This window comes from Mytilus californianus, unplaced genomic scaffold (genome assembly GCF_021869535.1).
Source record: "Mytilus californianus isolate M0D057914Y unplaced genomic scaffold, xbMytCali1.0.p SCAF_9, whole genome shotgun sequence".
Lineage (NCBI taxonomy): Eukaryota > Metazoa > Mollusca > Bivalvia > Mytilida > Mytilidae > Mytilus > Mytilus californianus.
In genome coordinates this window covers 7,762,266-7,823,213 of record NW_026262745.1, presented here as the reverse complement: position 1 = coordinate 7,823,213, position 60,948 = coordinate 7,762,266, and the positions used below count along the sequence as shown (strand labels likewise).

Sequence of the window (60,948 nt, the reverse complement as noted above, 5' to 3'; positions counted from 1 at the left end):
TATTTACACCGTATGCACGGTAGGTATAGTGTCCGGCGGAGATCTTGTTTTTCGATTGAATCGGTCCACTTTTTTCGAAAGTAGATCAGGTTTTTTAGAGTGAATTTACATGCGATCAGATCGATTTACTGCTATTTTGCGAGTATAATACTTTTAGTCGTGATTGCTCATCTTATTCTGAATGCTATACATGTTTTGAACACAAATGACGCAGAATTTCCTTTTAGTTCACTAATATACAGTGTTTTATATTGTCCGTGTTTTTTCAAGAGCAACAATAAAACGTCCGGGTTTTTCAACAAATGGTGCGGATTTTTTGAAGAAAATTTGAATAAGAAAAAAGACATTCTTTGGCTTAAAAATTGTAACTAGTTTGTAACTGTAATTTAGCGAAGGACACTATGATATAGTCTTAATAAGTCACAAAAACAGATTACTATGTTCATCAAATTTAACCATGTGTAACATGTGTACCTTTGATTTTACAGTCATTAATATTTTATGATTGTACATACAATGTATATTACAGTGACGGACGAAAAAACATAGGAGCAAGAAAATTAAGAAAAATGAGTAAACAATCAGGAAAATTCAATATAAACCCAAAAATTCTACTAAAAGAACCACCCCCCCCCCCCCCCCCACACCGCCCCCTATAAAAACACAAAAAAAAAACTAAATAAATAAATTACAATAACATTTGAATTGAATGGAATATCTAATAAAAATTAAAAACAACACTTTATGATTTTATGCTATATGACCAAAAGGACATAAAAAAATAGCCAAATCCATCCAAGGTCAACTTTGCCTAATGGAGTTGAAACCTTAACCTCTTTAACAAATTTTAATTTATAAACAGACAATTCTAAATGATCGGTTGCTGGTTGCTTAATGTCTAGTGGCAAATGTGTCATTCATGTTCAGGACGAGAACAAATTAACAATAAATCCAATAAGTAGGTCCTGTAACAGAGGACTTTCGGGATAAAGGTCGGGAAATTTAGATTGCTACTAAAAATGAGATTATATTAGATATGGACAGAAATTTTGCCTTGCAACAGGCCACCTGCAGACCCTTCAAAGAGCTGTTGCAAGGGTTCTTAAGGAGCAATGAGCGTAACACTCTCTCTACACGCCTCATTCTGTCCGGACGTGGCTGCATACTTGAACATCCCACACAGCCAAACGGACGTCCCACTATGGCAAGGGTCGGTCGGAAGAGGACTTAAGTGACAATAATTATATTCCGCTATCCCCCTTAGAGGTAAATAATTTTAAAATCATGTCAGTACCGAAGTACTGACTAGTGACCTAATGATAAACTCAGGGACTTGTCTAACATGTCAGGAACGTTAGATTTCCTAACGTCAGTACATATTTGCATAGTAATTTCCCAAATAGAAGTTAAACATGGCTTTGAAAAACTGACCAATCGACACAATGAACTACAATGCATTGTGGGCTACTACGAGTTTACTACCACTTAAAACACGTGGAATTAGTGGGAAAACTGTCATATTATATAGTGTCTGGGACTATCATAATAAATATTTTTGTTCAGCAAATGTATTAAATGTAAAATATATAACATAATGTTCCATTTTCATGCTCTGATTAAAAAAATATTGTTTATTGATTACACGATTCGACTTTCTTTTTCGCCTTGTAAAAGTAGTTGAACAGGTTTTGTTCATTGTTATGCATTGTACCTGTGCATTAAATTCACGTGAAATAGTGAAATTTCCAAAGAAGTGACCAATGTCCGGTATAAAAATCATTCGAGCTCTTTGAATCCTGTCAAAACGGTTTGAAGGAATGGGTTACATTCCTCTAACTATATATACTCTTGTTTTTCTTGTATCCTGTATAATAGAAAATTATTGCCATTCAAGAACACTGCTGCTTCGAAAAACACAAAAAAATATGTAATAAAAAATGGGGACGGTAAATAGCTTAACATGTTTTGTACACATTTGTCCGTAAATGAATTCCGTCTGTTGCCAATTTTATCCCAAAATACCTTTATCAATAAAAGCGAAACCAGTCCATTACAGACTTACACCTGGCCATTATGAATGAACCGCGCCATTCTGAACGAACTGGGCCTTAAAGTTTATGGATTTCAGTTGTTATTAATTTAAATACATATTACCGGAAAATAAAGTATTATGAAGTTAAGAGCTCCAAAGAAAAAATATGTTATTTGACCCATACGAAAAATTAATATCTTTTGATAAAATCTTTTTAGAATAAATAAAGATGAAACATAGATTACAAGCCAAAATTCATTTAACTTTAATTTTTGTGCCATGAAATAGTTTTTTGTAAGCGGGGGTATCTTTGATCACTAGATCACCTATTTATATTTATACATTCATGGTTTAGCATGGGTATAGAGTGATGGGAGTCCGTCCGTCCGGCTGTCCCGTCCGTCTTAAATTCCGTGTTTGTATTCACAATTCCAACCTCCTTAGCCACTTATCATAATGAAATGAAACTTCATATTCCTGACCATACAATGCCATTTTTCCACTTCATATTTTTTGATTTTGGTCAAAATTATTTTTGGGGTTTCTATTTCCTAAAACATATTGGGAACCCATATTGTATCCGCAACTCATGATTAAAATTTTAATGAATCTTTTTTTGATTCGTTATCATAAAAGTCCATTGTGCAACTTATATTTGGTTTAGGGTTAAAATACTTAAGTTTATGAAATTCTATAGAAAATATCTCTTTTCAAGATAATGGAAAACCAAACCTTTTTGAAAGGTATTTGTGTTTGTTTCTTAGAGACAACGTAATAAATACACATGCACCCTTCCTATATTTAAATGATTTTTTAATCATAAAGTATATCCAATATAATTACATCAATTATGTGAAAAGCTGGGACATTTTTAGTGACCCCAACCGATATTTGACACACATTAAGTGTTCCCCTTTTTTGCGAACCCACTTAAAATTCCAGGATCCCTTATTTTTTAACTATCTGAATAAATTCAATGTTGATCTTATGGATAATTGTGTTTTTCACTGTTGTTTCGTTGCTGTCTTGTGGAAGAATATATATCTAAAATCTTCGTTTAATCATCAATAATATTAATGGCTATGTTTCGGGTATTTCTAACACTCGTTTCTTCGCATAGAAACAACTACTCGTTAATCTGAGCATGGAACGAATACTTTATATCACGAACTATAAATGTTGATGCAAAAGTTGAAAAACTAAGCGAAATTGTTTATTCACAATGCATGAAAAAATCTGTTATATTTCAGTAAATAACACGTGTTCTCGGTTGATCGTCAACACGTAGTAGTCCATCATGCATTGTTACCCATTTATTGAATTGGTCAAACACCCAGGTAAAAACAATTGCGTCATACGTAACTGAACAATTATATTTGCGAGGACATTAGTATAATTATTTATGCATATCCATATAAGGTAGTGTTCCCGACCTGTCCAATGTATTTAATTAACAACGAAATAAATAATCTGTAACCTTCAATACGATCCTTTTGAAATAATAATCAAAAAATGAATAAATGTGTGGTGCTTTATTACTGTGTGACCAATCATAGTATAGTACGCTTGATCAGACTACTCTTCACAGTAGGAGCAGTTGAACATTGTTCTTGATTTCCATTTCTAGAACGATAACACATTATATCTTAAGAAGCACGAATCTTGCAATCTTATGGGTTAATCACCCGGGTGTAGATAACACCCCACCCTAGTTCAATAGGGGATACAAAATTATGCCAAAAATTTCCCTCAAAAAATGTTTTCCACAAATTATGAAAATTAAAATCTTGGAAAAAAGTAATCATAGAAATAATAAAAAAAATATATTAAAAAAAATGCAAAAAACAAAAAAAAAATCCAGGTGAAGAAAAAAAATATTCTCCAATATTCCCCTAATAATTAAATTTTCAAACTGTCCACAAATAAAAAAAAATAAATAGATAGTATTTGATAATGCACAGCAACGTCGGTGTTGAAAAATGTGTAGTGGAAGTTCGTCATAAGATTTCAATTGTATTCCCGGGAATAAAAATAGTAAACGAACGCTAAATAAGAAATTAATTCGTAATCTTGGTGCAATCAGGGGTGTACGGAATTTTACACCGGTGTTGAAAATGCATACGCCCTTCGGCTGCTCCTCAGGGTGTAAAGATTTGCAACACCTGTGTAAAATTCTGTACACTCCTCATTACACCAAGATAGCTAGTATTACCATCAAGACAAATAGTAAATGAAACATTAAGGATATATTTTCTGTAAAAAAAAACACATTTACCCGCTTTACACTATGTGTACGTACGTCTCAGTCCAACATGTTTGAGTTCGCATAAAGATTGTTTACATCACGATATATTTACTGTATGAAATCAATATCGATACACTACCATGAAGATTTCTGAATGCAAATGAACGATGACAGTGTTCCCCTACTACTGATGACTTCTAATGAATTGTACGTGCTAATGCAGCATTATCAAATTGGTTTTGCATAGTTTCGTGCTTTGAAAAGTACTTTATTTGAACCTTTTCATTATTTTTTAAACGTAAATAAACTGACATATTAAATTTTATGCCATATGAATTTTGTTTTTTCACTCGATAAAACAAGGACACACTCGAAAAAACACGGACTGCTCTCGAAATAACACGGACATATACAAATGAATTTACTCTCCAAAATGTCCTTTTCAATGCAAATTCAAGAATTTTTGTAAAGTGTCTGTATATCTAAATATATATAGATTCCATGTGCATTGGTATGTGTATAAAATGGCTTTAATCTATATTTTGGATTAAAGCATTCTAAGGCTAAATTTAACGTTTTTAAATCAAAATAATGTAGGGTTGATAATATTTTTTATCAAAAATACTAATTTACCTTCTACAATCTTGTATATCAGGTTCTAGCATCTTTTTCACGTTTTATCAGAAAGGAAGTCGGTTTGTTTACATTATTGATCATATTCACTCGAAAAAAAGTGGTCACACTCGAAAAAAACCGATCAAATCACTCTAAAAAACCAAGATCCCAGCCGGACACTATACCTACCGTGAATTAAATAGGGCAACAAACCTCATCAAAGAAACCGTGCTTATAATTTTCTACGCCAGATGCGCGTTTCGTATACAAAAGACTCATCAGTGACAAACTTGAAAAAAGACATAACTTACCGACAATTGTATTGCAAGATACACATAAAACAATACGATTATTTAGACAAAATGTACATGATATATGTTAGATAACTTATCAGTATAGTACAAATGATTCGAATGCACTTTTATCAATTTCGGTTAACAGAAAACAAATGGTCAAATTGGAAGCTCTTATCACTAAACTATTACTGATGATACATCATCTTTATGACACAAGGGAAATGTTACATGAAAGAATGATATCTACAAAATGAAAACAAAAATTAACACTATGGCAATGAATGCGTCTTGTTCTGTCTAAGGGTTAAATTGTTCTTTAATTACGCGTGACCTTTTTCATACACCATGTAAACACAGGTATAAACATGCATTAACAGCAAACTAGACTGCAGTAAGAACATTATTATAACATGACTGGCAAGGTTTCCCGTAACTTGGTCCGCAATTCTTTTTTGAACTGTTGCAATAAACCATGCCACTCCAACCTTGGAATTTACCTAATGTACCAAGCCGCTGCATTTTACTGATTGTTTGCTCTTTAATAGTTCTACAAGATGGACAGTTTGCACCGTTGTCTGGACCACAGTGTCCATTAGTACGTGATGTTGCGGGATGATTGTGGTTTGTCATTACTCTTCGTCCGCAATACAAGAACCCAGTTTCTTTGCTTACTTTTGGTTTGTAATCATTAGTAATACATGGAGGAAATAGTAAGTTAAGGACGACCTTATCGAGCTCACTTAAGCCTTCAATGTTTTGATCTTCTACTTGAAAAGTCCAAACACCCTTTTCAATCAGATTTATCGACCCTAACAAAAGAATACTATACGGATCAAATCTCTTGATGATTTGGCTCTGGTTTTTATCTTGTATCTTACTTTTTGCAAGTGTCGAGTACAATCTCGTCATCTCATGATGAAATCCTATGCCTTGTAGAATTGCAAGCATCGAAGCTGCTTGCTTTAGCTTGGATGTTCCTTTAAAATTTTGACCAAGGGCAATTTCCGCTGCATAATGCGATCCACTTTTAACCCAAGATGTATAAATATTATTTGGTAAAACATATTGGGAACCCATATTGTATCCGCAACTCATGATTAAAATTTTAATGAATCTTTTTTTGATTCGTTATCATAAAAGTCCATTGTGCAACTTATATTTGGTTTAGGGTTAAAATACTTAAGTTTATGAAATTCTATAGAAAATATCTCTTTTCAAGATAATGGAAAACCAAACCTTTTTGAAAGGTATTTGTGTTTGTTTCTTAGAGACAACGTAATAAATACACATGCACCCTTCCTATATTTAAATGATTTTTTAATCATAAAGTATATCCAATATAATTACATCAATTATGTGAAAAGCTGGGACATTTTTAGTGACCCCAACCGATATTTGACACACATTAAGTGTTCCCCTTTTTTGCGAACCCACTTAAAATTCCAGGATCCCTTATTTTTTAACTATCTGAATAAATTCAATGTTGATCTTATGGATAATTGTGTTTTTCACTGTTGTTTCGTTGCTGTCTTGTGGAAGAATATATATCTAAAATCTTCGTTTAATCATCAATAATATTAATGGCTATGTTTCGGGTATTTCTAACACTCGTTTCTTCGCATAGAAACAACTACTCGTTAATCTGAGCATGGAACGAATACTTTATATCACGAACTATAAATGTTGATGCAAAAGTTGAAAAACTAAGCGAAATTGTTTATTCACAATGCATGAAAAAATCTGTTATATTTCAGTAAATAACACGTGTTCTCGGTTGATCGTCAACACGTAGTAGTCCATCATGCATTGTTACCCATTTATTGAATTGGTCAAACACCCAGGTAAAAACAATTGCGTCATACGTAACTGAACAATTATATTTGCGAGGACATTAGTATAATTATTTATGCATATCCATATAAGGTAGTGTTCCCGACCTGTCCAATGTATTTAATTAACAACGAAATAAATAATCTGTAACCTTCAATACGATCCTTTTGAAATAATAATCAAAAAATGAATAAATGTGTGGTGCTTTATTACTGTGTGACCAATCATAGTATAGTACGCTTGATCAGACTACTCTTCACAGTAGGAGCAGTTGAACATTGTTCTTGATTTCCATTTCTAGAACGATAACACATTATATCTTAAGAAGCACGAATCTTGCAATCTGATTGGTTAATCACCCGGGTGTAGATAACACCCCACCCTAGTTCAATAGGGGATACAAAATTATGCCAAAAATTTCCCTCAAAAAATGTTTTCCACAAATTATGAAAATTAAAATCTTGGAAAAAAGTAATCATAGAAATAATAAAAAAAATATATTAAAAAAAATGCAAAAAACAAAAAAAAAATCCAGGTGAAGAAAAAAAATATTCTCCAATATTCCCCTAATAATTAAATTTTCAAACTGTCCACAAATAAAAAAAAATAAATAGATAGTATTTGATAATGCACAGCAACGTCGGTGTTGAAAAATGTGTAGTGGAAGTTCGTCATAAGATTTCAATTGTATTCCCGGGAATAAAAATAGTAAACGAACGCTAAATAAGAAATTAATTCGTAATCTTGGTGCAATCAGGGGTGTACGGAATTTTACACCGGTGTTGAAAATGCATACGCCCTTCGGCTGCTCCTCAGGGTGTAAAGATTTGCAACACCTGTGTAAAATTCTGTACACTCCTCATTACACCAAGATAGCTAGTATTACCATCAAGACAAATAGTAAATGAAACATTAAGGATATATTTTCTGTAAAAAAAAACACATTTACCCGCTTTACACTATGTGTACGTACGTCTCAGTCCAACATGTTTGAGTTCGCATAAAGATTGTTTACATCACGATATATTTACTGTATGAAATCAATATCGATACACTACCATGAAGATTTCTGAATGCAAATGAACGATGACAGTGTTCCCCTACTACTGATGACTTCTAATGAATTGTACGTGCTAATGCAGCATTATCAAATTGGTTTTGCATAGTTTCGTGCTTTGAAAAGTACTTTATTTGAACCTTTTCATTATTTTTTAAACGTAAATAAACTGACATATTAAATTTTATGCCATATGAATTTTGTTTTTTCACTCGATAAAACAAGGACACACTCGAAAAAACACGGACTGCTCTCGAAATAACACGGACATATACAAATGAATTTACTCTCCAAAATGTCCTTTTCAATGCAAATTCAAGAATTTTTGTAAAGTGTCTGTATATCTAAATATATATAGATTCCATGTGCATTGGTATGTGTATAAAATGGCTTTAATCTATATTTTGGATTAAAGCATTCTAAGGCTAAATTTAACGTTTTTAAATCAAAATAATGTAGGGTTGATAATATTTTTTATCAAAAATACTAATTTACCTTCTACAATCTTGTATATCAGGTTCTAGCATCTTTTTCACGTTTTATCAGAAAGGAAGTCGGTTTGTTTACATTATTGATCATATTCACTCGAAAAAAAGTGGTCACACTCGAAAAAAACCGATCAAATCACTCTAAAAAACCAAGATCCCAGCCGGACACTATACCTACCGTGAATTAAATAGGGCAACAAACCTCATCAAAGAAACCGTGCTTATAATTTTCTACGCCAGATGCGCGTTTCGTATACAAAAGACTCATCAGTGACAAACTTGAAAAAAGACATAACTTACCGACAATTGTATTGCAAGATACACATAAAACAATACGATTATTTAGACAAAATGTACATGATATATGTTAGATAACTTATCAGTATAGTACAAATGATTCGAATGCACTTTTATCAATTTCGGTTAACAGAAAACAAATGGTCAAATTGGAAGCTCTTATCACTAAACTATTACTGATGATACATCATCTTTATGACACAAGGGAAATGTTACATGAAAGAATGATATCTACAAAATGAAAACAAAAATTAACACTATGGCAATGAATGCGTCTTGTTCTGTCTAAGGGTTAAATTGTTCTTTAATTACGCGTGACCTTTTTCATACACCATGTAAACACAGGTATAAACATGCATTAACAGCAAACTAGACTGCAGTAAGAACATTATTATAACATGACTGGCAAGGTTTCCCGTAACTTGGTCCGCAATTCTTTTTTGAACTGTTGCAATAAACCATGCCACTCCAACCTTGGAATTTACCTAATGTACCAAGCCGCTGCATTTTACTGATTGTTTGCTCTTTAATAGTTCTACAAGATGGACAGTTTGCACCGTTGTCTGGACCACAGTGTCCATTAGTACGTGATGTTGCGGGATGATTGTGGTTTGTCATTACTCTTCGTCCGCAATACAAGAACCCAGTTTCTTTGCTTACTTTTGGTTTGTAATCATTAGTAATACATGGAGGAAATAGTAAGTTAAGGACGACCTTATCGAGCTCACTTAAGCCTTCAATGTTTTGATCTTCTACTTGAAAAGTCCAAACACCCTTTTCAATCAGATTTATCGACCCTAACAAAAGAATACTATACGGATCAAATCTCTTGATGATTTGGCTCTGGTTTTTATCTTGTATCTTACTTTTTGCAAGTGTCGAGTACAATCTCGTCATCTCATGATGAAATCCTATGCCTTGTAGAATTGCAAGCATCGAAGCTGCTTGCTTTAGCTTGGATGTTCCTTTAAAATTTTGACCAAGGGCAATTTCCGCTGCATAATGCGATCCACTTTTAACCCAAGATGTATAAATATTATTTGGTAATTCCACGTTGTCAATTATAACAACATCAGCTTCGGGTCGATCTTTAGTAACAGCTAGGACTAACCCTGACACGTGCATATTCAATTCTTCAACCGACGACATAACGAAAGGTCTCTTGTTTGATTTGATTTCTATGAAAACTCGAACAATTTTCGGAATATCGGATCTACTTAATTCATTCATCATCTGATTTTTGTAAAAAAAGATCAGTGCTTGTGTATCATTTTTATTTTTTAAAGTCTTCAGTTTACCCTCCAACATACAAATTTCATTTCTTAATGTTGTTCCATGGCTGAGTACAGATTCGAAAACTGTACCTGACAACACATCTTCTTCATCTACAAAGACACGTCTTACTCTGTAATGTGAAAAAAAAATGGGTTTTTTTGTTTATTATTTTTTAAAGTAAACGTTTTGTTCTTTAAGGGTAAAATGACGCTTTACTAAATTCTGTCTAGCAATACAAGCTGATTTAGTATTGAAAAGATGACAGCCAGAGAGCCATTCGTAGAAAAAAAACTAGCCCTGATTGGTGTATTGTTTTCAAAACGCGTATGTCCTAGATAGAATATGTATTAGTTATCATATCTCTGATTACTGTTATTATATTTTCTGCTACATGTAGTTGCCAAAGCGTGTACGTTTGTTTTTGTAGTTTTACTAGTACTTATGCATCATAGGGTTATTGTGTGTATTCTTCTCTAACCAAATGATATCTTCATGAGATATTTCGCATGTTTCAATGATGATTTAAATTGAATGATGAAAGATACAATGTTAATTCATAAAGCAATACAGCTTACTCATCAATGAATATCAGGTAAATCTATGTAGTTTTATGCCAGGAGCGTCATAATTCATGAGGATCTGTCATTGAGACATGAAGTTTGTACATACATTTTATACCCTCTCCCAGAAACAAAATCCTTAAAATAATGTAGTATTGCATTTGTAATAGGCATTTGACTACGTATAAACTATGTATAAACCCCAGGGTTTTATTTACGCCATTATTAATCAGACAATTTAAAAAAAAACCCAAAAAAATGAAGAAGAATGATATTTTTTTCTAAAATAGACTTTTGTATTTATTAATGATCATTAATTAGCTTTCTTTGATTTACCTATATTTGGTGAAGTTGTACACTGTTTATTATGTATTATAAGTGATTGGAGAAACAATCAATAATTAGAAGTATACAGGTAATAGATTTAAATCATGAAATGATATAAAAACAAAATCACTTGCACTTTCTGTATACTCAGTACTAAAAGGACAAGGTATGATAACGGGCGTTTTTGGTCCCCTCCACAAATAAATTTATAAATTTTTATTATTGATAACCTGTGTATAGAAGCTTGAGTGTACAATGTTTTTTGATGTCCCGGTGAAAAGAAGGTTGCCTAGCAATGGTTTTTATTAAATAACCAAATAATCACTTATGAATTGTTTTATCGATACAAATTAGCATAATTTCAAATAGGATTGTTTGTTAAAGAATAACCTCAAGTGAAAAGTCACATCAATTTCAGTTTACTAAATGCTTAGCAACAAAATAGCAACAAAAACAATGCTTAGCAACGGTTCAAAAATTTGTTATTTTTTGCCCTCTGATACAAATATAGCACTGTTTGAAGATTTAGCTTCCATAAACGGTTTTTCATTCCTATATGCTATCGTCATTCTTTTCCTAAGTTCATATTGAGCTTAGCATCACACATGTTGCTTAGCGACAGCTATAAATGATTCAGTTAAAGACAACCATCAAAAGGAATTTGTAATTTTATTTTCGTATAAGAAGAAGTAACAGTAAGGAATAAAAGTTATTTATTCAATTGTAGTTTATGTTTATCAACAGCATAGCAACAAAATTAGTGATTAGCAACAGTTGAATAATTGGTTCTTTTTGTTTTCTTAGGTATGAATTTGGCAATTTGTATAAAATTAGAATTTTCTATCATATATGAATTACACTATAACATAAAAACTGGATATCATGTTTTTCAACCTTTTCCAAAAGGACATCACTCTGTATGTATGTAATAACACGCTGTCGTCTGCACTGCTGTAAACCTTTTTTTCCCTGTTTTTATTACAGTGCACGTACAGCATATCATCTTTAAGATAGGTATATGTCTTGGTAAAGTGATTTATATTTTTAGTACGTGATATTATGATTAATTATGAACCCCGGAATAATCTCGTAACCGGGCCGTTTCATTTGACTTATTCTATTGACTCCCTTAGACAAGAAACTTGTATCTACGTAGGCCATTCTTTTTTATGAAACTACGCAGGACCAACTCTTTCTTGTCTTTAAGTTTGGAATGGGGAATACTTGTGAAAGTGTAGAAAAGTCAAATGTTTTAATACTATTGCAAGATGAAAGAGTCATAGATTAATATTGTATGTACTCTTAAAGATCTTTGGAATTTTTTAGTATTCACATCTGATTCACGCCACCTCTGGAGTAGGTAGTTTCACAAAACTTTGAAGCCCGGCTTTGATTGGTGATAAAATTTACAAATTACTCTACGTTGATAATTCAGAAAGAAGTTTCGTGGAGCACTTGGAAAACCCAGCAATATAACGTTGTTTGTAAGGACACTTATGTAGTTTAGATATCCAAAATAGTGAACATGGTGAAGGAAGGTCTAGTTCTTCATCTTATTACGATTTGCGGATATGCATTTGTAAAGATATGTATTAAAACAGATGAAATCAACCTATATCTTTATAAAAAATGGACAACTTGAATGTAATCATTTTCTTTCTAAAAATAGCAACAATCAACATTCAATATATATAGGAGTTGATAAGTTAGAAAATAAACTGATGCATTTACTGAATTAAATTATATAAATGCCCAAGAATGTAACTTTAACATGCTATTGGATGGCAGCACGCGCCGGATGAAGCTAACTTGTTTAGCGTGAATATTTAAAATATAAAACTATTTTTATAACACTCATTAGCGTGTTAAAGTGTTGAAGTTACATTCTTAGGCATTTATTTGTATATGTAATCTGAAAATGTGACTGACTTGATTTCAACTTTGCCCATCAATGCTCTGATATCATCTTCTTTGGCCATCGACTTTGTGTACTTAAAAGTGAGTGGTGTTGGGATATAAGGAATTTTTATCTTTCCAAAACTGCATTCTAATGACTTCATTTCAAGTAGTAAACCAATAGTGTCTTTGCTTGTCCTAATTTCTGCCTCCTTACACCTTAGACTTTTGGTAAATTCCTTGGCATCATTTGTCTTCTTCACTGCTTCATTTAACAAAACTTTCTGGTTTGATGACTTTGTATTTAACTCTTGTATCATCTGATCAACCACTTTATCAACCGACATTTTTATCACCTCGCCACCTCTTTGAATACTTTCTTCTGTTGAATTTACGCTTTCATTTAACATGACTTCGTATTGACATATCTGATTACCACTATTTTCAAGTTCAAGGACTTCGTCAGTATTAAGGGTTGAATTTAGATAAGCTAAAATCATTTTTTTCTTTTTTGAAACAGTTTCTTCAATATCCGCCATTGAGTGCCCTTTGTGGCTTTTTACTGTGCATATTTTACATTCGTCACAAACAAAGACATATGATTCGTTATGGTCTTGACAGAAGAGTGATGTGTCTGATGTCGCACTTTCAGAGTTCTTAAAACAATGATCTCGACAAACAGCAATTCGCAAATGACTCGTTTTGCAATTTAGACAAAAATACTGATTGCAATCTAAACAAAATTGGCTTCCACGTGCGCTCCTGCACATTTCACAGACATTTTGTTTTGCACTTTGAGCCATATTTTTAGATCACATCACATCTGAAACATAAAAAGAAAAAGAAAAATTCAATAAAAATTTTAAAATGGAGAAAAGACCAACTGCTGTACATATGCCTTCAAAAACTCAACACAGTAAAAATAATTAAATTGACAAAACGGAACACCAAAGAACAATGAAACACAAAAAACTACATGGCTTTCACATCAATAATCTAATTTGAATTAACTTACTTATACCCTTCCTTTCCATTACATCATTTTTGTGCTTTAATAGTATTGTTTGAGTTTTTTTTTTATCAAATACTTATAAGTGTAGATATTTATCTTTTTGTATATATTTCATTTTTATATAATTAAGACGGTAATGAGTATGTGAACGCCATAAGAAGGCAATACATATTAATATGACCATCAAATGTTTTGGTTTTTTTTTCTTTTAATTTTCGTGTTGATTATAGCATGTATGGATGCATTCCGCAATAACACGTGATATATTCCGAATGTCACAGTGCATTCATAAGCCAACAATCTATATGCATGGATCATGAAGGGTTCACGCAATAACAAAAAAACAAAATTATGGCAGACGGCAACACACGACTACCACTGAATAACAGACTCTAAGACTTGTAGGCATATGAAAATTGTATAGAGTTGTTTTTTTTGTTAATCTATATGTAATCATTGAATTTCTATTAATATAAAACAAGTTTTTTTTGGTTTGATTTTGTTAATTTCATGGGCATTATTTTTCACGAGTAGAAGTCAATTTAATACTACATAATGGATGAATATGTTGCTATATGATGACATATCGTTGTATAAGTGCGGATAGTCAAAAGTGATACATTTACCCTGCTTAATCTGCGTTACATGATAAGTTTTATTCACATTAATTTCTATGTATGATATGATGTCAATTTATGTAATAGTTATACACCGAAGGATAGGTGTGTCTGGATAAGACACGCCGTATCCCGAGGTGTATAACTAACTTACATCCAATGCTAAACCCTATATTTGTTAACATTGATTATAAAATGAAAAAGAATGGATAGCATATTTATTGACATAATCGAACCATGAATTATAAGAAAATTTTTTTTTTTTACATGAAACCCCACTAGTAACCTTACTTTGGCTATGTTCTTTCAAACTTTGACAAGTGAGTAGATTTTACAAATGTCAAAGTTGCTGTTTTGCATATTCCCGTTACATCCTGGTGCTAATATGGATCAGAAGTTCAAGGTTGACCGTTTTGTGCATTCTTATCACAAAAAAAATACATCATATGCTCCTTATATGCAGTTGTCAATATGGACGGGTATACGACGGACGACATTTTGAGTCAAGCGTTGGATTTGGTAGAAGGGGGAGGTAGGGGGGGTGGGGGGTATGATTTTTTTGTCGGAGTCAGAATTTTTTTTCCTCGCAAACGCGAACAATTTTATTTATTTTTTCAACGCTATCTATCAAAGGATTTTTTTTTATTCAAAATAGGTGCTTAATATTTTTTTCGCTATTGGAATTTCTTAAAATGTGTTTTTTAATATCTTGAAACAACTTGTAGTAATTTCTTATGTTCATGCTATTTAAAAAATAATCAATTTCTATTGTAATGAATAACAATGGACTGTGTTTTCATGATGTAGAAGCAGGGGTTTCCAGAAACCCCGCTCGTCACACCATGTGGTCAAAATCCATTGTTATTCGTAACAATAGATCTATTCAATTTACACTTGTTTCAGAAATAGAAACTATGAAGTATAACAATAGGGGTGTAAGTACACATGTAACTGTCGCTCATCAACTTCGTACTGTATTTGGTATTTAAATGTTTTGATTCGAGCGTCACTGATGAGTCTTTTGTAGACGAAACATGCGTTTGGCATACAAAATTATAAGCCTGATATCTTTGGTGAGTTTTTTTTTAAAAACTTAACGAGATGATATATTTGTTTCTTGTATAAAATTGTTGAACTAATATGTTATATTGCAAATTCATTAGGCAAAAACTTCAACAGTTCTTAATTTTATAGTTTTGGTGTTTTATTTTATTTAATCGCATACTTTTTTTGATTCTTTGTACAGCTATTTTTAATATATAAATTTTACACATTACATTTGAAGTTGTTGACATGCAAAAAGCTGCAATGTTTGCCGGAAGTTTGCAGCTAGCGGCCAACATCTGCAAACACTATTTTCTGTGTTCCTGCAAACTTTTTGTTTGCCGCAAGCTTGCAGCAAGTCTGCTGCAAGTTTGCGGCAAACAATTCAGTTCCATAAGGAGAAGTCCATAAAGTGAAAAAAAACACAGTAAAGGTTCAGTGTTCGACAAATGAAACAAAAAGCAATTGCGTTTGAAAAAAACCTTCACCATTGAAAGTTACTTACCGTTTCAGTTAACAAGAAAATATTTGAAAAAAAAACAAACCACCATTATAATGCAGCAAAAACGATTCCGATTTCCTTATTAAAACTTCCTTATATTTATTTTAGACGCCAGTTGTCCTTATACCTTCCGGTGACAATACTGTAAATATTTCAATAAATATTTATGTAAAAAATGTTTATTTACCATTGTGTTCTTTATCGTTCATTTATTAATAAACTTGTATGTTTGAAAACATGTCTTCTGACTTTGACATTCAATGTTTAAACCATTTTGGCTATTTTATTTAGGTCACTTTCGGTTATATGGATCCTCGGGTATTTATACATTCTTGACTAAGATCTGGGTTTGAACGTTCCTGATGAATATATTTCCAGAAAAGGGCTTTATAAAAAAAAATAAAGAAATTAATTGATACCAAGAAGTTTTTTTTTTAAAAAGTAAACAAAGTAGATACAACACAAACCTATGAGTAAAAATAGCTAACGATAACTTGACTGACCTTATTTCTTAGAATACAGTTGATTTAAAAGTATTATCTTTGTCTTTAGAACAGATGCTCGATATCCTTTCATACCGAGTACAATAGTAAATATTTAAATAAGAAGATGTGGTATGATTGCCAATGAGACAACTCTCCACAAGAGACCAAATGACACAGAAATGAACAACTAAAGGTCAACGGACGGCATTCATCAATGAATAAAGCCCATACCGCATAGTCAGCTATAAAAGACCCTGAAATGAAAAATGTAAAACAATTCAAACAAGAAAACTGACGGCCTAGCGTGCCAAACAGATCGAAAAATTCACTATAGAAATGACTTGAAAGAAGGAAGAATATAAAAAAGGGCAATCATTGTCTGAATGTTCATTTGTATTCAGTTGTCCATGACTTCTTACCTTCCAAAACAAAGTTTAACAATGAAGTTTGTAACTTCCAAGTTCATCAATATCCTGGTCAACTGGGACTTATATTCAAACCAGATTGAAACTAGCTGAAAAATATCGTTAAATGTATATCATTAATTTCAACAATGCTCAATTAAATCTATATAAATTTTGTCTCTCTGCACCAATAAGCGAGTTTCCCTTTTATGATTTAACACATCCGTCCGTACTAGATTTATGTGTAAACAGGCCATATTCACAAAAAAAAAATAGATTTTAGGTAGATGGGGGGGGGGGGGGGGGGGTCTAAATTAAAGAATTTTTTAATATTTTTTCAAAATGTGGTTTATATCATGCTTTTTTCAAAAATATGATAAAAAGTATGGGTCACCAGATAAAATATGAGAAGATAGCTCTAATAATATGCTTTGATATAAGAAAAAGAAGAAATGGGGTCACCGGACTCGATTTCTTGTTACATAATAAAATATGTAAATCCAAAACACATTCTATTATAAAAGTTTCTATATCGGAGTTATCTCCCCTTATGTGGCAAATTTGAAAAATATTGAATTAAAATAAATTTTTTTTTTTTAAATATAGCCGTAAAATATGATAAAACACTTAATCATCTATATAAGAATGAAAAGTCTTACAAATGAATTACATACTACTCTCGAAATTGCGCATTTCATTAAAGAACTAGACCGATTGTTATCTGCTATTTCAAAATCCAAGATGGAGGAAGACACTCCAGCTACTTTGAAAGTACAGAGTACATACTTTATCCGTAATATCCTCAATAAAACTGCATTCTAAGTGACATTACAATTCACAAAATTATAAAAGTTTGCAATAACATAGAAACGTTTGATGTATTTACACTCTACATTATTATTCCCAATGCTCAATTACAAGGTTGGTTATATAATACTCCGACGACGGCGTCTTGAAAATGCAGAACTTTTTGATCGACAGCATAGTTTTGTAGTTTATTGGATTTCATATTTTACCAAATAGTTAGTAATTCAATTGGTACTAATTGTATATTCCAGCTTAAAGACTTGTTTTTGTATTTAAATGAAGCAGCATTCATACAAAAATATAGGCTAACAGAGAGAGAGAGAAAAAAAACGAATCTGGTTTAACTGTGTTGTCACTCGAAAACCTACATTTAATTGAGTGCTTGAATTTAATATATTCCAGTTAATTTGCTATACGGAATACTACGGAAACTAAGAAGTTAAAAAAAATACTAGTACTACGGAAACTTAAACTTGACGATCCGCTTCATATCGCGATGTTGTATTGCTATTGACACGGATATAAGAGTTCGATTGACGTAGGTCCCAAATTAAAGGGTGACTGAGGAAATGAAATATAATCACTTTGGTCTTCCTCCTATCGGCAGTTAAACCATTGCCAAAGAGCGGCGTCCGTTTGGCTGTGTGGGATTTAAAAATACGCAGTCACGTCCGGTCAAATGGGGACTTTAAATACGATGCCTCGTGTAGAGAGATTGGTCCGTAGGTGGCCTGTTGCAAGGCAAATTTCTGCTCCTATCAAATATACCCTCACCTTCCAGTTGCAGTTCAAATTTCCCGGTTCTTCATCCCGGGTGGCCTCTATTACAGGACCTACCTGTTGTAATTTTAGGTAATTACTGTACTATTTGCCACTGGACGTCTAGGAAACGTATATTAATCATCGATTGACGTAGTGGATGCTGAATGCATAGCAGGAAAAAAATACCCTGTCGACACAGCCGATCTCGCTCCATTTAGTGTGCAATCAATTACCTTAGTTTGTGTGTTTGTCTTTATTCATATATTCTAAATCGATTTACAAAATTTCAACATCTGTAATATACCATAGCCTTTACTTTTCTACCTTTGCGATGGTTAGATTTTAAAATAGCACCCTTGTCACTCTTTAGGGGTTTGTCCATTGTAATTCCGTCAACTCTGTTTTAATGTGGATTCTTAATTACACAAACTTCGTAACTCTCTAGCAATATAATATTTAGGCAAACGTGCGATACTGTTTCCCGCAATTTGGAGTGGTAGACTGTTTATCCCCGATAGTATCACCATCCCAGTAATCATAATTCCAGATACTGGCGTTTTTTGTAAATTTATTGTAAATTAACCTTAAAATCGACCGATACACTAAGGTTATTAACCTCGGGCATAATTGGGCTTAAAAAATATGGCACATTTTTTTAATGTTTAGATTTTAGTTTTATTCAAATTAGTATTTGATTTTTATCATTCCAAATGTTTTGATTCCCGCACCACTGACGAGTCTTGTATGGAACCAACACCACTGACGAGTCTTGTGTAGATTCCAGCACCACTGACGAGTCTTGTGTAGATTCCAGCACCTCTGACGAGTCTTGTTCATTAACCTTAAAATCGACCGATACACTAAGGTTACTAACCTCGGGCATAATTGGGCTTAAAAAATATGGCACTTTTTTTTTAATGTTTAGATTTTAGTTTTATTCAAATTAGTATTTGATTTTTATCATTCCAAATGTTTTGATTCCAGCACCACTGACGAGTCTTGTGTAGATACAGCACCACTGACGAGTCTTGTGTAGATTCCAGCACCACTGAAGAGTCTTGTGTAGATTCCAGCACCACTGACGAGTCTTGTGTAGAACCAGCACCACTGACGAGTATTGTGTAGAACCAGCACCACTGACGAGTCTTGTGTAGATTCCAGCACAACTGAAGAGTCTTGTGTAGATTTCAGCACCACTGACGAGTCTTGTGTAGAACCAGCACCACTGACGAGTCTTGTGTAGATTCCAGCACCACTGACGAGTTCGTCATTGTTGACGTTTTCTGTATTTTGATATAGAAAGAAAATGATTATAAAAAGAGGTTAATCCAAAGTAGTGTCTATAAAATATACAAATTCATAAAATGAAGTTCATGCAGATCAGAGAACAACAAACAAAATAAAATGAAAAAAGACGAACAATAGTTTAAAAAGTATAAAATTAATTTACAAAGAAAAACTTTAACTTTTATTAGCCACTCATAGACCACTAAAATCATTGATAAATATAAGTGCTACAAACGTTCCTATTCCTCTGTTGGCAATCGTAGAGTTGCTAAGAAATATGAAAACCTGGTTAACAGTTGTAATTGGAGATATTTCTTGTACGAAAAAAGGAGGACAGGAATGAGACTGTGTCAACATTTCTTTGGTGATCATTGAGAATTATTTCGCAGGTCAACTTAATGCCGTACAATGTTAAAAGAAAGTCCCAAGTCAGGAGCCTATAATACAGTAGTTGCCGTTTTTTGCTGTATATTATATTTGTTTTTCGTTTATTGTTTTGTACATACATTAGGCCGTTTGTTTTCTCGTTTGAATTGTTTTACATTTGTCATTTCGGGGCATTTTATAGCTTGCTATGCGGTATGGGTTTTGCTCATTGTTGAAAGCAGTACGATGAATTTGATTATTCGCGCTCTAGACATGTACAATGCATGGTATATTTTAAATGAGTTAGAATATACCCATTTCTTTATTTTTATTATTATTAACTTCAGATTATTAATAGTTTTTTTCAATCTTTTAAATAAACTGTTTTTCGTACTCAAACCCTAACAAACTGTGTTCAAAGATGAGTAAGTCTAACTTCTTATGTGGATTAAACATGTACATAATTGTCCTTAGTTCAATGATTATATTTAGACAAGACAATGGTCTTTATTTTGTATATATATAATAGAATTAAAATTATGAACGAACAAATTGCTATTGGTGCCTTTTTAGGAGGGAGGGGGGTGGGGGTGGGGGGGATTGAAAATATTTTACACGAACAAAACCGGTCTTCCGATCTTTTAAATCAACTTTCTCTAACGCAAACGCTTACCACCTATGTACAAAGAAAGTAAATCAAAATTATAATATGAATTACATCATGATTAAAAAGCTTTGATTGGATTTAAGGATATCAAACAAGATGATGATCTATATAGATATAAGAAGATGTGGTATGAGTGCCAATGAGATAACTCTCCATCCAAGTCACAATTTGTAAAAGTAAACCATTATAGGTCAAAGTACGGCCTTCAACACGGAGCCTTGTATGTCTAGATATTGTCTTTAATTGTTTTATATTTTTTCGATTAATGTTTTGGAATGGTTTGCAACTGGTGCCTTTAAGGATAAGTCAGTAACGAAATCGACCTTGTGGTAAAACTTAATTTTTAATAAATGATACCAATTCAATTGCATGTGCACTAGAGACGAGTGTCAATTAATTTGTACCTAGATCTGGTATGCCAGACACAAAATGTCTAGTAAGCCTTATACACAGACATTTTTGAGTATCTTAAGTAAATGGGCATGAAAAGATAATTTAACTAGTCTTAGGTAACATTTGAATGAGGGAGGTTGCTATTTCAACATATGTTTATATACAATTATATGATTTATAGATATAAAGGTGGTACATTGACGATTATTACATCTATCTTTTCTCTTTTTCAAAGACAAAAAGATAAATATTAGAGAGAAGATGAACTCAATTTTAAAAAGAGCTGGTGTGTTGACAGGTTCTCTGCCTATACAAGCAGCACCTGTCATACAGTCATGAGTAAAATTCAACTGTAAAAGAGTATGAGAGGCGAAAGATACCAAAGGGACATTCAAACTCATAAGTCGAAAATAAACTGACAACGCCATGGAAAAAAAAGACCAAAAGACAAATAACTGTACACAAAACACAACATAGAAAACTAAAGGCTGAGCAATACGAACCCCACCAAAAAACCGGGGGGGGGGGGGGGGTCTCAGGTGTTACGGAAGGGTAAGCATACCTTTTCCACATGTGGCGCCCGTTGTGTTGCTCAGGTACAGTAGCACTCCTCAGCACTCCTCAGTTAGAAAATACAATTAAAATTGAACCACAACATGTTTAATCATCTTCTTTTCCTAGCTTTCTAATACATTAAGCCAACTGTTTGTGTCATATATTTGATTTTCAGAAGTCAAAATGGTGAAATACAATTCCTTTTATGAGTAACATTCTGCATTTATTTACAATAAAATATTGCAAAAAGGGGCATGAAAATGTCACATATTACCCCAAAATTTGGTTCAAACCATAGTTTCAATCCCTTTGAACGATACCTTTTGTAAATTGACATTAATCCACCAAAATGATCAAACACATTGTGTGTCTTTCGTCTCATTTGTTTGTAAAATTTAATCGCAAAGTTCGTGCAACAAAAGTTGGAAAAAAACAAAAAAACATTACAATAATTTCCGGACCATTGTCTGGTATGGATATGCAAATACGGACACATACAGAAAACAGCCCATAATACATACATTACACAATCTTGATGTTCCTATAAACCCACTGAAAGCTATATCAATCTTCATCTATCTAAAAATGAATTTATTGCACACTTCTAGCTTTCCTATTTGAAAAATCCAAAGAGGCCAAAATGCAAAATATACACACCTAACTGAGTAGTGCTACCTCACATACCATAACTGTAAACATATGAGCGCCTTTACCTTCAGAACGGAATAACTTATTACGGATACATGTCGAAATGACTTGTACAATCTTTTAGATCACAGAAATACATGCAGGACATAATATAAAAATACAAAAATGTTATCATAAGTAACATGTAATTCTAAATAAACTTCGAATTGCAGATATCGCTTTTAGTGTTTACTTAGACAGTTTGAAAAACCGGAAAAAGTATGATAGAAATATGTGTTATCAATGTTATACCTCGGCTACGATAGTAGATAGGCATTACATTTTCTGGTCTAGGAGTCCTTTAGCCAGTAACTCCTTAAAACAAGTTTAATATTCGATAATAAATCATCATTGCGATAAAATATTTCGAATTGATTAAGACCATTAACTGTTATAATTAATTTGCGCATCAAATAACCTGTAAATTTTGCACAATGCAATGTTTGGCTTTTGATTTTAATTTTTGTAGCGGTCAATTTACTCCCCTTTTTTCCCAAAAATAAAATAAGAAATCATAATATCAATATAACCAAACGACATCATAATCATAGCCTGAAATCTGTACAACTTCGTCCCGCAGAACAAGTTGGAAAATAAGCCACGTGACCAACTATCTCATCAAAATGATACAAATTTAGTTTTCACGGAATTAAACTGATTTTTCATTAAACAAAATTAAGTTTGAAATGTGGCGGAATTTAAAAAAAAAGGTCGATGTTTCACTTAATTACCAACAAACCCTAATATTATGTGTTGTGTTTTCTTTTTGTTTTTTGCATGCAATGATAATAGCGTGCTAAACAGATCGAAAGATTCACTATAGAAATGTCTTGAAAGAAGGAAGAATATAAAAAAAAAAAAGGCAATCAACGTCTGAATGTACATTTGTATTCAATTGTCCATGATATCGTACCTTCTAAAAAGTTTAACAACAAAGTGTGTTACTTCCAAGTTCATCAATATTTAGTCAACTGGATCTTATATTCAAACCAGATTGAAACTAGCTGCAAAATATCGCTAAATGCATATCATTAATTTCAACAAGGCTTAATTAAATCTACATGTATATAGATTTTGTCTCTCAGCATCAATTAGCGAGTTTCCTTTTTGTGATATAACATCCGTTTGTAATAGATTTATGTGTAAACAGGACATATTCACTCAAAAACGAATTTAAAAGTACAGAGAAAATACTTTATCCTTCATTGCCTCAATAAAATTGCATTCTTAGTGACATTACAATTCACAAGATTATAAAGTAGAAAAACAAAGGATATGGGGTATCCATCCATGACACAAAATCAGTACATGCACAGCAAAAATACACACAATAAGCAAAGGAACAGTGCTTTTATTCATGTTCTTCATCTCAAAGTCACAGTGAGGACTTCAACACGGAGCAAACAAAAACTCTCACCTCACTGCAAGTTTAAGACGGCCCCTAGCACCGGCTTGAGAAAGACCTATTTTAAAATCTTCAATTACAATCATAAAAAGTTTGCAATAACATAAAAACGTTTGATGTATTTACTCTCTACATTATTATTCCCGATGCTCAATTAAAAAGTTGGTTATATAATACTCCGATGACGGTGTCATGAAAATGCAGGACTTTTTGATCTACAGCATATTTTTTTTAGTTTGGCCGATTCATATGTTAACAAATAGTTAGTAATTCAATTGTAAATAGTTATGTATTCCAGCTGCCAGCCTTTAGGCGTTAAAACACTATATCCTTGCCTGGGATGTGTTTTAATTGATTTTAGTCTCTGATGCATGATGTTTTATTATTAATTGTTTCTGGCTTTTAACTAGCTTTCAGTAACTGTAATTACTCTCAAATCGTACTTTCGTGTTAATTTGATCTGTTGACACAATTTTGAATGCATTTCTGTTATTCAATGTTTACTTATTCTGTGTTATATCTCGTCTTTTTATGTTGCAAAGTTATACCACTGTTTCAGGTTAGGGTAAAGGTTGGCGCCTGTTAAAACGTTTAAACTCGCTGCATTTTTATGCACATGTCTTAAGTCCTGTGACTTGGATGGATATATGTCTCATTGGCACTCATACCACATCTTCTTATTTATATTAAAAGTAAAGAGTAAATACTTTATCCTTCATTGCCTCCATAAAATTGCATTCTAAGTGACATTACAATTCACAAATTTATAAAGATCTACTTTAAAATCTTCAATTATAATCATAAAAAGTTTGCAATAACATAAAACGTTTGATGTATTTACACTCTACACTATTATTTCCGATGCTCAATTAAAAGGTTGGTTATATAATACTCCGATGACGGTGTCATAAAAAAGCAGGACTTTTTGATCGACAGCATATTTTATTAGTTTGGTGGATTCATATTATAACAAATAGTTAGTAATTCAATTGGTACTAATTGTGTATTCCAGCTGACAGACTTGTTTTTGTATTCAATTGAAGCAGCATTCATACAAAAATAAAGGCAAACAGAAATTAAAAAAAAACATATGGTTTAAATTTGTTGTCACTCGAAAACCTACATTTAAGTGAGTGCTTGAATTAAATATATTCCAGTTAATTTGCTATTAGGAATACTATGAAGTTTGTTAAAAAAAGAATACTAGTACTACGGAAACTTAAACTTGACGATCCGCTTCATATCGCAGTGTTGTGTTTCTATTGACACGGATACACGAATTCGACTGACGTAGGTCCCCAAGGGTGACTGAGGAAAAAAAACCCATCACTTTGGTCTTCCTCCAACCAGCAGTAAAACCAATGCCAAAGTGTGGCGTCCGTTTGGCTGTGCGGAATGTATTAGTACGCAGTCACGTCAGAAATGGAACGTTAAATATGATGCCTCGTGTAGAGAGACTGCCAAGCTCTGTAAACATGTAAACCATTGCAACAGCTCTTTGAGGGTCGGTAGGTGGCCTGTTGCAAGGCAAATTTCTGCTCCTATCAAATATATCTTTACTTTCCAGTGGCAGTTTAAATTTCCCGGACCTTCATTCCGGGCGGCCTCTATTACAGGACCTACCTGTTGTAATTTTAGGTAAATACTGAACTATTTGCCACTGGACGTCGAGGAAATTTATATTAATCATCGATTGACGTAGTGGATGCTGAATGCATAAAAGGAGAAAAATACCCTGTCGACACAGCCGATCTCACTCCATTTAGAGTGCAATATATTTCCTTAGTTTGTGTGTTTGTCTTCATTTATATATTCTAAATTGATTTACAAAATTTCAACATCTGTAATATACCATTGCCTTTAATTTTCTAACTTTGCGATGGTTAGATTTTAAAATGTCATCCTTGTCACTCTTTAGGTGTTTGTCCATTGTACTTCCGTCGTTTTTTTTTTTTTTTTTTGTTTCAATGTGGATTCTTAATTACACAAAATTCGTAAATGTCTAGTAATATGAAATTTAAGCAAACTTGCGATACTGTTTCCCGCGATTTTCTGGAGTGGTAGACTTTTCATCCCCGATAGTATCACCATCCCAGTAGTCAGTATTTCTGTTGAAAGTTGTCATTCCTTTTTATTGCTTTTATTTTTGTTTTTGTTTGCCTTATATATAAATAACATAAGATGTTTGTTATGGTCACAATGACAACAACCAAAAGACGTATACAGGTCAATAAACGGGCACTGCCTTCACAAGTTTAGAGCGTTTAAACAAATTTATAAATGTCTGTCTATTGTTGAAGACGGTATGTTGACCTTTAGATGTGTTTTGCTTATATGTGTCGCTGAGTTGCTGTCTTATTGATGTGCTTCCCATTTTTTTACATTGTGAAAGCCAAATACATGAAACGTTTGTGACCTTCCACATGTTGTCAATGTGAAATACAACGCTGTTTCATTTATATATTAGAATTTTACTAGTATTGACGAGATTGTGTTTCATATACAGTCAACCCATTTTTACCTTTCTTACTCATAATCGTCATAATGTCTCGTTTGATGCAACAAAACGCTATGTTTATGTCCTTTATTACTCGCGAGTTATGGAGTGCTTGCTTTTAAGATAATTTTCAATTAAACACCGTTGTAAAGCGAAATAGTTTTGTGTTCATTTCGGAAGTCAGTCTGTTTTATAATACCATATGAGTATGAACTTAATTGATTTATTCTGCATTCTTCCCCCAATAAAGTGTATAGCGAGTAGTCATTCCACTCTACGCTAGGGCTCTTCCCTTAAGAAGTGGGTATTTTTAGGGCATGGTGGATTAGCTTCCTACAGCTATAAAGTATAGTTATAGTAATGAAACATTTGTTTCTTTGATACATTGGTTATTTAGTGGTAACGCATAGGTTTTTTTTTTATAGGAACACCAATAAGATAACTTAAAACAAGAGGCTCTCAATAGCCTGAATCGCTCACCTTTAATTTTTTGCTTAAATCTTTCATCAATGATTATTTTTGCTTTTCAATATATATTAATGAGGGGCTTAAAAATGCCATTTAAATGTTCTTTGTGTCTGTCATATTTTCTTCAAAGCAAAAACAATGAATTTTACCCCTATGTTCCATTTTAGCCATCGTGGCTATGTTTCTTGACGTACAAGGAAATAAAATACAAAATTAATACTAGATACTCTGAAACTCATTCAGCCCAAGTTTGGCTGAAATTGATTCAGTAGTTTCAAAGGAGAAGATTTTTTGAGGTAAGCAAACTAGATAAACAAATTGTGAAAAATTGTCTTTAAAGGGCAATAACTCCTTAAGAGGTCAATTGACAATTTTGGTCATATAAACTTATTTGTAGATCTTACTTTGCCGATCATTTTTGCTGTTCACAGTTTATCTTTATCTATAATAATATTCAAGATATTAACCGAAAACTGCAAATTTTCCTAAAATCATCAATTCAGGGGCAATAACCTAAAAATCAGATACCCGATTTGGCTGATAATTTCAGGGCAGGTATATCTGGACCTAATGAATACTTTAACTTCTTGTCTGATTTGCTCTAAATGCTTTAGTTTTTGAGATACATGTATCAGTCAAAAACTGCATTTTACCCCTGTGTTCTATTTGTAGCCATGGTGGCCATGTTTTTTGACAAAACAGAAAATAAAACACAAACTTTATTCTAGATACACTAAGGATCATTCAGCTAAAGTTTGGTTGGAATTGGTTCGGTAGTTTCAGAGGAGAAGATCTTTGAAATAGTTTACACCGGACGGACGACGACGGATGCCAAGTGATGGCAAAAGCTCACATTTCCTTGTCGGAAAGGTGAGCTAACAAGATAGTAACTTTCATCAGGTACATCCGTTGACAAAAATAAAAATAACGAAAAATTTACTTATCTATTTATTTTTTTGAGTTGCAATCTTTATTTTAGTAGTTTTGAAATTAGATACATTGTGATATAATTTATTTGACTTTTTTGTCAAAACGTATGTATATCATGTTACAAGTTTTATACCTATTGCGAAACACTGGTGGTAAGGTACCCTCACTATTGGACTAACAACTCCTAAATATATAATCTATCAACAAGAAAAAATAACCGAATATGTTACCTACAATACCTTAATAAACTGTACAAATGTTCACAATTCTTATATTTCTAAGATAAAAACAAAATAAAGAGAAACAACTCTAATTTGAATATTGGAAATTTACGATTTCAAAGTTCAGTGGTAGGGAATCAAGTTCAGACACTGTAAATTTGATTCATTGTTAGAAGTACTCTCCATTCCGTTTATTGAAAATGTGATAGATTTGTTGATTTTGGCATAAAAGTTTGAAATATTATTGAAAAAGGTCCCTCATATAAACATGGAAATCTGAAACAGCCTCACTCTTTATAAATATAAGAAAGACGTCCAATCAAATGTCCACCAGTAGTCAGCACTTCTGTGTTGACATGAACTACCATTGCTACTGTCACAAATGAAAGTTAGCTGTTTACAAAACTTTTGGTAAGAATTTTTCGAAATAATAAGAATTGTCTACACCAGGAATAGATTGCCTTGGTTTTTATTTGGCAAAACTTTTCTGAATTTTTGGTTCTCAATAATCTTTAACTTTGTACTATTTGGAAATTGAAACTTTTTTTATTTGAGCGTCTTTGTAGATGAAATGCGCGTCTGACGTACACAATTTTAATCACAGTTCTTTTTGCTCATTGAAATATGACAAGGAAATGATAACCATTGTGATATAAGTTTTTTGGTACATTATCATCTGATATTTACACCGTATGCCATTTTCGATTTCCTAATACCTTACCAAAAGAGTACCATGAATATTACCAAAAGAATTCACATACATTGAAAGTATCAAACATGTAATAATTCTTGTAAGTAAATTATCACTGTCATAAATGTTATGCAAATTTTACAGGTATCTTTTAATATATATTAACTCTTATTCTAGACAAGTAATTGTTAATTCATGATTACACAAAAACTATACATGCATGAGGCAAATTCCAAAGCAAAATAAACCGCTTTTTATTTCACCTGTTTTTCATCTCGAATTTACAGTGAGTCCGTCAACACGGAGCAAAAGTTCACACCTCGCTTAAAGCTATGGGGTTTCCGGAACATGGCTCCTGACTAAATGCATGAACTGAAATAATATCCACCAATTACAAATTAAATAGGGCAACAAAACTCCTCAAAGAAATCGTGCTTATAATTTTCTACGCCAGATGCACGTTTCGTATACAAAAGACCCATCAGTGACAAACAAATTTGAAAAAAGACATAATTTACCATGTTTACCGGCAATTGTATTGCAAGTTATACAGAAGCAACACGATTATTTAGACAAAATTGTACACGATATACCGGTATGTTAGATAACTTATCAGAACAGAGCAAATGATTCGAATGCACTTTTTATCTATTCCGGTAAACGGAAAACAAATCCATTTAATGATCAAATTGAGAGCTCAAATCACTAAAATATCATTGATTATGCATCAACTTTATGACACAAAAGAAATGTTACATGAAAGAATGATATCTACAAAATGAAAACAAAAATTAACACTATGGCAATGAATGCGTCTGGTTCTGTCTAAGTGTAAAATGTTCTTGAATTACGCTTGACTTTTTTTCATACACCATATATACAAAGGAATATACACATGTATCAACTGCAAACTAGACTGCAGTTAGGATATTATTATCACATGACTGGCAAGGTCTCCCGTAACTTGGTCCGCAATTCTTTTTGGAATCGTTGCAATAAACCATGCCACTCCAACCTTGGAATTTACCTAATGTACCAAGCCGCTGCATTTTACTGATTGTTTGCTCTTTAATAGTTCTACATGATGGACAGTTTGGACCGTTGCCTGGACCACAGTGTCCATCAGTACGTGATCTGGCGGGGTGATTGTGGTTTGCCATTACTCTTCGTCCGCAATACAATAACCCAGTTTTTTGGCTTACTTTTGGTTTGTAGTCTTTGGTTATACATGGTGGAAAGAGTAAGTTCAAGACGACCTTATCGAGCTCACTCATGCCTTCAATGTTTTGATCTTCTACTTGAAAAATCCAAACACCCTTTTCAACTAGATTAATCAGATTAATCGACCCTAACAAAAGAATACTGTACGGATCAAATCTCTTGATGATTTGGTTCTCGTTTGTATCTTGTATCTTACATTTTGCAAGTGTCGAGTACAATCTCGTCATCTCATGATGAAATCCTATTCCTTGTAGTATTGCAAGCATCGAAACTGCTTGCTTTAGCTTGGGTGTGCCTTTAAAATTTTGACCAAGGACAATTTCCGCTGCATAATGCGATCCTCTTTTAAACCAAGATATATAAATTGCATGTGTTAATTTCACGTTGTCAATAATAACAACATCTGCTTCGACGCGATCTTCAGTAAATGCTAGAATTAACCCTGGCACGTGCATGTTCAACTCTTCAATCGACGACATAACGAAAGGTCTCCAGTTTGAATTGATTTCTATGAAAACGCGAACAATTTTCGGAATATATGAACTAATTAGTTCATTCATCATCTGACTTTTGTAAAATAAAATCAGCGCTTGTGTATCATTTTGCTTTTTTATAGTATTCATTTTCTCTCCCAAAAAACAAATTTCGTTACAAAATGTTGTTCCATGGCTAAGTACAGATTCGAAAACTCTACCTGACAAAACATCATCTTCACCTGCAAAGACATTTCTCAATCTGTAACGAAAAAAATGTTTTTTGTCGTAATAATATTTCTCTCTAAAATTAACGTTTTGCTTTTTATAGGTAAAATAATGACTTAGTACTTAATTCTGTCTAGCAATACAAGCTGATTTTTTACAATCAATGTAATTGAATAAAACAAATCTGAGCCATTCGGAGGAAAAAACCACTGGCTTGTATTGAATAAACGACATGCAGGGCCATTCGGCGAAAAAAAAACTTGCTTGTATTGAATAAAGGACATTCAAAGCCATTCGTAGAAAAAAAAACCACTGGCTTGTATTGAATAAAAGACAGTCAGAACCGTTCGGAAAAACAAACAATGGCTTGTATTGATTAAAGGACAGTCAGAGCCATTCGGCGAAAAAAACTGGCTTGTATTGAATAAATGACAGTCAGAGCCATTCGGAAAAAAAGGCATGTATTGAATTAAGGACAGTCAAAGCCATTCGGAAAGAGAAAAAAAGGCATGTATTGAATTAAGGACGATCAGAGCCATTCGGCGAAAACAGTGACTTGTATTGATTAAAGGACAGTCAGATTATTTTATTCAGAGCCATTCGGCAAAAATCACTGGCTTGTATTGAATAAAGGACATTTATATCCAATCCGCGAAAAAACAATGACTTGTTTTGAATAAAGGACAGTCAGAGCCATTCCAGAAAAAAACAATAGCGCTTATTGAATTTAGGACAATCAGAGCCATTCGGAGAAAAACAGTTGCACGTATTGAATAAAGGACAGTCAGAGCAATTCGGCGAACAACACTGGCTTGTATTGAAGGACAGTCAAAGCCATTTGGTGAATAAAAAACCCACTGGGTTTAATTGATACATGTTTATTGGTTTGCAAACGCGTATGTCCTACCTAAAATGTGTGCTACTAATCATATTCCTGATAACTCATATCATTTTTGTCTGAAAGTTGACAAAATGATGACAAAATGTGTACTTTTGTTTGTAAATTTCACTCAGCCTTAAGTATCAGAAAGTAAGCATCTGCATTTTTTCTCAGCCATAGGAAATTTTCATGGGATTTTTTATTTGATTCAATGATAGTTTAAAATGTATGATTAACAATGATGAACGCTACAATGTTAGTTTATAAAGCAATATATATATATTGCTTTCCCCAACTTTCTCATAACTGTAAATACACATATATAGTATGCCAGGAGCTGTACATTCATGCCGATTATTCATGGTCACATAAAGGTTGCAATTCTGTAAATACAGACAATGCAATTTCCCATAGGAACTCCCTTTGCGGCTAAAACTGTGACACTTTTACTATGAAGTTTCGTGAAAAATAATATCCCAGAACGGAAAGTTTATATGCACTACTATTTTATTCAAAGGTCAAAATATAGGGCTGTGCGGCATATTTTCATCATTTATATGCCCTGAACTTCTAAGAGTTTAAACTTATACTAAAATTCTATACTACCCTTACCTCCATTTTTGAACCTCCTAAGAATTAAAATTTAGCCGCTACCATGTTTTTCTATACTGGTTACATTCCCAAGTGATGTCTTTATGAGATGAAACACAGAGATCATCAATGGGAACCAGTACGTTAACAAATTAACATACCTATGAATATTAAATATCTCCCCAAAAGAGGCGTGGTTTGAGAAACAGCTGTATTTACAAAGTGCAACCTATACAAACACTTATTCAAATAGAAAACTCTCTAAAAACACTTTTTCTCACAACAATACTTATTTATCAGAATTATAGCCTTAAAGAAATCACTGCATATACTCTAAGTCTCCTTTTACAGTACATTTTATACCCCTACCCCTGTTTCAATTTTTTAAAGATTTTGAAAACAAGACTCTAATTATTGCCAGCTTACCCTATGTGCATGTTTTCTGAAATGAACTGTCTAAAACCTGTTTGAAACTATGCTGATTACAAATTGAAAGCATTTTAGAATACTATAAATGTATTGTTTAGTAGTTAAGCATTCCAACATTCAAGATTATACAAAGTATCCAATCCTGCCTGTGTCTCCAGTCCACATCTTACTGTATGCCTATTTGTCAATGAAAGTTCACAATTTCTGCCTCAAATGGTCAGTTTAGAATTCTTGTCACAACAGTATCATCCCTAACCATATATCTAACATAAGCTAGTTAATATATGTCCTAGAAGTGTTTAAACAAAGCCATATTTGCAAAAGTTGTATTTATGAAGATATCAGTCTGGTGCATAAATTCACTAAAAGTTTGATTGAAATGACTGCTTACATCTGATTTTTGCATAACTTCCTAGCACAGTTATTGTTTTCTTTATAAAAGACCTTTAAAATAAAAAAATCATAGCATTTACAAGTTAAATTATCTGTTTTATGACTCAGGGGTATGCATTTTTCTCTGTGTTTTGCCCCTGGGGCCTCACATTTCATAATTTTTTCCCCTGTTTCTAGCAATGTGGAATATTTACTACATATTTAGGATAGAATACACTATTCTAAGTTTTACTGAGGTCTTTTTGTAATTCTAGCTTGTACTTTTTTATGCCGCAGTCACAAAAAAGCACATTAAGGCGTTACGGCTTACTTTTGGGTTATCGACAGGACAAAAACACCCCACCAGAAATATTTAGGAAGGATCAATGAGTTGCAATTACTGCGAAGAGTAAATATAAGCACTTCTAAACAATTTAAATTACAAATAGGCATATATTATGAATTTATTTTGAATTCAGGGCTTTAAGTAAACCATGCATACTGTAAACTGTGAATTTATGCTGAGTCATCATAGTTAAGGCCAAGGATTTTCTCAATCTTCATGAAATATTTATAAAACTTCATATTTGAGTTAAATTCTTTAAAATCTCTGAGATAAACCAGATTTTGTGAAATTCTGTATGTTCTATTTTTTAACCCTATATAGGTTGCAATTCTGTAAATACAGACAATGCAATTTCCCATAGGAACTCCCTTTGCGGCTAAAACTGTGACACTTTTACTATGAAGTTTCGTGAAAAATAATATCCCAGAACGGAAAGTTTATATGCACTACTATTTTATTCAAAGGTCAAAATATAGGGCTGTGCGGCATATTTTCAACATTTATATGCCCTGAACTTCTAAGAGTTTAAACTTATACTAAAATTCTATACTACCCTTACCTCCATTTTTGAACCTCCTAAGAATTAAAATTTAGCCGCTACCATGTTTTTCTATACTGGTTACATTCCCAAGTGATGTCTCTATGAGATGAAACACAGAGATCATCAATGGGAACCAGTACGTTAACAAATTAACATACCTATGAATATTAAATATCTCCCCAAAAGAGGCGTGGTTTGAGAAACAGCTGTATTTACAAAGTGCAACCTATAGCCTGCATAAAATAAAGAAAATGTGTCATGATTTCCAATGAGACAACTCTCCAACAGATACCAAATGACGTAGAAGTTAGCAAATATAGGTCCACTTTCGACCTTCGAAATGAGCAAAACCCATACCGCATAACAAGTTATTAAAGGCCTCGGAATGACAAATGTAAAACAATTCAAACGAGAAAACTAACGGCCTGATTTATGTACAAAACAATAAACGACAAATAAATATGATAAACAGCAACAAACCACCCAACTGCAGGATCGTGACTTACAACAGGCATGTATAGAATGTGGCGGGGTTTAACATGTTTGCGGGTGCCCAACACTCCCCTAACCTGGGTCAGTGGTGTAATAGTACAATATAAGAACAAACTGTAAAATTCAGTTGAAAAGGGATCAACTCATCAGAACTATACAAAGCAAAAAAAAAAAAAAAAAAAACAGCTAAAAAAAACACAAGACACAAAGTACAGATCTGAAAGTAATCGCAGTTACTGAAAGCTAGTTTAAAGCAAATGACAACTAATAAAAAAATTATTGTATTCAAGACCAAAATAATAAGCAGTACACATCCAACATATAATGGATATAGTGTAAAGATGTCATTCACAGTCAAAGAAAAATATGATCTTGTGTAATGCCAAAAAAATGAAAACAACACTTTATAAATTTCGTGCGTCCGAACGAGGAACCAGGAACTTCCAAAGCCGAATATTTAAAAGCTTATGATGTATAAGAACCGTAACATTAGCTATATGACCAAAAACGACCTATGTATAGCAATGACATTTAGTTGGGCTTTAATTTTTTGATAATAAGATCAATGTTTACACCGATAAATACAATAGATAATTCTAACTCCCTTCCCCCAAAAAATAATAATCAGTGTAAAACCCGCAGTAAGGCATTTGTTTAACAATTTATAAACTTCAGGATTTCAGAAACGATTAAGACTCTATTTAATCAGTCAGTTCAAACTGAAAAAGAATGATATTTGTTTCCCAAAATAAATTTTTGTATTCATAATGATTAATAGATTTCTTAACTTTAATTTATTTAATGTTGGTGTTGTTGTACACTGTTAATACGTATATTATCTGGGAAAAAAACCAAATGACTCACTTAATTTCAATTTTGCCCATCAATGCTCTGATATCCTCTTCTTTTGCCATCGACTTAGTGTACTTAAAAGTGTGTGGTGTTGGAATACAAGGAACTTTTATCTTTCCAAAACTGCCTTCGAATGACTTAATTTCGAGTAGTAAACCAATAGTGTCTTTGCTTGTCCTAATTTCTGCTTCCTTACACCTGAGACTTTTGGTAAATTCCTTGGCATCATTTGTCTTCTTTACTGCTTCATTTAACAAAACTTTCTGCTTGAATGACTTTGTATTTACCTCCTGTATCATCTGATCAACAACTTTATCAACTGACAATTTGATCATTTCACCATCTCTTTGAATACTTTCTACTGTTGAATTTACGCTTTCATCTAACATGACTTCGTATTGATCTAACTTAGTACCACTGTTTTCTAGTTCAAGGACTTCGTCAGTATTAAGGGTTGAATTAAGAGAAGCTAAAAACATGTTTTTCTTTTTTGAAACAGTTTCTTCAATGTCCGCCATTGAATGCCCTTTGTGGCTTTTGACTGTGCAAATTCTACACACTGGAACATCACATTTATCACAAATGAAAACATGTGATTCGTTATGATCTTGACAGAAAAGTGACGAGTCTGATGTCGCACTTACAGAGTTCTTGAATCGATGATCTCGACAAACAGCAATTCGCAAATGACTCGTTTTGCAATTTGGACAGAAATACTGGTTGCAATCTAAACAAAATTGGCTGCCACGTGCACTCATGCACATTTCACAGAAGTTTTGTTTTGCACTTTGAGCCATATTTTGAGATTCTAAAACATATAAATAAAACAAAAAAATCATAAAAAATTATTATTTTGCTAATTGACAAAATTGAGAAAAAAAACAATTGATTTACAAATACCCCTACATAATTGTTACATTAATTAATTAATTACTGACCTTTATTTTCATAAACCTTTTTCTATAATTACAGATATTATTCCTATGTTCCGATAGCTTTATAATATTTTCACAGTTCTGAAAAATATTTTAACATCAATGCGCTTTATACACTCATCACATAACGAAAAACATGACCATCAAAAATTAAAACAGAAATGTCTTTCTGAAACACAAAAATTCGTTAAATTTAATATATCTTTTGGATGCTAGCTATATGCCTTGAAACTTTACCAACTGCACAGTCAGTCTTGTCCTATTGTTATGATAAACCTATACTAGATACAAAAGCATTATTTCTTATGTCCTTTCAAAAAAAAGTATTTTTTTGTAAATGAATGGTAAAAAATAAATGAACGGTCACTTTTATACGACAATGTTCATATCTGTTCATCTGATGCACCGAAAACGGTTCTTTAGTCTACATCTGTTTGCATTCGTGAACATTCTTCAAATTTAGACAATTATCATATTTCTTAAAACTTCAATCGAAATGTTAACTTTGAACTCCAAATTTCTACTTTTCCTATTTAGTATTCAAACTTTTACGATAAAATTGAGAATGGAAATGGGAAATATGTCAAAGAGACAACAACCCGACCAAAGAGCAGACAACAGCCGAAGCCGATAGTATTTAAACATAGTATTAAATGCTGGGTTTTTCAAAGGTTGCTATACTGTATAAATTTACTCACTGTTGGAGGCCTATACCCTGGTCCTGTGGTCTTTGTGACCCAATTGGCAGTCATACCACAACCTCTGATTTTTATATCGCAATGATAAAGACAGAGTGTGTGGTGGAATTATTTATCATCAAATAAATTGATATTTGAATTGGTTCTTTCATTTTTTTTTAAACCACAGAAATTTCCGTAGGAAAGTGCAGTCGAATATGATGCATTGATATTTTTTTTTTTTTTGTCATTTAATACAAAAACAATTAAATCAAAGTTGCTTCACATAACATGGTTTCCTTTAAAATGCAATCTTAGACATACAATTAACATTATGTTCTCTTCAAATCCAAGACATCATGAATGGGGGCATTTATTCTGAAAGAGGGGAGGAAGGGACTTGTAAAAATATCCCATATCAAATATGTGAGGTCGTTGGTATGACACCTTAAGCTTGCTCACTTAATGTTTTTAATTGCATTATGTTGATCTTATGAGTGAAAATGAAAGAAGTCAACTGAAACGCTGTGATTGGATAAACTTTTATAATACATACATTCTTTACTTATTAATGAACAACTGTATTAGTGTATTTATATTTAAAACTGTGTTTCTGCAACATGGTCTATCGAAGAGTAAACCAAGGGGGTGGTGGGGGGGGGGGGGGGGGAGGGGGGTGGGGATTATAACAGACCCAAATCATTTAACAACTGCTAAAATCAACCTTAAAATAACAAGTAGGACCGCATGGAAAATGTAAAAAAAATAACAATCACTGTTATCACTTGATTTTCACGTGCTACAGGAGCGCTGTGGTTGGATGAAAGGGTATAATATATTTTTTAATTTATTCATGAATAACTGCAGTGTGTATATTTACAATATAAATTTTTAAACACATTGAAATATTTCCTTAAAAATTATTCGAAAAGGCTTCCAAATTTACATAAATTTTGATGTAAAATGACGGTGGGCATGGATATTATAATAAAGTTCCGTTCGAAGATAGTCATGCTACCATTTGACTTGAATTTCTTAAACAGAATAATAAAATACTAGTATCAAACATAACTGTTTTGTCCAGGTTTCTATTATAAAAAAGTAGTAAATTTAGATAATGTTAGTATTATTGCCTATGGAAGAATAAAAACTACCGTTTTCCCTTTACGCCTATACTGGCAAAGTTACAACGGTTTGCATTCTAGAAGTTCTAGAAACTAGGGCCCGCATTAAACCTTTTTGTTACTCTTTTCAAACACATTGCATGTTGAAGTTTTATATATGTATGCAACTGTCGAATTCATTATAATTGAAAAATTGACTTCGAAACAACTGCGTTTTAGAATGAAATATATACCTTTTGTTTTATATACAAGCCATCGAGTTCAGCTACATGTATCTGCAAAGAGAGACAGATTGACATGCCCGTTATACTAGCTGCACCTTCCGTAGAAAACAGACTCATCAAAGATACCAGGCTTATAATTCAAGTTGTACGCAGGACGTGCGTTTCGTTTCGTCTACAAAAGACTCATTAGTGGTACTCTCGAATAAAAAAAAATTAAAAGGTTGAATAAAGTACGAAGTTGAAGAGCATTCAGGACCCAAAATTCCGAGAAACGGAGTATTTGATAAATGCTTAAAAAATCACAACGTTGAAAAAGTGAGGAATAAGCAATATAAAATAAACTTTCAACGCCCTTCAAAAAAATACCCAAGTCTTGCATGTTTCACAAGTCGGGCCACTATATGTTCAAAACCTATGGAAAGAAGTATTGGTTGAGTGTAGGACAAACAAAAAAACAAAAACAATTGCAAAGAAAATAAAGAAAACCGTCAAATTTCTTGTATCATTAAAACTACTTACCGTATCAGTTAACAAGACATTATTTGAAATAGATGCATTATTCCATTATAATGTAGCAAAAACGTTTCCAATGTCCATGATTAAAACTTCCTTCTTGCTATATTTAGCCGTCAATTGTACATTATACATTATTTGTTCACGTGACAAACCCGTTTACAGGTCAGTAAATATTTTGTCAATGCGTTCTTTTTTTATCATTTGACAATGTTTAAACTTGTATTTTGAATGCATATATCTTACTTTGGAATACAATATATATACATATTTGATACTTCTCAAAGGTCTCTTTTTGTCATATATAACTCCTCTACAGGGGCGGATCCAGTCATTATAAAAGGGGGTTCCTAACCCAGGATAAAGGGAGGGGGGGGGGGGGGGGGGGGGTCCAACTATATGTCTGTCCCCATTCAAATGAATTGATCGTCATAAAAAGGGGGTTCCAACCCCCGGACCCCCCCCCCCTCCCCCCCCCCCCCCCCCCCCCCCCCCACTGGATCCGCCACTGCCTCAAGTATTCCATCATTAATACAAACCTTAGCTTTCACATATTATAATATGTTAAAACCAATCTGGAAAATCCTTACAAGTGCCGTGAAAAACATAATTAAAAAGACACAGGTGAACAAAGAAAATACAACACCATTATGTTACTGTAACTCTGTTGGCGTGGTTTCTCTTAAAATACATCAATCAAAATCATCTTCGTCTCTAACATGTAGACCTAATGAAATGTCCGACATTTTAACTTTAAAATGTGGGAACAACATAAACATTAAGGCAACCACAGTGCTAATCAAAACATTTGTTAGATAACTTGGCAGGAAATGTCATATTACTATAATAACATTTAGCAAATAATTCGGTAGGACAGTATAATAATTTCAATAAACAAACTTGTCAAAGCGACAAAATGAGGTAGCACACAAAAGACAACTTATCTTAGGAACAAATATACCACAACTGTAAAAATGTACGTGCCTTCAGTGCCAGGGTTGGCAAAAGCCGGGTTTTATAAGTATTGTCCAACCCAGTGGGAAATACTGGGAAAATGCGGGTTTTATAGGGCAATACTGGTAATATGAAATACTGGCCAGAATTTTTAAGAGTATGCAGTGCTCAATTACGAATAAAATACATATGCAAGGCATAATATTTTGATAAAAATAATTGTTTGTTTAAGTATCGAACAATCAACTCTAAGCTATACATAAACACACATAGACCAATGTGAAAAATTTGAAAAAAAAGATTTCTACAAATGTGTTATCCTCCAAAACATTTATTAAATTGTTATTCTGTCTAAATTGGCCAAACTTGACATACATGTCCTAGACATACCAAGATGTCGATATCGTCGATATCGACAATGTCGACACAATATCGAATCGATATCGATGAACTTATATACTCATATCATAACCAAATGTAGATTTTGATGACGACACCAATGACAAAACCTGATGTTGATATCGTCGATATCGACAATGTCGACTCGATATCGACTCGATATCGATAATGACTTAAGATAATGAATAAAAACAAGACATAACAAGCTGATTATATATATGAATTAAGACCGAAGATTGATTTAGGGATAGATGATGGCTGAATTGTAATCTATCTATTTTTTTTAAAAACAATCAGGTGGTCACATCTCCAAAGTAATGTACCCTTTAAAACACATTAATGTATTCTTAAAAAAAAAAAAAAAAAAATGTTTGCTTGTATTACATTGACAATGGCTGACATGGTAATTTAGGTGTAAACTAAGTGAGATATGATTGCATACAAAGATCTAAAACTGCAGATATAGTACAAACATGACTTGCTATGTAAAATTCAAATCCATGGGATGTGAACTGGTTCCCATTTCAAACAGAGAAAACATGGTTTATCTATTGGTTGAAATTAAATTTTTAACTTTATTTGAATAGTTTCGAGTACTCTTAGATCGGTACTTTGTGATTTTGTCTATTTGTTAATTTTATATATTGATGCTATACCACCGTCATAGATTTAAGGGAAGTTTTAACGCACAAGTCAACCTCGTCACATCCTTATTGTGATTTACCCTTCTCGGGAGCTCTTTGATTAAGTGGTTGTCGTCCGTTGCTGTCGGTCATATTTGATTTTTGCTTATCATTTATACATAAATCAGGATGTTTGTTTTCCCATTTGAAATATTTGATATTTTGTTATGCCGGTATTATTGTTAATCTTTGTTGTGAAGACTGTTAGGTGACGTATAGTTGTTAACATCCTCATTCTTTTTGTGTATTGTGGTCTGTTGTCTCATTGCAAATCGTGCAACATCCCCTATCTTAGTGTGTAATTAAGGTACGTATACTAAAATAAACGAAATAAATAGAGAAACAAATTATGAAGAAAATGTTTAAATGTTGATATGGAATTGATATCGTCGACATAGTTAAACAAACGAACCAGGAGAAACTAAATTGTCTATATATATAATTGTAGCAGATAAACATTTGGAAGATGTGTCGATGTCGTCGATATCGTCGATATCGACATCTTAAAACAGACAAAACAGGAGAAACTAAATTGTCTATACAGATAACTGTAGGAGATAAACATTTGGAACATAATTTTTCGATATCGACACGATGTCGTCGATATCGTCGATATCGACATCTAAAATAGACGATCTGGGAGAAGCTAAAATTGTTTATATACATAACTGTAAAACAGATAGACATTTGGAACATAATGTGTCGATATCGACTCGATATCGTCGATAACGTCGATATCGACATCTTAAAATATACGAACCAGGAGAAACCAAATTGTCTATATAGATTATCGTAGTAGATAGTCATTTGAAACATATAATGTGTCGATATCGACTTGATATCGTCGATGTCGTCGATATCGACATTTTCATTAGACGAACCAGGAGAAACTAAATTGTCTATATAGAAAAATGTAGCAGATAAACATTTGGATCATTATTTGTTGATATCGACTCTATATCGTTGATGTCGTCGATATCGAGACTACATTCATTTGTGTCTTGGACATACCTCAAACTTGAAGCCAGAGTCATTTTTTAATATATATAATAAAACCGTGTTCAGTTTTGGCTGCTGAATACCAATTATTGTCACAACAACCCATTATGTCTGTTTTGGTTGCTCACCAAATTTTCTCAATATAACGTAATTATAAATAACTGTCATACCAGTGGGAGGTTAAGCTAGCTATAAAACCAGATTTAACCCACCATGTTCTACATAAGGAAATGCCTGTGCTAAGTCAGCAATATGACAGTTGTTTTTCAGTCGTTGGTTGATAACGTTTGATTATGTCAGTGTTTGTGAAGTTCCCTTTTAACCGGATTTCCGAAGGAAAATATCGGTTATTAATTTGGTGATCTACGGCGGGCGGGCGGCTGCCAAACAGTGTCCGTGTAATAACTTGAAAACACTTTTTCACGATTTTAGCTGTTATCGTTGTTGAGTTGTAGACCTTTAAGTAGTGAATAGTGATACTTAGAGTGTTGTCCATGCAATTCATTGAAAACGCTTTGACGAAATCTTTTCAAATTTAGATATGTTGTTTCCTGTGACTAAATGAAGGGCAATGTGCGATTTTCATAAATTCAGCTTTTATCATTGTTGAGTTGTAGACCTAAAGGTAGCGAAAAGTGACAATTAGAGTGTTGTCCGTGAAAACGCTTTGACGAAATCTTTACAAATTAAGTTATGTTAATTGTTTCCTGTCAATAACTGAAGGTCAAGTTCGATTTTCACGACTTTAGCTTTTATCGTTGTTCAGTTTGTAGACCTCTAATAGTGAAAAGTGATACTTAGATTGATTTTGACCTTTCCATTTCTGAATCCTACAAAAAATCATTTATTTTTTTTACTTGATCCTGTTTGGCGGTCCAGATTTGCAAATATGATTTTTATGCAGGAAAAAACGGTTTGCTGTCAATCTGATAGCCTCCTGTTTTATATTGCCTCGGCGTTCGGAAGTTTCGTTTTACTTTTCTTTTTTAGAGTAATCAATTAATTATGTGTAAGGAAAATGGACTAAAGTAAGTTAACTATATTCCATACATTTGTTTTGAGAAATTTTGCATGGCATTTCTGTGCTGTGAAAAATTCAAAAAGATTAGAAAAAGTGCAAGAAAGAGCACTTAGGTTTGTGTATGAAGACAATTTAAGCTCATATCAACTGTTTTTGGAAAGGCTAAGATGCCATAACTGCATTTTGAAAGTCAAAGATCAATGGCAATTGAAACTTTTAACATTGTTGATAAATTAGCATCCGTCTGTTGACTTGATCGATTAAACGTAAATATACTGCATATTCCCCATGTAAAATCAACACGGTTCTGTAAGAAAAGTTTTTAATTTGCACCTGCTACTCTATGGAACAGCCTATCCGACCATTTCAAAACTGAAATTATTTTTCTTTTCACAATTCAAGAGCCTTATAAGTCTTGGAATGGATCAGGTTGTCGTTGTTCTGCATGTAGATAAGCTTTTCATTTTGCTATGTTTTTAGTTGTAGTGCTTTTCATTTTTAACTGATATGCAGTATTTTTTTTATGACCTGTAACATGAAGTATGTAATAACAACATGAAGTATGTAATAACAACATGAAGTATGTAATAACAACATGAAGTATGTAATAACAACATGTAGGATTAATCAAATGTTAAAACAATGCAGATTTTGTTTGTTTTCAGCGATTGAAATAAAACACATCACTACCGATCGGATGTACATGTAAGTTACACCAAAACAAAATGCTTTATTGTAACGTTACTAGAAGACTTAAGTAAGTGCAAACCCCTTTTAGGAAGAATACTTATAACTTATAACTAAAACTTGTAATGAGATTTCGAACCATGGTATGTTTTAGAGTGAAGGTAGTTTCCGTAAATAATTGAAAAATATTCTTTAATTGGCTTTTTCGTCATCAATTAAGAATACATAAGAAAACTGGACATAGTATCAGATTGACATATTGGACACGATTGGACACGATTGGTAGATGCAGATGATACATGTATGTTAATACATAGGAACGGAAAGTTGATAATATATAGGAAGAGTGACATCAATCGCCTAATAAAAACTTGTAAGTACTCACTAAGGAAGTAATTGGTAACATTACATCATCTGAGTGTGGAACATAAATGTATCATCTTTAGTGCATTACGTTCATTCGCCGATTTTGTTGCCAGCCGAGTTGGTGAATCACAAGTGTTGACCAATGGTAATACTGGTTATTAATGGTCTCATTAAAAGCTGTGTTAACATGCCTTCCGGAGTACCTGTTTGTTGAGTTCGTATTGCACACACCCTTGTTAAAAGTTCCTGTATGTATTTTCTTGTTATTTGATCGAATGTCTGTCAACTATTACTATTAAAGTCGTAGACAAAAAAAGGTAAACAATTTTTATTTGAATGTTCAAAATTCTGGTCCTTATTTTTAGTGGTAGACAGTCAAATTCTAACATACTGTATTTATTTTATACTCTTTATTCCGTATTAATTTTTATAAATAATGAAAACTCGAACTTTTCCGCCTCCAACCCTGTAAAGTATATTTTTTGTCAGGTTTTGAGTATTTACCACTGAAGATTAGAGGAGGGTTGAGCGCTCACAAACATGTTTAACCCCGCCACATTCTTTATGTGCCTGTCCCAAGTCTGGAGCCTGTATTTCAGTGGTTGTCGTTGGTTCATGTCTGTCATATTTGTTTTTTCGATAATTGTTTTGTTATAAATTAGGCCGTTAGTTTTCTCAATTGAATTGTTTCATGTCGGGGCCTTTTATAGCCGACTATACAGTATTTATTTTTTCTCATTGTTGATGGCCGTACGGTATGAAACAGCAATACATCCGTTTCTTCGTGGGAGGGTAGGGGATGAGGAAGGACTATACATTTCACAAGAACAAAAACGGTATTTCGATCTTCAGACTCAACCGCGTTCCACCTGTGTACAAAGAACAATAACTCAAAATTATAACATGAAAAAAGTAAAATAACAGAAATACCGAAATCCAAGGGAAATTCAAAACGGAAATACCTTTATAAAATGGCAAAATCAAGAGCTCAAACACATCCAACGAATGAAAAACAACTGTCATATTCCTGACTTGGTACAGGCATTCCCTTACTTAGAAAATGGTGGATTAGACCTGATTTAATAGCCAGCTAATTAAAACCTCTCACTTGTACACGACATTCGCGTTGAATTCCATTATATTGACAACACTATGTGAGCAAAACAAACAGACATAATAGGTAAAAACATCAAAAATCGGGGTACAGCAGTCAACATTGTAATATAATTTTAATCACTATAAAACAAATAACTGTATCAACAAAGAAACACAAAATGGCATATAAACAAAATACATAAGCAAAAATGAAAGACAAGAATTCAAAATTGACCATAGCACAATAACACAATGGCGGGATGTATAAGTTCCGAGCCACGTCATGAGTATATAATCAAAAATGTATTATATCATGATTAAGAAGGTTTAATTTAATCCAATGATACTGTTAAATTTTTTTTTATTGTTAATATATTTTTCGAGTAATTGCAACTGGTGTCTTTTGGGGACTTGCAATTATCGAAATTGACCTAGTTGTAATAATAATTATTACCGAATGATACTTATTCAATCAGACGTGCACACAAGACGAGTGTCTTCAATATTCTTTGTCTACATCTGGTATGCCCGTCACCAAATGTCTAATAATCCCTCAGTTAAACCTGTTTTTTTTTGGTTGAGTTCGTGTTACTCAATCTTTTGTTTTCTATATGGTATTTTGTGGACTTGATATCTTCCGCCTCTATTTAACATCACATTACATTCATCAATGCATTATTAACTTTAATACAGCGTTGGTATTTCAAAAGGAACTTATTAACTTATTGTAATACAAGTTTCATTGAAGACGAATTTCATTTTTATTGAAATGTAAAAAATATGTTGACATTAGAGAAACAATACGTTATACGTAAAATATTAGTGTATTATTTATAAGAGTCATTTAATGTATTTACATGTAGTTAACATTTGATTATATAGAAATAAGAAGATGTGGTGTGAGTGCCAATGAGACAACACTCCATCCAAGTCATGTCTGTTTATGTGATATGGTGCATGCATAATTAATTTGTCAAACATTATATATATCCTATAAGCTTTATTGCTTTTGGAATAAAGTATTAATATTGTTATTATAATTCCATATTGACGAACCTGCATAGTACTAAAACAAAATGAATATGATGAACAAAATTGGTTCAATAGCTTTTTTTTCCAATGCGCGTATTGATTTTGTGTGATGAATTGATACGCCATATTCTTTCTCGTTCGTTATGTGACAGATGTATTTATTGCAGAGTTATAAGTAAATTGGGTTGGGTTAGGACTGTCTCTATGATTATTAGAAATTTAATTGCATGCAAATTAAAAAAAAAACGGTGGTTATACAACAGTTTTCCTTGTGCACATATCCGCAAATCGCAATTTGAGGAACTTTGATCACATAACCACTTTCGGAACGGCTGAAGACCATGTTGAGGTGGTCTTATTTTTCTTCTTCAAACCAATTATGTCACATTGAAAATGTTAATTTATAAATTTAACAATCCATTAAAGGAATTTTCATAAAAAAATCAGAACTGAGCTGCCTCGGATAGAAATCGACCTTATGCAAATGAATATATGAATACATCTGTTAACCTTTTCTGGTTGAAAAAAAAATCTCTACGGAAAGTCTGTTACAGTAACTGTTTGAAAATTGAGTTGCTATAAGAATCCTACAAAACAGAACAAAATTCATCTTTTATTTCGTATTTGAATGTTTCAAAACCAATCAAAGTCTTATACATGTACATGTATACGTGCACTTGCATACGGTCGATTTCTATCTAACGCAGCTCAATTGTGTTTTTCATTTAAAGTGAATAATTGTAGAATCTAAAAATGAGGTAAATGCAAGAAAGAATCATTTTTTTTATTTGTTGTATTAGGATTTAAGAAACACCACTTGATAGGTGTGAAGAATATATACTTTAGACTTATACATCTTATTGATGTATGGTCGTTAAAGTCTAATGTAAACAAAACATTTAAAAAAAGAGGCATTTAGATAGCAACAAAAATGTTTGGAAATATTTGTACAGAACTTTTGTTGTTTTTTATAGAGACATGTGATTATTTAACACATGCAAAGCATTCAAAAATGACTTTATTTGTTCATTCAAATTGTTCTGACATATCATTGCGATCTTCCTGGTTCAATGGTATCAATCAATTCGATGGTATGACATGTAAAAAAAACTCTTATTCAATTGTAAAAACGAATCGCTTATTATATAATGCAAATATCTTAGTCCCAAACATTTAAATATCACATTATGTGCAATAAAACCGCCGTTGGGTCGATATTCCTTGGAGAAAAATTCTTACTGTGTACAAAATAAAAAAACAAGTCTAAAGTATCTAAAATTAAGTAGAACAGAAGAGATGAACAAATATGCAAAACACCATTGGAATACAAGTTGACCATTTTTAACAAACAGCACAACATGAACAACTGTCCATTCAGACAACCTACAAAACACTTATGTTAAAGCTAGATGAAACACGTACTCTGATGATTCATGTGAATCCCTGTTTGTATTCGACTGTTATACAAAGTGAGAGGTTTAGCTAGCTATAAAACCAGGTTTAATCCACCATTTTCTACATAAGAAAATGCCTGTACCATATCAGGAATATGACAGTTGTTTTCCATTCGTGTGATGTCTTTCCGTTTTGAATTTTCCTTGGAGTTCGGTGTTTTTGTTATTTTTCTTTTTGTATGCTGTTTAAATTTAGGCATTATTAAGTGACAGAGTATATATTTAAACCAAATTTTGTCATGTAAAACATTTACTATATATTGGAACCATTACAATGCACGAACCACAAAATATACAAGAGATAATTAAATAAACATTAATACAAAAACTACAATGACAAACAGCTGTCGTTACAATCAGAGAATAATTATTTAAAATTAAGTTTAAGCAGAAGTATAAATAAAAGTACTTAGTGCATATTGCATATGATTTACATTCTTTGCACCGGTGTACCACCGACATCAAACTTCTTGATTGCTTTCTATTGATACAATATAGCAATGCAACTTTCAGTGTTACCCGAGTGTAAGAATTATCCTTTTTTGTTGATTAGCGCATTGATGTTGATGGTCAGGAATTAATTTTGGGAATTTATTTTTATATTTTCCATCTTTTCAAGGCTATTGGTTCACATCACGACTAGAACTGTCATAGCGATATTTTTCTTTCAAAGGATTGAAATATTAGTGTTCCTTTGTCAAATTTGTATGTCTATGTTATCTCTGTTTATTTGTAAAAAGAATATTGAGTTGGATGCATTTGTTCACGTTGTTATTTTCAACTATTATTGAGCTCCTTGTTTGTACAGTTAATATAAGAATAAGGAGATGTGGTATAATTGCCAATGATACATCTGTCCACCACAGTTCAAATGAAGTTGATGTAAGCAGTTATAGGCAACTGTACGGCCTTTAACAATGAGAAAACCCATACTGTATAGTCGGCTATAAAAGGCCCCAACATGAAAATATGAAACAATTCAATTGAGAAAACTAACGGCCTAATTTATAACAGAACAATTTACGAAAAACAAATATGACAGACACGAACCAACGACAACCACCGAACAACAGGCTCCGGATTTAGGACAGCACATAGCTATATATAGAGAGAGTGTGGCGGGTTTCAGCATGTTTGCTGTCGCCAAACCCTCCCCATAACCATTGACAGTGCTGTAACAGTACATCATAAGAACAAACTAAAACAAACGAAGACCTCTGAATTACAGGCTCATGACTTAGGACAAGCACATATAAAGTGTGACTGGGTTAAACATGTATGAAAGCGCAAACCCTCACCCTAACCGTGTTACAGTACAACATAAGAACAAACTACAAAATCAGTTGAAACACCAACGGGACGTGGAAAATTTATACATCCAAAAAAATTTTAAAAAAAGACTGAAAGTACAGATCTGAGAGTACTTTCAGTTACTGACAGTTAGTTCAAAGCCAATTACAACTATTAAAAAAATCATGTCTAAGACTAAAATATCAATCAGTACACATCAAACATCCAATGCCGTTTTCTTATATCAATCAGAACACATCCAACATCCAAAGTCGTCTACGTAATTCGGACCATTATGGATTTAATTGTTGTTTTAGGACAACTAGATGATTTAAGATAATACTTGACAAAAATCCATCCACCCCATTCTAATTCACAAGCAATCATGGGAATACGATAATTCTCCCTTTGACATGGTGTGATATTCACAAAAACAAATCTAGTTGCAATCAAAACCGTGATCAAAATAGATCAATGAGAAACCAAGAACAGGCAAACCGCATCATTGAAAAATAAACAAGCCTTCACAAAATATTTGAAGGCAGTTCTTAAAAATCATGCTTTTATATTTTCGTTCGATAACTTTCTATATTTAGTATATACACTTATATCTGATATCAGTTTTGACAGAATGTATAAAGAAAAACCAATTTTATAGCTTACATACTTGCAAGTAATTTCAATATATGTGTGAGTGATCGTACGTAAGACAAAAATGCAATTAAAGAAGAAGCTAAATTGATAATTACTTAATATGCCGTCACTTTTTATACTTGAACTGGATATCAGTGTTGAAGGCCATACGGTGGCCTATAATTGAACTCTGATGGATAGGTGTCTTATTGGCAAACATACCACATCTCCTTATTTTCATATTGTTGGAAAGGATAAGCCAATATTTACACAAATTATATATTCTACATGCAGAAACTATAGTGAGATTAAGATTCGTCATGTAAACGAGCAGTACTACTTATAAGAAAGGAAAACAATAACAGAAGTGTATAACATGCTGTTTGAATTGTCGTTCACATTCGGTTATTTAGTATCATAACAATGCAACACCTTGCAACGCAACCTTATTGATTTCATGTAATCGATACACTCTTTTGAACTTCATTTTTAAATTTAGATAACTATCATTTATCAAATTTTCACATATTCACATTTAATCAAATGATCTTAAGTTACAAACAATTTACTGATATACATGTTTAGATTGACAGATTTATCACATGGAATGAGGATGTATCTCAATTTAAACAAACATCCATGATAGTGCAATCATATGGTCATTGTATGTCATTTGTATGTTGTAGAGGAAGTATAAATTACTGTCCATTCCTGTGAAATAATGGACACGGATGTCCATAGGGTCGGCGCTTAATATTTATCAGGAATGGACAGTTATTTGGACTTACTTCCCATTTGAAATACGCTTGTAATATTGAAACTGAATCTTTCAAAGTACAAATTTGAATGATTTTATTTAGTTTTGAAATGGATTTCCTCTCATATTCCCCGTGTTTTACCCAATAATTCACAAAAATAATTGTGAGATCAAGCTGACCATCAGTCGACTCACTGAACGTCGTATGTCTGACTCTTTAACAGAAAATAGTATCTTCAAATATAATAATCTAAGTAAGTTTTTGTAAAGTTTTTGAATGATAGATTAATACATATTTTAGAAAGACTTTTTTTAGGTACTTAAAACAATTTTAATGCTTCATCATCATCCAGTTTGATGATTGTTCTGTGTTGAGTGTTATTTTTTTTAAAGAATACAGAGATAAGATATAACTCCAAAAGACATAACAAAATAACTGAAGATCTACATCCATAATATATTTTTTGTGAAATTTTATGAAATTATGCATTTCTGATATTTCATAACTACAATTATTATTATCATTATATTCTCACTCTAAACCCCATATCAAAAAGCCTGAGACATTTCATTTTCTATATACAGATTCTGTTTCGGTTCACTTAGATTGCTGTTTCGTTAAATTTTAACCACACATTCATTTGTTCATATATATATATGTACATGTATGTAGAGAAAATTTTCCTTAAAAATCTGATAACAATAATAGTACAATCATTTGGGTTTTTTTTTTTTTTTTTAGTTCAATCTTTCACGATCCTACTCATGGTCCTTACAGCAATTCAAAGTTTTAATGTTACTACTGATAATCTAATTCCGGTAAAATGCAAAAATTGTCAAAAAACAGAAATCAAAGGAAATTCGTAGTCTTTAACAGAGTGGCTTGTCAAATATTGTTCCAAATATTTTGAAACAGTCAAACAATATCTTCCACTAATTTTATCCATATAATAAAAACAATATACACACACGTAAGTGTTTTGCTTGGACTATCTGATTGTAACGATAATTATGACAACGAATTGGTGTTTTTGTCGTTTGACAGTCGCTTTGGTTACACCATGGAAGTATTATATTGTCAATATAATACTTCCATGGTTACACTGATTTCAATGGCAATAGGTGCTACTTTGCCCGTTCCAACTTTGTTTAGAGTAATTCCTATTTGAAGTAACCCAATCATTGTTACGCAAATAGGTAAGTTATTGCCCCATTTACTTGAAATTTTCTCGTGCCAAACGCTACGATTTCTAACACTGAGATTAAAGAAGGGCCACTTTGTATATTCATAAACTAAACAAACAATAGCACTAATTTTTCACACTACTTAAAAAAAAGAATGGAACGTTACGCACGATGTTCCTACAACCCATAGGATTTAAAAAAGAATCTTCGACATTTCCTCCGCAAAACAAAAAAAAATGTTAGCAAACACTCACCACTATAAAAACAAATTCAGCATATGTTTTCAATAATGTTCTTATAGCTCTTGGTCATATACTTAGTAATTCTAGTATATTTGAGGATTAAAACAACTAAGCTATTATATGTGAAAAAACGGATGTCCAACGTTACATTTTTGAACAACTGTTTTAACTCTTATGTATAGTGATCCTATTTCTTATTCTCTGATCTTCCTGAAACTTGGCGAGAACAACGACATGTGTCGGTTCTTTGTGACAATTAAGTCATTATTTTGTCAAATTTCATTTGACTCGGCGGCTGCATATTAAGCTGGAATAAGAAAAATGTCCAACGACGTTTTTCGTTGACTCAACGACTGAAAGTGTACTTTATAAGTAGATATAGCAGAAAATGTCTAAAAATGGTAAGATAATAATAACATCTACCAATAGTACAAATATTTGCCTCATTGTTCGTGAGTTCAAATATTGTAGATTCTATAAAATCTTCTCTTTACAGTTGTTTTTCAAGCGGTAGTCATTTTGTCCAAGTTGATATTTCATTTGTCAAAGCAATTAATGCGGGTTTTTTACCTGATATTTCAATAAGTTATTTATAATTTATAAAAACAAAAGTTAGATACACGAAGAGTACACAATGCCTAGATTTCTTTTTTATTAACTACATGCTTGGGTCTGAAAGGAATAAAATGCTACGAAACATTACAAAACGGTAGTCATTTTGTCCAAACGGGTGAAAACGTCGAAAAATCCGAAAAACGCTTATTTCCGACTTTGCATGTGCTAAATTTGTTTCAATTAAATGTTCCTGATAATAAAAACAAATCGTGTGGTGAAATTTGGAAAAAGATATTGAAGGTTGTCGAAAAAAGAATAGTGAATATTGACAAACTCGGAACATAGATTCGACACAGATTAAATTTTGATATTTTATAACCATTTTTAGCATTTAGTGATTTATTGTTGCTAGAGGCAAATGTTTGATTCAGAATGCGAATGATATGTACAACTTTTGCAAAGACAATTTGGAGACACCAAGACAGTCCTCTATATGTTAAAGGTGAATTTTTCGTTATCTTGCGGAAATACCCTGAAATAGATATAGATCACTTAAAGTCGCCCCTTCAGTAAGGTACATTCACTAAATTAAAAGTACAAGTACTCGAAAAGTTTTAGTTCGCGACTTGTCCTGCTACTCATGTTATAACTGTCGTACATAAACTAATTCATGTACTAGCGAAGCCGGACCTTTTCGTCAAAATAAACTTGTGCATGAAACGGAGGTAACTGAAAGACTAATTGCAAACATCGACGAAAACAGTTTCATTGAAATAATATAACCCGGGATTGTATTACCCGTTTTTACGAACGATCCAGGAGAAGATTTCTAAAATTTAAAAAGTACATCAGACGTTAGAAAACTTAAGCAAGAAACTATTATAATAGATGACTGGAGAAATAATTTTGAAGCTGGGGTTCATATAATTGAAGGGCTGTATTTCGACAAATTGTGTGTCAAGGAAAGAACAATTCATTTCAAATTAATCAAGGGTAAAACAAAAATGATTTATTTGCAGAGTGTCGGATATATTTGTATTGGGGTTGAATCAAGATATGGAAAATTTACAATGACATATGATATGCACCATAAAATTTTAGCAGCCTGTGATTAAAGTTTTGTGCTTCTAAAATTATGTTTTAATTTATTTATGGAAAACTGTATAATTAATAATTCCATCTCATTTTGCCTTCCTACATTATCTACGACAATACAGCATTTTAAGGGGAATTAAGGGTAAACATTGTTAATCGATTTCTACAACTTGAGGTAATTCATGGTAAAAATACATCAAAAAAATAACAGAGACAGAATCAACCCATAACATATAAAAAAAACGAATGAAACTAACAAATTTAATTAATCGATGTCAAAATTTCAGAAAACACTCTTTGACGTCCCATTTTTGGTGTAACGTCGTGTTGTAGGAACATCGTGCACAACGTTTATACATTGTAAATATACTAATTTTCAATTAAAAATAATTATTAAAAATTATAATAAGGGAACGACCATTTAACTTCACAGGGGGGGGGGGGGGGGGGGTGTTAAAAGTATTCTGACCCCCAATTTTCCCCATACCTTATAGTGTTAAGGTGGCTCGGGTGTCTTCCTCCATTTTGGATTTTGAAAAAGCAGATACCAATTGGTCTAGATATTAAATGAAATGTGCAAATTTCGAGAGTAGTATGTAATACATGAGCAAGACTTTTCTTGTTAACATAGAAATTTATGTGTGTTATCATATTTACGGCTGTACTTTACATATACAACAGAATTTTTTGCTTGAATCACTTTTTTTCAACTTTGTAACATCAGGGGAGGTAACTCGGATAAAAGGGGAGATAACTCAGATAAAGTAATTTTTATAATAGATGTGTTATAAATTTACCTATCTTATTGTGTAGCAAGAAAACGAGTTCGGTTACCCCATTTTTTCTTTTTCTTATCTGAAAGCATGTTATTAGAGCTAGCTTCTCATATTCTATCTTTAAATTCTATGGTGTAGTTTTCTTTTTACCACACACAATTTGGTTTTCCATGCATAATCTATACACAATCTGACAATTTTGCACAACCCGTAGTATGAAAAAAAGCCCGGTGACCCATACTTTTTATTATATTTTTGAATAAGGTATAATATAAACTACATTTTGACAAATTATTAAAAAATTCTATGGATTTTAATTTAGACCCCCCATCTACCTTAAATTTTGAAAAAAAATATTTTGATTGATAGCTTCGAAAAACTAAAAAAACAAATTCTGACTCAGACAATAAACCATAACCAGCCCCCCCCCCCCCCCCCCTCCCCTTGAAGTTAAAAGTTAAATGGTTGCTCCCTAATAATGATAATGAATCGATTATTGTGTCTGTCTAATGAGTGCGAGGACTGATTGCAATATGATCTTTATTTATTGCATAATTTGAAGTACATGTAGTTAAAAAATACTCCGTCGATGATTGACAAAGAGACGAAATGTTTTATCACGCTGAGATCAGTATATTAATAAATCACTACAAAAGGTATATTTTACAGTTTACAAGTGGTTTAAATTGGTATTTAAACACTAAAAGGGTATTTTATTTCTGGTCTGAGAGCCAAATAAAATGGTAAACTGTTTGCATTGCCGGAGAGACTCAATCATTTTACAACATGATTGACAACTATTGTTGGCTAGAACTTCCTGTTTAAAACAAAGTAAATATGTGTGTGTAAGAAGGCATGGTTTCACTATTTTATTTTGCACATAATTTACAACTCCTGTTCAGTTAAATGTCTTGCATTTCCTTTCTAAGTTTCATAGTACATACTTGTTTCCGTGTACTAAGTAACTATGCAAGGGTAAGATTTATTACTTAGCAGACTGAATACTCTAGACTAACCTTCTTTACCCGGAAGCATTCGTTTAAGCGTTATAAATTATAACGTTAATTGATTGATCCTGTGTTTATAACTATCCTTATACCATTATTATTTTCGTTATAATTTCAATTATATTTATGTCTTTTTTCTGAGTATTCTTTGCTTTTCCATCTTTGGAAATAAAGCAAACACGGAGAGGATTGAGTATTCTGTCGATATCATGTACTTGTATTTTAGCATTGAACATGGTCATGATTTTCTTAGTCTGTTTATGACATTTTTACACTAGATGTGTTGGATTTGTAGTAGTTAACTCTCTAGTATGAGAGAACATAATCTATTTATTAGTTGGACTTGATATTGAAATAGCTATTTCTCTTATATCGGTACTTTGTGCCGTTTATGTATTTTGTGCTTCGTGCTTTTCTGACGAGTCAAGTCATTACCAACGGATCTTTTCGGTTTGTTGTTATATGTTGTTACACTGCTCTCACAGGTTAGGGGAAGGTGTAGCGCACACAAACATTATCTTTCCTAAGTCAAGAGCCTATAATTTAGATGTCCGCGTTGGTTGCTGTCTGTCATATTTGGTTTTCGTTTATTGTTTTGTCATTAATCAGGTCGTTGTTCATCTGGACTCTTCGTTTTTGATGGTTGTCTCATTGGTAATCATATGAAAATAAGAAGATGTGGTATAATTGCCAATGAGACAACTATCCACCAGAGACCAAATGACACAGAAGTTAACAACTATAGGTCACCGTACGGTCTTCAACAATGAGCAAAACCCATACCGCATAGTCAGCTATAAAAGGCTTCGAAATGACAACTAACAGCCTGATTTATGTACAAAATAATGAACGAAAAACAAATATGATATACAGCAACAAACGACAACCACTGAATTACAGGCTCCTGACTTGGGATGTGGCTGGGTTAAACTAGTTTGAAGGCACTAACCCTCCCCTAACCTGGGACAGTGGTGTACATGTAACAGTACAACATAAGAAAAAACTATAAAAATCAGTGTAAAAGGGCTTAACTAATCAGATCGATACAAAGCAAAAATACATCTAACAAAAACACAGACCAGACGTAGCAGGGTTTTTATACATCTCCACAACAACATAAAAGACCCTAAGTACAGATCTGAGAGTACTCGCAGTTACTGACAGCTAGTTCAAAGCCAATAACAACTAATAAAAAAAATCATGCATCAAAGACTAAAATATCAATCAGTCGACATCCAATATGTAATGGATTTAGTGTAAATATAGGTCATTAACAGTCAGAGAAAAACATTACCATGTGCAATGCCAAAATACAGTTATTGAAAGATTGTAGAGCCCCATGGATGTGCATATGTATATAAAAATAATATTTAGTTTGATTTTAATTTACGGATAACAAAATCCATATTAATACCAATAAAAACAATATTCAAAGATATAATTACAGTGTTGAATTAGCAACCTTTTAGAATAAGTTTATTTAAAGTATCGATAAGTTTACCCAGGTCGTATCTAAATTTCCGGGCTCGGTAAACAATATCTCCATTAAAATTAGGTTGTGCTATTCCGTTTGAAATAAATTTTCTACAGGTACAACCAAACTTTCAAACCAAATCGTTGCATCTATGGAAGAATTTAGTAAATGTTTTAAGTAATTTGTGGTAACGAAATCCCTGACTTAGTAATTTACCAGTAATACATAGATTACGTTCATTGAAATCCAAAATGACACAACAGACACGGGCATAGCGAACGAGTTGTGATATATAAACACCGTAAGATGGTGCCAAAGGAACATCACCGTCCAAAAAAGGAAAATTAACAATAGGGAACGAAAAATCGTCCCTTTTGTCGTAAATTTTAGTGTAGAGTTTCCCGTGTAAAACTGAAATATCTAAATCTAGGAAAGGACAGTTATTACCGTTTATATTTGATTTATTTAAAGTAAGATACTTTATGTAAATTTCGGAGGTATATTTAAAAAATTCTTCATTATTCAGCGACAAAATGTCATCACGATAACGGTAAGAGTTGTTGAATTTATCAATTAAATGCAATTTAGACTGGTCTTTTAAGTTACTGAGTTTGGTCATAAACTGTGACTCATAACAGTACAAGAACAAGTCTGCTATTAAAGGGGCGCAATTGGTGCCCATAGGAATACCTACAACCTGTCGATATTCTTTATTGTCAAAACGTACATTAATATCATCAAGGAGAAAATTAAAAGCTTCAATCATCTCATCACACCTCCAGTAAGTATATCTAGCATATTTACCTTTCCCATTAGAGAAAAGGCTTTAAATGAGTTACAACAAATATATTTGCATTCAGATTTACCAAAACGCCCATTTGATTAAATAGGAAAACTTGTATTTGATAAGATTATGTGGAAGTGTAGTGTAAAGTGTGGAAAAGTCAAAACTGTCTACAGAATCAAAAGGACCATCAAAAGCACGTAGTTTATCTAAAACATCCAAAGAATTGTTTACACTCCAAAAATAGTTAATTCAAATATTTTCATATGTTTTATTACAAAAGTTAATGATAAGTTCTTTGATAGTAGTTAAAGAACTAGTTAAAAGCACTGAGAGATTATTTGTAGAACACTTACTAGAGGCCGAGATGAAACGATATTTTAATGTTTTTTTGTGTAGTTTAGGTAACCAATACACAGTAGTGACCTTCAAATGTTCAGAAGAGGCCTTAAGCTGTGATGTGGTTATGACCACATTGTTGGCTGCATTGTCGGCCGATACAAACACAAACCGCTTTGCGAGTACTTGAAGTTTGTTTCTTATTCTAGAAATAGGCGTATTATATACTTTTTTTATTTATTTTTAAATCATTTTCAAAATGTGATATTCTAATACCAACAACATTCATACATTTATTTAACTAAGAATCAAGAGATTTTTTATCAGATTTTTCCAGTTTACACCAATTATTAAAATACGATGAAAGAACGTCTTTTATGGCCTGCCGACACTGTTTCCAATCTATTTTAGATGGAGGACGATATTTTTGTCTTTTATTCAAAACGTTTTTTGTATCTCCTTATTTTATAGGATGTGGATTGAGTACAAAAACAGTTAAGTTCTCTAGCCCCATTTAAATGTGCGGGTTTAATCGCGGATCGTGTGTGCCTTCTAGCGAATATATCATGGTTTATCTGCATACAAAACATGATGTTTCGAAAAATATTCATTTCTTTAATGTTATACTCCTTTGGATTGACATATTCTTATATCTTGTATATTTATCAGTTTACTTGATATTCCAGATGTTCATGAACGTAATATTATATTTTCGTTACTGAATATGATTAGAAATAATAATAATTTATTTTATCAAAGTGTCACATATATGTCTACAAAGTTATATACATGTTATATAATAGACATTGTACAATAATAAAATAAGACAAACATCCAAACAAAGTTGTTTTATATATATACATTTCATAACTATTTAAAAAAACTAAATACCAATTGTAGTCAAATGTCGATTATGTTAATTATCAAAATCACATACAAATCAAAGTACTGACGTGCTATTTACTCGGATAAACCAAGATCTGATGGCCGGCAAATAAATAAAAAAAAACGTTCTACCTCCATATAGACTAACTAGCAGTTACTTTTTTTAAGTCAAATATCAAACATTTCAGTCAAATTCAAGACGTTAACATACTAGTATTAAACATGTAATCAATTGTCTAGGTTCTGTGGGCAAAGAGGGTCGAAAGGGATAACAAAAAAGTTAAATGTGTTTTGCACTGTCTGAAGACTGGATAACACATTTAATGAATGCATTTCGATCAGACGTGAGTGTGTTTAAAACAGACACACTTCCCTACTACAAGACTGGAGAAATTTATGTAACTATAATTCTATACTCATGTGACTCTTGCTTGTGTAAACAGTATGCGTAGGTTGCCCTTTTCTTAAAACTTCACAGCGTAGACCCTTTTTGTTCTTTGATTAGTTTTAAATATTTCTAATTTACTCACTCTTTCTTAATTAGGCCATAACCCCACCAATGCATAACTTATTAAATTCATGTAAGTTCTACCATGTATATAGTAGTAATAGTTTTATATGTCTTTATGAATTGTTCAAACGGAAGGGGTAATTCACAGAAGCATATTTTGATTCGCTTAGTTTATTCAGTAGTAGATCAAGGAACTAATAAAAAGGGTGTGGTTACATGTCAGTTAGGAGAGGAGGAAGGAGCCAAGCATTCTATTATACTAAATACTAATATTTGAGATATGAATAAGGAGATAATTAGTTAAAAGTCAGCGGGTCAGCAACCTAACATAAAACATAGACATGCACAGGCATCTATTGACTACTTGCGATATTGAATATTCAAAGTCTATCGGAAATATCGTTTGGTATGCGTGAATTCAGAAATTGAATTAAGTGCCTACTAAACGTCAAAGGCGTTGCAGCAAGTAGTACAAAAGTCCAAGTCTTTGGTTTTACCCGGTCGGTGTTCGAACCCACAACTTCCCGCACTCGAGGGGAGCACGCTTCAAAAAGACCACGTGGCGGTCAAAGAAAAAGGAATTCGAATAAATTTGGTAAACTATGTGTTACCATTTGTTTTGTTACTAACTAGTATAATGACCTTAATATCAACTTAAATCAAAGTACTGAAGTACTGAACATCGGATGACCGCAAGTTCTGGTGGATGGTCACAAGCACTTGTCTCAGAAAAAAAATCATATCTCTATACCTGAAAGTTAGGTTAAGGTACATAGATATATTTTTTTCTGAGACAAGTTCTTATGTGGGTGATGAATAAATGACAGGGAATTCAACCTCACAATAATAATTATTATATTGTAGTGATATAATCATTTGTTATCAGTAAACTCTGGTTTGTTGTTATATATTATATTAATATTTGTATAACAGTTATACCTAAAGCAGATCATCTTAATAACTCTACAGGCAAATTTTCATCCATTTATGTATCATTCTATTCTATTATTCTAATGATAGTGCAGTGCAAGTGCATGGTGGACACTCTTCTGTAATAATTCGTGTTTCTAATAGATTGGATTTGAGTAGGCATTCACATTTTCCCGCTTTTGTTGCAAAAAGTTCTCGAGATATTCTTCCGCATGCGTAAACACAAATTTTCGGTATTCATGATTTGTTATTGATATCAAGGATTTGTATACAAATCCTTGTTGATATATATATTTCTCACGACAAAAGATTTACATATCATTTATCTATGTTCTTAAAAATTATTTTCATGAATATTTATTGATGAAATTAATATATAACAAGCGATAAGGAATGATATTTTGCACTCGATAATATCAGCGTAATTATACAAAATACGTTCGGTTATCAGTCAAACGGCAAGGAAATTTCTGCGGCAACATAACACCGGTATGACCTCTCAAGGTCGCATCCGATGTAAAAATTAATATATTATGTAAGTTCGTTTTGATTACTTCCCCTGAAAAACTTCTGGTACCGTCCCTGTTGATCCTTACAAGCATTTGACAAAAACAAAATAAGTAGAGGGAAAGACCTTTACTTCTGTGTTCTTAAACGTTTACTTCAAATTATTTAATTTATGTTATCAAACATCCCTTCTATAAAATGATAAGCAAGCTGTGTATTGGACTCTGTGTACGGTGTATATCATACGCTAATAAATAGATATTTTTCAAAATTATGAACAATCATGAGATAAAAGTTTATATTGTAATGTTATGTTGATAAACTTAGAGTAATCTCGGTGATAAATAAATATTACTGAGACAAGACTTGTATTAATACAACTGTTGGAAACTGGATTTAAATTTAAAAACATATAGGCTTATAATTCAAATTCAAATGTTTATTGCCTTTTAAACCTTTTAACAATAGGTTTGTGGCAAATACAAAAAAGTTATATAAACAATATAACTGAAATTCACATATATATACACAATCATTTACAGTAAATATTCCAGAGTCCCTTGTCCTCAGTTCTAATGACTTTTTAATGTAGGACCCAATTTATATACTTGTGATGGTGTTGATAGATTGAGCAAAAACATTACCTTTTCTTTATCAGACAAAACTTGAACA

At 32.5% G+C, this 60,948-nt stretch overlaps 1 protein-coding gene across 2 annotated transcripts; it reads right to left on the bottom strand.

The window, feature by feature from the left end:
* Positions 1–7,209: 7,209 nt before the first annotated feature.
* LOC127714961 (uncharacterized) lies at positions 7,210–38,738 on the bottom strand. 2 transcript variants are annotated; one of them, XM_052220985.1, is made up of 4 exons: positions 38,623–38,738; positions 35,342–35,951; positions 12,952–13,137; positions 7,210–10,265 (listed from the first exon to the last, which is right to left on the bottom strand). In XM_052220985.1, exons 2-4 carry the CDS (start codon positions 35,938–35,940, stop codon positions 9,230–9,232), a joined length of 1,821 nt encoding a protein of 606 aa, XP_052076945.1. In that variant the 5' UTR covers positions 35,941–35,951; positions 38,623–38,738; the 3' UTR covers positions 7,210–9,229. The 2 variants fall into 2 exon arrangements, with proteins under 2 accessions (XP_052076945.1, XP_052076944.1); XM_052220984.1 differs by lacking the exons at positions 7,210–10,265; positions 12,952–13,137 and adding an exon at positions 29,435–30,674 and having other exon boundaries at positions 35,156–35,951.
* Positions 38,739–60,948: the final 22,210 nt, after the last annotated feature.

Bases quoted from the DNA above. Each gene is read 5' to 3' on its own strand.
- LOC127714961 (XM_052220984.1), bottom strand. From the start codon at position 35,940: ATGGCTCAAAGTGCAAAACAAAACTTCTGTGAAATGTGCATGAGTGCA. The intron at 30,675-35,155 runs GTGAGTCATTTG...TTTTCGTTACAG, and splicing joins ATGGGCAAAATTGAAATTAA to ATTGAGAAATGTCTTTGCAG.